Genomic DNA, 57,751 nt, shown 5'->3' on the forward strand with positions numbered 1-57,751 from the left:
CTATTTTATTGGCTTCCCTTCTGTGTTCATCAGACCTCAGCAGTATCTCTTCACCTTTACTGATGTCCATAGCTTTTCCCTCCTATCTCTTCGTATATTGTCCATGTTGAGAGTGGCTCCTGCTTCTGTTTCATATCCTATTTGCCACGTTTTCAGAAAAATCCGTTCCCATTAAATATCTTTCAGCCCCATTCATTGTTCTTCTTCAGATTCCTCTTCGCAGTGCTCCTTGGCCCCAATGCCTAGAAAATACTTGGCAACACACACTGTCTTGCTGACTCATGCAGTTGCATCGTTTCCTCACTCTCCATGCAGGTCTGTTGTCTTCTGTCTTAGATTTAGATTTTAAAGCTATTTTCCCATGTGTATGCAGTGCTGAGCCAAAATTCTCCTGAGCCACCACAGTATGATGAGTAAATAATAACAATCAAATAAACAAATTTTGAAATATCTGGGGTAAATAACTTTTCACAAAAGCTTTCCAACGCGGAGATTTCCGCTGTCCTCTTTCATAAACACTAGCACTGCACTTCCTTTGTTATAAATTCTTCGTTCTTCTGGTTTTGACTCTTTCATGCTTCTAGTCGAAAAACGTCAGCTAGATTCTGAAGCTAACGCATTGCTGCAAGCACGCGCTTTTGTGGTAAAATTCTTTTATTTTGTTTGTGTGTGTAAATTATCACATTTTAGGATAAAGGGTCGCCACCTTTTCTGCCCAAGGGAGGCAGAAAACTTCCAGACTGTAGCAGGTTTCTGCCACCTGTTGCACAGACAGTGAGGGTTACACTTCAAGTGAGCATTGGTAAGACAAGTTTTATTAGCAGTATTTTGTTAAACCAGCTGCTATAGCTTGAAAAATCAGAAAATTTTCCAAAATACAAGCTCTTCACGTGTCCCATATATGTCCAAAACATAAGGTATATAAAATGGTCTAACATATCTCACACCAAAGAAACAAGAAAGATGTCAGACACACCAGGAAAGGTGTAATTCAGAGCCAAGTCCTGGGATACCACTACGATTGATCTAGAAAGAACACGATGAATGATGCATTAATAATTTAAGGATTATTTTTAATGAAGGATGTTATTCTACTTAAGCAGATGGAAGTTTTAAAATAGGTATTTAAATGCCTCATAAGGAGTTACTTCAGAACAGAAAGCAAGCCTCCACCAATTTCATGGAGGGGCTCACAAGTGCCATCCCAGCCTGGAATACACAGAGCAGTTACAGTTGTGATTACAGTCTTATGAGATAAATACCTTGCTTTAAACAAGTCCTTCTGGATCTCCTAACCCACCCTCAAATGACCATCATGTTTGAAACTAGGGCATCATTTACAGAAATTCAGTTTCTTCATGTCTTTTGTTTTGTGTGGTGTCTCATTTCTGTTTTATTTCCAGTGTGATCTAGGTGAGGAGATAATAAGCGGAAGAATTAAACTACTACATGGCAGTAATTGATCATGCAAATATCTTTGAGAGGTGAGAGCTATGTATTTACTGAACTTGTTTTTCCCAAATGTGTGAAAACCGAGCACTGTCAGGAGGCAAAAACAATTGATCAGAGAGCTGGCTCAGGTGTCTGTCACCATTAAACACCTATGTATGCATGCCCTAGGGTTAAAGCATCTGTAAATGCAGACTGTGTCTGAACCGAGCTGCTCAGAAATGGATATATATGGTTACAGAGGTTTCATCAGGAAGAGAAATCCATAAAGCTCTGTCTCAGAGAAATCAGTCAGTGAAATGAAATAGATCATTGTTCCTCTGAACTCCACTAAACCTTTTGCAGGCACCTCAACAGTTCTGCCTTGTCTTGCGCACCCTGTTCCTCTGGATTTCTGTTTCTGCTCTCCACTAAACATGCCGTTATGTGTTGGGAAACAGTGTACATATGGCATGATGCCCAAAAGCTTTTGCAGATGAGCAGGAATGTTTTATTCTGATAAAGAAAGGGCTCCAGATACAAGAATGTAAATTCTCAAGAAAAAAGGAGGACAATACCAGGTGGAATGGAAACAGCCCTCCTGTTCTCAAGGACAAGAGGCATGCTTAATTGTTTTTCTAACTATCTTTTGTGGTTGGCAGCAGCAACTTGTGCTCAACTCATTATTTTGTCTGTGGTGGAGGATCTAATCTTCAGCTCAGTGCTTTATCGTGCACACAAGTAATGTTTAGGAGAGAAGCGAACTTGCCTAATGTTAGTCCTTTGATTGCAATGATTGCTGCTGTTGCAAATCTGTTGTTCTCGATATTCTGGTAACATCTGCACTCAAATTTCTTTATTACATTTTCCTTCTCTTCACCAACATCTTGATCTGATGCAATGTCTGTGCAGCACTGTGAAATTAGTCACCTTTGTGTGACACAACACTGTCCCAAAAAGCAAATCTTTTTCAATTTATACTTGAAAATTTCAGATCGTATTTAATAGGATCCACTCCCCGGGGCCTATTCACATTAGGTATGAATGCAATCTGAGAGGAACTAAAGACTGTAATAGTAAGCCCTGAGTTAACCTATTCTTTTTTTCTTTTTCAGTTGTAAGATTAATAATCTTGGATTGTATTGCATCCCTTTAGTACTCATAGCAAGACACACAGGATAGAAATCTTCCTATCCTAAAGTAAATATCTAAACCAGAGTAGATGAATGGTGCTGCCTCCTCCACTGACTGCACATGGACCCTGAGGTGATCAGCTGAGACATGCAGCTCTGCTGTGGACACAGGGCACTGAGGGTAATGAATCCCATCTGAATTGCCTGAAAATACATGAAAATCCTTGAGTAACTGCGTTCCAGCATGGAGCATATATGCCGACACTTACCATGGGGCAATTACCCAATTACCTCCTTGTACTGCCAGGGAATATAGTTTCTCCCTTCAGCTCAAGCAACCTGAGCAGTCAACAGATAGGTCAAGATTCACCATATGCAGTATTTGTTTCTTTCAACATCCCTAAAAACCTAAGGAATAAGGGTACTAGTTGTTCTACTAGAGCATAAATGTTAGCTTTACGTCTTTCTTTACATATTCACATGTTATTTTGTCTCACAGAAAAGGGTACAGAATGATTTCACAGAAGGAAGGAATTAGGACAACTTTCCATCTGGCATCTGCTTAGCTTTCCAACCTATATGCACAATGTTTTGCATAGGATATATAGGAAATGTAATGGTAAATTGCCTGTGAATCTTGTTCCTGGTGAAGTCAGGAATTGAGGGGAATGGCGAAGGATGAGGAGATATTACAGAGAAATTAAGTTATTTCTTAGCATGAGTTTTCTTCACAAAGCAAGCTGGGAAATGGCAGAATATTGGAGAAAAAAACATGAGGTTATTAACAAAGACTCAGGAAGGAAGTTACTGGAGTGTAGAATTAAATGGTCGCATGACTCAAAAATTGTGGATATTCATCATAGAGCTTTGAAAGAGTTTAAGATTCAATGAGATGCCAAGAAAACTATGCAGCATGCTTGTGAATGCTCATCCAATGATTTAGTGCCGAGAGGATAGGACAATTCAGGCATATTTTGTGCCTGGAAACTCCAGTACTGGTCTCTGAAAAGGAGCATCAGCAATACATTCTTTATTTAACCTTTCATTGCTTTCTCAGGTGTAAAACTGAGGCAGTCAGCCACATGGTTGCTCCTCTAGGATGCCCTGGCTGGACTTACGTCAAGCTCATCTAGCTCACAGTCTCCTCCTGAATGTTTGTCTCTGTCATGCAGACACAGTGCATCCTCTAGTAAGTGGTGACTCATAGTAGAGAGGTTCCTGATCTTATCCACTGTCTTGTTTCTGGAGAAGGTGCCCTGCAGAAAGCAGAAGTAGTAAAATGCATCCCATATGAAAGTCATAATGGTAGACCAGGTTTAAATCTGAAGGGTGAAGTTCTACATCCTTTCCAAAAACCTATTTTGGCCTTGCCAATGTTAAGTCTGGATCACCTTGGAATGCATATATGTGTCTAATTTTTCGTGGAATCTTCTTTACATACTGGCCAAAGTGAGATGTTGTGGCTCTGTGTTCTGCCTAGCAACGTGCAAAGGTAGAAAACACTTATTTTGCTGAGTCATGAATGTTCCCCAGGGCAACATCCTCCCAGCTGAGAACTGAGAGTCCCTGTGATCAGTAAGGTAATAAGGTCAGTGTCCATTGTAGATCATTCCTGCATGAGAAGGAAAGGAAGAGCTTTCCAAAGGGCTAAAAGTCTCTAAAACTTTTGTCTGAAATTTCTGAAAATTTTCTCAAAAAAAACCCCCAAAATTTGATTTATTACAGAGCCCTCCAAGCGCTGACCACATCCAATTGCCTCCTTCACTTAGCAGCTAACTTTTATTTATATGTTCCAGAAGTATCTGGCAGGCACATATGGACCACTGCCCTTGGGCCCTCTAAGTCTACTTTTCACTATCCACCCTGGGTTGCCTGGGATTTCTTCTCTCAGTCCCAGCCATGTACCTCATTGGTTTAGGCTCCACAGGGCAGCAGCCCATCTGTCAGACTGAGTCTGTAGACAAATGTTCTCTTCCGCAGCCAGCTGGTGGTGGAAGAAGTGGCCCCAAAAACTGCTATTCTTTCCACCCTTTTCAAATAACCACTCCATAGGTCTCTTCTGATGAAGCGGTAGGAATGCTTCTAAGCCATTTGAGTGAAAACCAGCCAACTTAGAGAGTTTAAATAATTCATTTTCAAAATCTAAATCACTTTTCGCCAGAGATGGGTTAGAAGTGTTTACACGAACAACTCAGCTGACAGACATAAGGGGTGAGGAATCCATGGAAGAGAGGCAGTGAAGAACATTTGGGAGTGATAACTTCCTCCAGTGCAACAGCTGAATCTAGAGGAAGGTATCGGGTCATGGACTAAAACCGCCTACTCCTCAGAAAGAACGTGGGCAGCTAATGTACACAGCTACTAGCAAAGCCATGCTCTGCTGCCTGGGATACCAGTTCACCTACAATCCAAAGGGGAATGATAAACTAAAAAAATGATGAAAATATGACAGATCCTCACATATCTTCTAAAAAGGAACCTTCTGCCTCACCCTTACATTATAGTACTCTGAATCCATCAATAAAATAGGAGGAGAAGAATCAGACAACAGAGAGTTGGACTCGAATGAGTCTTTGAAAAAGTTCTTTACAGGGTATAACTAAGCTGTCCAAGAGAAGAGAAATACCATCACAGGTCAAGAGACAGCATTAAAAAGTACTTACTCCACCCTTGTTCGTCACAGCCAAGAGTTAACACTGAGTAGCCAAAAGTTTGGAGTAAAAGCTGCAGTAATCAGCACAGATTTGCCAAGCTGCCGAATGGCAGGAGACATCCTGGTCCTCACATCCTGGTGTCTTGCTGCAATACTGGCACTTTTGCTGCAATATCATGTTATGCAGGCCTGGGAGCGATGGTGTTGACAGCGTCACCTGCTCTGTCAGAAATGCCAGAGGCAATGCTGTCCCAAGAGCTGTTCTGGTGAGGACTAAATGGGAGAAGAAATGCTCTTTCTACTTGCCACGACTCCTCCATAGGAAAAACATCATAAAACAGACATCAACAAAGCATTTTCTACCCAAACTAAACTCTCGCTTACGTAATAAGAAGAACAACTTGTTTTATTATCTGTAAAATTGATACCTGGGGGCTACTCGCATTATGTTCCTTGTTTGGAGTGGTGTCCATGGATTTATTTTTGACTGTTCATTACTGAGCTGGAAAAGAAGTGAGAAGTAGGGAGAAAAAACTGCGGACTAGTCAGTTTTATTTAAGGAAGGAGAGACTTGGAGACAGTGCAAAGAGTTTCTGAAGGAATATTCTGGAATAATGTGCTCAGCTTGGCCGCTGTGTCTAATAAAGAACATAGCTGAAAGAAAAATGTTGAGAGATGGTCAGTGAAAATCACGTAAGAATGGAAAACCATGGATATTAAAGGAAAAATGCTGAAACAGTTTTAGAAATGGGACAACGACAGAGGACTATGATGAAGTGCATGAAATGAACACTTAAAAAGGGGCACCCTGGGATACTTCCATTCATGTGCTTTTCACAAGAAACCATTCACTGAAATAGAACAGTGTGAAAGGGAAGGAGGGAAGTAGGACTTCAAAGTCTATGCAACCTCCCTTGACTTATGAGGTGTGAGGGTTAGAGAACAGCCAGGCTGAATAAAGTATTTTCTGAATTTTTCATGAGTATTTTCACAAAAAATGCAAACATCCTCACTCAAAGCAACATAGATCAAACTGTGGTATGGAAGAGATATAAACCTTAAAATTCCTCAGCATGAATGTAGAATCACAGAATGGTTTGGGTTGGAAGGAACCCTAAAGATCATCCAGTTCCAACACCCTGCCATGGGCAGGGACACTTCCCACCAGACCAGGCTGCTCCCATCCACCCTGGCCTTGAACCACTCTCATTGTGAAGAATTTCTTCCTAAGGTCTAATCTAAACCTTCCCCCTTCCAATTTAAAGCCATTCCCCCTTATCCTATCCCTGCACTCCCTGATCAAGAGCCCTTCCTCAGCTTTCCTGTAGCCCCCTTTAGGTACCAGAAGGCTGCTATAAGGTCTCCTGGCTGAACAACCCCAACTCTCTCAGCCTGCCTTCATAGCAGAGGTGCTTCATTCCTCTGATCATCTTCGTGGCCCCCTCTGGATCCCTTCCAACAGTTTCATATCCTTCCAGGTCCTTCTCCACGCGGCTGCTTTCAATCACATCTTCCCCCATCCTATACTGAAGCCATGGATTGCCCTTACCCAGGTGTAGGGCACTTGGCAATGTAGCTGAACTGTAAGTGATACTGTCAGGGATAAACCACTAACCACAATTATCCAAACACCTGGTTTTATGGGATCTGGCCATTACCAACACAGGATACTTAACAACATAGATCACAATGCAGATCCAACATAATTCCCATGCAAGCACCAGCACTTTGGTGGGCATCCTGACTAAAGATGATCCATCGCTGCCATAAAATTTAGACCTCTACATTGAATCGCCTTGTTTGACTTCAGTGCCAACAGCCTGAGACAGTGGGGTCTTCTTAATCTTGATAGAGTTTATTATTTTTTTTGGTAAAATGTCTTCAGATCCTCCCTCTCACCATCAACTCATTGATCAACTCTTTGATCAACTTCTTGCTGATCTTCAACTCTTTGATAGAACTTCAGCATGCAACTACAGTTGAGAAGATGTGGAAATGCTCTGTGTATAACTGTGTGCATATAGGCATATCTTTAATTGCTGTGAAATTGTAAAGCCAAGTACAATCCATTTTTAGTACTGGACACACTTCCTCAACCTAGAAACAAGGTAGATAACTCTGTTTTGATTGTTTGAGGCAGCCAGCTATATTCCAACATCTATTTAAAAAATAAAGCATGCCAATACGAGCCACAATAATTCCTGGTCTTAGAAAACAGAGATATGTGAACTATTTTCTTTCTTGAAAATCTTTTAAGACTTCTCCTTCTGAAGGATGTGTCACCAGCTTTAGTAAGGAATTCATTACTTTACAAATTGCTGTGACTCAGAACTATAGTGCATAGGAAGTGAACATGTACAAGGGGAAGACAGACAATCGTGACTAGCAGCCTGACGGCCAGGGCTTGTTTAGCTGCTGTGGGAATCTGTGTAGGAGAGGGAGTAGCAGAAAGATATCACACCTTCTTTAACCCTGGAGTGCCATTCCCTGCATAAAACAAATAAAGGCTAGATTAGGTGATCAGCATTGTTTAAACCAAAACAAGGCAGTCTGTTTCTTTTCCAGTATTCAAACATCTCATTGCTGAGCCAAGACTAAAGCAAGCCTGTACATGATCCTGGTGTGCAGCAGTTGAATATTTAGTCAAAGTGGCTCACTGGGACCTTCTCCCTAAACCTCTGGCCTCCAGTTCAGGTCTTTAATGAACTGGCCGCACCCAGTGGGCATCTTCAGGGATCTTGCAAATATGTTGATTTCAAGTTTTCCTTGTGGTCTGTAGTCCAAGAAGTAGGCAGCGCTCCTCCAGCAGCAACTTGTAAATACCGGCCTAATATTACCACTTCTACACCTCTGGATTGTATTGAAACTTGACTTTATCAATAAAATGGCTTGCTTTGAGGTGGTTTTAGCTTGACGGATGAGTTGTGAGAATGGCATTGAACTGTGGCATTTCACTGTAAGATCAGAGAAACGTAGGGCTGTTACTCGTGGTCACAGGCAGATTAAAAATGGCCTATGATATGAACACAGATTTCAGTGCCCTCCACTGCACTGACACTGGAACTTGTCCAGTCCCTTGATGAGCTGGTTCTGGGCACCAGAGTGGCAAGAAAGTAATAGAGGGGGGAGGGAGTGAAAGCTTTTTGCTGATTTATTGCCTTGGAATGGGTCATCAAGGGTCATATGAGCATGAAAACTGGCACTAGGAACAGGGTGTGATCACACAGCCACTGTTGAGACGCATGGCAATTAGACTGGCTTACATTGTCACACAACTGTGCCCAGAGCTAGACTACTGCTGTGGGTCAGAGCCCCACAGCTGCTGATGGAGATCCCTTCCTGTGCTCAGCTGTGCTAGCTTCTGGCCCTCAGCCTCCTCCACCCACCAAACAGCGCTGCTGCCTGAGATCTGCCAGTAAAACTGCCCTGTCCAGTCACAGTGAGCCAAGATGCCGTTAAAGGAATTAAAGAAACCGAACTATCCATAACTGAAGCAGTCTGGGAGACAGGTCTGCCAGCAGACAGGAGACAGTAACCTCCAGAGGAGGGATATGGCAAGAGGTTTGAGGGGCTGGGAACACAGGGTACTCACGGCAGGCGCTCCTGTGGGCATAGCTGTTTACAATGTGCTTGCTGGTTTCTACTCTTAAAGAGCTTGAATGTTTTACCTTTGAGAAATAAAAAAAACAGAGACAGACAACAAGATTTATTCTTACAGGGAAGGTACCAGGTCTCTATTTTAGCAGAGAGAGACAGAGCCGGAAGAGATGGTAAGAACTGGAGCCAGGCAAATTTCACATGAGGAATAAGGTACAATTGTTCAGCTGTGAGATGATTAACCAGTGGAACAGACTACCATGGGAAGCAGTAGATTTTCCATTTCTTCAAGTCTTCATCTCAGGACTGGATGCCTTTGTGGAAAATACTTTTAATAAACACCAGATTTTGAGCTCAACACTAACTAACTCAGAAAAATTCTGTGGTGCTTATTAAACAGGAGGTCAAGCTGTATGATATAGAACCCCTTCTACTCTTAAAAATCCACGAAGTGCGAAAGAAACAGCTATTGATCTTCACTGTGGAACCAGTTAGGGTCTACATTCACACACTTTCCTTGTCAGTGGCAATGCTTGGGCTAGAATATTGTAGTTCCTGATGACCTGGTGTCCAGGACAGCATCCTTCTCTGAGGTCAGTCTGTCTTTCTGAAGCCCCTTAGCTATGATTACCTCCTATTCAACACACTCTTTGTGTCTAATTCAGGTTGTGTTATATAAAAGCAAAACTACAAGTGATGCGGAAAAGAAGCACGTTTTAATAACAAGCAAAAGGCGAGCAGAGAAGCGAATTTAAGTAGATACAACAGTGGCTACATGTGGATGAGGAACAATCTTTACATGCAGTCTTAAATCTGCAGTTTTCTCAGCAAGTCATCTCAAAATAGTCCTTAAAAATCTCGGGGGGGTGTCCTGAAAATAATAAAGCAACTCTTAAAAGGGCACTTTCCCTCAATAAGGTCCAAAGTCCATTAGTGAGGAAATCAGCATTATTATTCGCTTTGGTTTTATACATGGAAGTTAAAAAAATGAGTTGTTAGTAGCTAGTCAGAAAGTAGTGAGCATGATTCTGCTGTCTGTATCTCCGATAAGTATCTGACAAGACCACAAGTATACAAATAGCCTTATTTTATTACAGAAAACCAGATTTATTTTCTTAAAAGGGTTTTCTCTGGATGCCTTTTGATAATAATACTGAAGGAAGCTGGCTAAGGGATTCTCTTGCTTATAGTCAGATCTGGCCCTGATGATTTCCCCCGAAATACAGCTGAAAAACAGACAGTATAGAGTTAAGAGCTGCAAACATTTCTGGTACCCTGTGGAGTGTCATTCACATCCACTTAACGTCTTTTTTAGATGTAGTTAAGATGTTAAGAGTTGATCCATAGCTAGCAGCATGGGTACTGTGCAGCCCAATGACAAAGGAAGGATACCAAGAGGGAGAAGAGTGAATGCAAAGTGCTGGATGCTCAGCCTGACCTTCCGCATGCAGCAGTGCAGCTGCTTTGTGTGCTCAAAGCCAGGTTCTTGCCTGCCACCGGAGTATTTCCATGAAGCTGTGATTAGGACGGTCAGCACGTTTGCACTCAAACTGTCTGTGCACTTGGCCACAAAATTTAAAAGCAGTCCTTCATTTCAGGCTGACCTAACAAAATAAGAAGGCTGTTTCTATCATTGCTCTATAATATTACAACAGTTTTCATCCACAAAGGAGCCACAGCAAACAGCCAAGCATAAGCCCTGGGACATGGAAAGGATCGGAAGGCTCCACAGTTTTAGCAGTCAATTTTTTTCCACGAGCCAACTTTATAAAGCACTTCCCAGCAACAAGCAAGCACGCTCGCTGTGGAAACATTGACTCTAAAGTTTCTCGAGGATTATCAGAAATATGTGACTACCCTGAGCTCAAATCTTACCTTGGCAGCAAGGGTAAAGGAAAGAAGCCACTGAGACTTTCTCTTCTGCTCTCTAATCTGTTAGACTACTGTATTCTCTACTGTCTCCTCTGCACCTGGAACGTGCCTATATAGAAGGGGACTCAAGAGGCCTTTGGCCTCATTGGCCTTATATAGGATCAGTTATGCCTAAAAAATTCCTGCCTGACATTTCTTTAACCATAAAGTCTGCATATACCATCCTCCACAGTAATCTATTCCTATTCATTATCTATTCCTATATTTTCCCTATACATACACTAAATCTTCTTTACTGTAATTAAAACCCATTATTTCTTGTCCAGTAGAAAAGAAATTATTTCTTCTTTTCAATGACATTTAATTTCCTTCATGTCTATTATCATCTCAGTTTTCTGTTGTTTAGGCTAAGAAGTTCCATTTGTTCCATTTTTCCATTGCTGGTCATGGCTTCAACCCTCTCATCATTCCTGCTGGTTCATCTCCGGACACTCTCCAGCTAAGTCATATTTTTCTTGAAGTGTAGTGCCTGGAACTGGATAAACAGATGAGACCTTAGCTGCAGTAGCTGACATTATTCAATTTCTATCTGTTATAGACCTCCTAGACTTCTTCTTGAAACCTGGTCCTTACTTGTGTGTTCTCTGTCCCATGCTTGTGCAGTTGAACATTCCCTCTAAGTGTAGAATCTTGAATTTATCCCCATTAAAAAGCTATTTTCAGGCCCTTTTAGAAATATTTGGAGAACTTTTGGAATTCTAATCCTATACTCCAGTATATTTTCAGTCCCCTCTCACCTCTTTGTCATTTCCACATGGAATGTGCCCATTTTCCATTCCATCACCTAAATTATTATTGAATAGATTGAAAAAGAATTAATGAAGCAGAGTCCCAATTGGTAACGCGGCCATACTAATAGAGGATGGCAGCAAGGAACATCAGAATGCAACTGCAACAGCACTGTGCTAGTCTGGTTGTACCCAAACCAGAGACAGAATGAGTTTGTCATCTCCAAAACTTTTAGGGTCTTAAAAAGGAAAAGTGGTGCAAAGCAATATATGGCCATGGTTTAACCTGTCATTTTTCCAGCATAGGAAGGACATGGGTCTGTTGGAGTGAGTCCAGAGAAGGGTCATGAAGAAGGTCAGAGGGCTGGAGCACCTCTGCTATGAGGACAAGATGAGAGCTGGGGTTATTCAGCCTGAAGAAGAAAAGGCTGTGGGGAGACCTTATAACAGCCTTCCAGTACTACAAAGGGGGCTACAGGGAAGCTGGGGAGGGGCTCTTTATCACGGACTCCAGTGATAGGATGAAGAGTAACATTTTTAAGGTGAAAGATGGCAGATTTAAATTAGATATTAGGAAGAATTTTTTTACTGTGAGGATGGTAAGGCGCTGGAACAGGTTGCCCAGAGAAGTCATGGATGCCCCATCCCTGGAGGTGTTCAAGACCAGGTTGGATGAGGCTTTGAGCAACCTGACCCAGTGGAAGGAGTCTGTGCCCATGGCAGGGCGGTTGGAACTGGACAGTCTTTAAGGTCCTTTCCAACCCAAACCATTCGATAATTCCATTTTTAAAAGCAGCATCAGATTACGTGTTCTGTTCCCCATGTCCCTTTGGCACTTGCTCATACCCTTGCACAGCCTCTTCTGTCAGGCCAACATAACTATCTATGTAGCCAAGAGGTAAACCAGGTTGAAGGGAAACTAAAACAGCACAAAAAGAAGCACAGTTCAGAGCTGGATGCATGCTCTGAACTAGTTCACCATGGATCTTTTGCCTGCACAACGAAGAAGACAGGAAATTGTGTCTGGAAGTGTGTGTCTTATACCTCACAAGAGGTTTAAGAAAAACTAGGCCCCTGCTGCTGCTCAAACGAATGGCACCATGCACCTCTATGCTCTTCTCTTTTTTTCTAATGCTGGGAGTAATCCTTAAAATTACTATTGGTTTTGTGTTGGTTAATTTTGAATCTGATCGGATTTCTTATCAGCTGACCACATATCTAAATGTCGGATCAAAACAGATGCTGGACATAGGACAGGTTTCCCTAAAAAACTAGTTCCATTGAGAGGCTTTCATCTGTCTAACAAGCTGGTTCAGCCCGATAGTCTGGCTTTTCACCACCTCAGTGTGTGGCTGTGTGACTGATAAAAAGGACACAAGAAGTACCATCAGTGTGTTCTGGGGCTGTTGTGCCTGTGCCTTCAGTGCCTTCTCCTTCTGTATTGCAAACAACCCTCCATCTGCAACTCCTACCTGCTTTCCACCCCCAGCTCTGTGTCCCCACACCCCAGATCCTTTGGCAGTGCTTCCCAGCTCCTCTGGAGCAGTATCTTTCCCTGTTTTTTTTCTCATGCTGTTGTTCCCATGCTGTTATTCTCATGACCTTGCACCTGCAAATCCCCGATAGTGTTCTCGGCAGGTTCTAAAGGGAAGCAATTGCCACCAGCATGAGAATCATCCCTTCTTCCCCCTTTTCCCCACCTTTGTTCGTTGATTTCGGTTTACAATTCAGAGGGCACAAAGCTTAAGGACATCTAGTGTGCAGAACCTGCAAGATAAGCAGTTACAATCGATAGCATTTGAGTGGGTCCTAATAAATATTACGACCTTACTGTGGGAAAAGCACTGCAGGGGAGGAGGGGGAAGGCCTGCAGAGGAGTCCAGAAGAGAATGCCTTCTGGGGACACTTCTCTCACTTTTTTTCTCAGCTGTTCACTTAGAAGAGTTCTCCCTTTCCCTACTCTTTCTCAATCTTTCTCTTTTTAGTTTGTTTTCACTACTGGATTCAAAGTATGCCCTCAGTTATGAACTCCACTAATAAATCATGGAATCACAGAACTGTTTAGGTTGGAGAGCTTCAAGATCATTGAGTCCAACCACTAAACCATGTCTCTGAGCACCACATCACCATGTCTTTTAAATCCCTCCAGGGATGGTGACTCAACCACTTCCCTGGGCAGCCTGTTAAATCTTTGTTCATGTGAGCTTGTACTTGCACCCTGTATGTGACAGCGGGAAAGCATTGAAGGTGGGAATCCCCCTGACAGCCCCTTTGCTTCAGCACCAGCGCAGTCTCAGGCTAGCTTTGCAGCATCTTACAGCTCAGAGTGCAGTTCCATGCAGTTTAAATTAATCTAAATTGTGTTTGCCATCATGTGTAATGAAAGGGAGGGAACAGACGGCTGAGGCAGGAGGGGAACATGCTTTTTGGTGGCAGCCTGCAGCTGCACTGGGTTGAAATAGGAGCGAAATCATACCCTAAGTAGGGAGAAAAGCCATTAATACCCAAGACTTGCCTCTCTGTAGCAAGTTAACGTGTTTACATGAAGTGGTGTGACCAGAGGAATGGATCAGAAACAGAAAGCTGCCGGTCACCATAGAGACAGGTAGATCAGGAAGCAGGCTTCTCAGAAGAAGGTAGAGCAATAGCAAAGCCACGAGGTGATAGGACACAGGACCAGCTCCAGCAGCTGTGGACTGTTACCCCCTGAGCACTGCTGGCAAAACTGTGCCTACACCCCATTGCAAGGTTTCACAATTACCCTGGAGTTTTCTCAGTGCACCTACTGAAAAATTAAACTGAAATTTGAGCTGAGAGAATAACCCATTTATTTAAATATAGATTAACCTTAGGTGTCAGACCATTTTTCCCAGCAAACAATTCCCACACCATGTAACTAGAAAAAGCCTGAATTAGAAAGAATAAGTATGTCTCTAAGGTGTTTCTAAATCATCAGACATTGTTGCAGCTAATCACTGCACTGATATTTTAGCACTGTGAGTAGATTCTGGAGATGATGCCAACATAGTCATCATGGCTGTGTGTGTTTCCGTGGGAAATATTTTGGGCTAAGCATTCTGCATGGCTATTTCAATAGAAAAATAATTAAGGCAAAGTGTATTGTGATGGTAAATTATGTAGAAAAACTAGGGTGGGGCATGGGGAGAAAAGGTAAAAGTTATGTACAAATAGGAAAAGGCAAAAGCCACATTTTGCAAAATTGTACTCATTTATCCATACATTTTTTTTGCATTAGCTGCTCCTTTGGTGACAGATCATAAAATCATAAAATGGTTTGAATTGGAAGGGACCTTAAAGATCATCCAGTTCTAACCCCCTCTGCTACGGGCAGGGACACCTTCCATCAGACCAGGCTGCCTAAGGCCCCATCCAACCTGGCCTTGAACACCTCCAGGGGTGGGGCATCCACAACTTCCCTGGGCAATCTGTGCCAGTGTCTCACCAGCCTCATCATGAAGAATTTCCTCCTTATGTCTAGTCCAAATTTTCCTCTCTCCAATTTATAGCAATTATATGATGCTTACACAAAACAGGACTGAGTCTGTACTAACTTCCCTTCAGACTGGCTGTGTAACAGGGATGTTTAGCTAGAAGGATTCCCTGCTATTAAGGAGAGAGACAGGCCAAGAGCAGCTTGCCCAAGAGGCACCAAGAGGTAATGGAAGCATGGGGCTTCCCTGCATGGTCCTGATCTGCTGCCTCTTTCCGAAGCGGAATGGAAATCTTGACAGGGATCATCCTTGTAGTGTTTTTTTGGAGGATGTGGAGAAAATTCTAGGGAGGGGGCTGCACCTACTTCTGTTCATTATACAGGCAGGGCAAGTGAATTAGAGTTTATCTGAACATTAGTTTCTTATTCTGGCCTTTCAGATTCTTTGGTGCCATGGTGACAGATTTAGTACTTTCATATTCACACTTCCAGGAATGAGTTCTGAGATGGCCAATAGGATGGACATCGGCCCTTAGCATTAACGACATTTTTAATTGCTGCTGATACAGGCATATCACACCAAACTAGCAGCTGAATTCCTGTTGATGGAGGTTGCACTGCTATTGGACTTTGTCACAGAGCCAGAGTGAGGCTTCAGATCCCCCACATTTCTTCCATCAACTGGGGTCTAAAGTCTCTCTGTAAACATGCTTCCTACACTGGAAATATGCCTTCCTGATTCAGTGTGAGCTCCTTCTCACACAGAACAAGCTGTTCTGGAAGAAAGGTCACTTTAAACTAGACTAAAGGCTCTGTTCACATGTGGGTCCATGAAGATTTCTTTGGTGACGATACTGGCTTAAGTAATTCTGGCTTTTCCCCTCCCACCTCCCTGTCTTCCCACCGATTGTTCATGCGCCACTCCCTGCTCTGCGCTAGCAGAACTGCTTGTGTAGCTACATCATGAACAGGCAAGGGAACTGGTCTAATACAATGAGGCAAAATGGAGAAAAGTTGTTTGTTTTCTTCTGCTAGATAACTTGACTTGTGTGATTCATTACACAGCTAAATAAATCATTCCCTGGCACGGAACAGGAGGGCTGGTGGAAGCAGAAGAAATTAGGTGGATGGGGAAGGATGAGACTGCCTGAGCTGCGCTATAGCTGCCCATGAAACCATAGGCTGAGTTTAGGCTTCACTGACACCAACTGCATGTTGTTGCCCCTCTGCTGTCATCACAGCAGAGTTGTTGGAGTTGCACAGACACTACTATCCCTCAAGTCAAGTTCTTTCACCCTTGAAGACAAACCACTCACTAAAGTAGCACACAGGGAGATGTCATGAGAATACTGAGCTGTAGCTCACCACTATCATCAGGGTGCGATCTCGTTTCTCAGCCATCTTTCACTTCTGGTTACAGTTAACAGCATTCCCATGCAGCACTTTCATCCGGTCATCAGAGAGTGTGCAGAAGTCCGGTCCTGTTCATTAGCTAAAGATCAATTTATTTTGTGCTTGATCACTTTTCTTCTGGGTTAGTGAGCCGAACCAAATCATTGGTGGCCTTTTGAGAAGCAGAACCTATAGAAGAGAAGAGGTGCAAAACCAGAACTAGGAATATGGAGAAGGTTTGGAAAGGGGGTGGGTGAGATATCCTTCCTTCAGTAGTGTTGAGCTGTTAGACAACTCAGCTGTCTCATCTTCTGATTCAGATACACCTTCCATTTTTATGCAGGTTGTTAGCTCAAGCAGATGGATAAAATAGATGACTTTCATCCATATCATCCCGAACTTCTGCAGCAAGATTTCAATGTGTGAGCTGTTCCTTGCTTTCAGAGCATGAGTCAGCTGAAGGTTTGACCCATTCATCCTTTAAAACTGAGAAGGCATAAAAGACTAAAAGACTGCAGCTTTTTTGGTTGTTGCACTTCCATTATGCAGAAAGTATGCTATGGGTTTCAGCTTTAACACTTTTTTGTTGCTTTCTAAATTTGCTGTTTCCATAAGGCAAAAACTACAACGTTAGCTGTCAGACTTAGAAACTCAACTATTGTTCTGAAAATCTAGCTGTTTCAGATTCTTAAGAAAAACACCAGTAAAACAGACTCTGTAACAGGAGATTAACTGACAGGACTCTTGACAGGAGTCAAGTGGAGCAGAAGAGAATCCACCTCAGTTGCCATGGCTATGTTTTCCCATCAAGCTAACAGAATTAAAAAAAAATTAATTTTTCAGGTTAATTCAGCAATTCCAACCTATGCACCCATAGAAAACATTTAATATTGATAAGAAGGAACACTTTTCATACAGCAGATGCCAGTGTCAGGTTATTCAGGTGCAGGGCTACCTCTGTACATAGGTCAAATAACTGTTACCTAAAACAGCACAATATCAGGGGCAGCACAAAGCCCAGAGCCCCACTGTAAACGCCAGAGCTGTAAAAAGTCAGGCTGACAGCTGCTTCACAGAGTAACAGGAGAGGTTTGAGGGCAACAGGAACCACTTAGGGGGAATACCTCCCCACCATTTTCCATGCTCCCTGTGGCAGTGGGAACAAGAAGCTTAGCTTTCCAGGGCTCTGCTCCTTGATCTGCCTGCCCACTGGCTCTATATTTCAAGTATTGTCTCTTCAAGTATCTTCCCTTCCCAGCACAGCACAGCCCCTTCATCTTTACAATGGAAAAATTCAGTGTTACCTGTACAGCTAAGAAACCCTGAGCTTACTCGTAGTCTCTTTAGACCATCACTATTTCTTACATTCTTTCTTAAATATCCTTTACTGCCTACTCTTGCAGAAAAAAGTATGGGGCTACCTGGACCAGCTGATGGCCAAAATCACCACCAGAAAAATGCAGGAGGGTGGAGGTCCTTCTGTTTTACATAGACTACCTGAAGCACAGCAAGGAAGAAGGATGCCAGGGAAGATGTCTTGCTGGACCTGTTGCAAACAACAAAGAACTGGCTAAAGTTGTGAAGGTACAGTCTTGGCTGCAGCAAACGCAAGACTGTAGTTGAAAATCTTCAGAGAAATGAGCAAGGCAAGTAGTAAAGTCACAGCCCTGGGCTTCCGGATAGCAGATTTTGGGTTACTCTGGAATCTTCTTGCAGGATCCAGTGGGAGACTGCTCTAGAGTGCATGGGACCTAGGGCAGCTCGTTGATATTCAAGGAGGATCTCCTGTGAATGAAAGAGCAGTCCATTCCAATGTGTGGACAATCAAGCAAGTGTAGCAGGAGGCCAGTAGGGAGGTACAAAGGACTCCCAGCTGAGCTTCAAGACAGAAAGTAAGTGTACAGAAAGTAGAAGCACAGAAGCGCTGCCCGGGAGGAATACAGAGACATTGCTTGAGCGTGTGGGGCTGGTATTAGGAAAGCCAAACCTCAGCTGGAGTTGAAACCAGACAGGAAGGTGAAGGTTAACAGGAAAGGCTCTCTAGGTACACTGGCAGCAAAACGAAGAATGAGAAAAGTACAGATGCACTGCTGCATGGAGCACGGGACACATTGACAAGGAACATGGAAAAGGTTGAGGTCTTAATGCCTTTTTCCTCCCTGATTTTTTACTGATAAGGTCTGCCCTAAGGCTGCTCACTTCCCGAAGCCTAGCAGTGGTCTGTGGGAGTGAGGCAGGGTACCACAGTGACTGCAAAATCTCTTGTGCTGAAGGTATTCAAAACTGGACTCAACGAGGCCTTGACATACAGACTTTAGCTGGTCCTGCGTTGAGTGAGATGATGAGCTTTGGAGGTCCCTTCCAATCTACACAATCCCACGATTCTGTTAAGAAGCATGCCTTAAAGAGACTGAATGGAAAGAGTGAGACCAATTTACTTTCAACTCACATATAAACAAAGTATTTAAATGAGCCTGAATGATCCAGAAATATTCTGGTATGTAAAAAAAAAAACCAAAAAAACCAAAACCAGTTCATCTGTTAAGGCCTTGTGTCTTCAAGGCATTCCAGAATTGTTGGGGTTTTTTTACATTTACTATTGCAATCTTAAGAGAACTCACATTTGGCAAAATCCTCCCATATACATCAAATCCAGCCTTCTCAAATCCCCACTGTGTGCTCTTAAAATATCACTAAATCATCATTACTTGAAACGGACTGCAGACTTTTAAAAAATATTTTATTGCTCTCCCATTTTCCTCTATACACTATTTCAACGTCGCTATTATTTCTTAGTTAACCTATGTGTAGTATTTATATACCAGTATCATACTAATTAAACAAACCATAACCTATAACATATAGTTTTTCATAATGCCCCCCTAGGACGCAAGAAATGCTTCTCCCATAGTACAGCCGAGAAAGTGAGGTACAGAAAAGCACAGAGGCTTTTCAAAGAGAATCTTGGCAGAGCACAAACTGAAGCAAGTTCTCTGAACTTTCAACCCTGTGTTTAACCACACAACTAATTCTTTAAATAGAAGCTTGATGAAGTTGTGTTTTGACTTTGTCTTGTGAGAAAGCAAAAAAAAGGCAAGTGGTTTAGACTACAGACTGTCCGGAAAGGCCAGCAGGATCATCACCGGGTGGAGAAAGTCCTCTAGCATCCAAAAGACAGCAGAAGGCATAGACTAGTCTGGGCCCAGCAAGTTGTTGATGGAGGCTGAACTGGTTGTGGGTGGGGAAACTTCCTGCCTGGAGACCAAGAAGCACAGGTTAAGCTGAGGGTTTCACTTTCCCTATGTTTCAGATGAGCCAGCAAAACGTGGTGGAGTTGAAAGTGTAGCTGGCCATCTGGAGGACATCAGTTGACAGCTGCAAAACGAAGAGTAGCTGTCTTCTCTTCAGCAGCTCAAAGGCACACAAGAGGAGAAGTTAACAACCCTCACTGCTGAAAACTTGATGCCTGTTCTTCCTTCAACAGATCTGCAGCAGGGTCAGGATTTAGACTTAATTAAGATGCCAGCCTAAAAAACTCCTGCCGTGTTTTAAAAACAAACCTGTTCTTTCTTTGTATATTTTCCCACAAACACTTTTATCTCAATGTTGATCTTACAGCACAGACCCGAGCAGAGCTTTTATTAGTTGTAAGCTACAACCTTGTGCTATATATTATGCAATGCTTTATGGGAGCCTACAGTTCTTCAATGAAAACAGAGACTGTTTATTGCTAGAAACAGTATAGTACATGCACATTTTTAAGCATATCTCTTCCTCTTTATCTCCAAAGGTTATGCGAGTATAAATTCTACATACAGGGCACAGCTCACCTCTGTCACTGTCCTCCAAACAATCACTTTTGGAGAGTGGAATGCCTCCCTCAGGGAGGAAATCCTTGTTTCTGCCCCTACAACAAAATCAGATAAGACACTGTGCTTGTGGGCGGATTACGTTCCCCCTTTGGTAGAGGGTTTTTTTGCTGTTCTTAATGGTTATGACCTGTGGTTAATGAAATAAATAAAAATCTGGCAACTGCAGTTATTTTATTATATTTCATTCCCTGTAGCAGGAACTTGCCATGGAGGACAGGAGCAGGCAGTGGAACAGAGTCCATCTTCCTCCTCTGGCAACATCATTTTCAGATTAAAGGACTTTTTTAGAGCAAGAAGTGAACAAAAAAAAGCTTTTTAGGCACAAGAAATGGCACTCGAGAACTGCACAGAGATGGACAGAGGCACCCTGAACATCCATGGTGACAGGAACGGCTCTCTTCTAGCTCCCATGTATCCTCGGCTGGTCCTGCCTGATAGGGCCACACTACACTCAGCGATACACAAGCAGCAGGTTGGAAGAGGTGATCCTACCCCTCTACTCAGCTCTCCTGAGACCTTATCTGGAGTCTTTTGTTTGGTTCTACTGTCCTCAGCACAGGAAGGATAGGAATCTGTTTGAGCGAGCCCAGAGGAGGCCACAAAGATGATCAGAGGAATGGAGCACCTCCCATGTAAGGACAGGCTGAGAGAGTTGGGGTTGTTCAGCCTGGAGAAGAGAAGGCTGGAGGGAGACCTTATAGTAGCCTTCCAGTACTTAAAGGGGCTACAGAAAAGATGGGGAGGGGCTCTTTACCAGGGAGTGCAGTGACAGGAGGAGGGGTAATGGTTTTAAACTGAAAGAGGGGAGATTTAGGTTAGCTATAAGGAGATATTTTTTTTCCTGTGAGGGCGGTGAGGCACTGGAACCAGTTGCCCCGGGAAGTCATGGAAGCCCCTTCCCTGGAGCTGTTCGAGGTGAAGTTGGATGGGGCTTTGAGCAGCCCAATCTGGTGAGAGGTGTCCATGCCCATGGCAGGGGGTTGGAACTGGATGAGGGCAGGTGGTGATAAGACAAGAAGGAATGGGTTTAAATTGGAAGGAGGCAGATTTGGATGAGACATTAGGAAGAAATTCTTCACGATGAGAGTGGTGAGGCACTGGCACGGGTTACCCAGGGAAGCTGTGGGTGCTCCATTCCTGGAGGTGTTCAAGGCCAGGCTGGATGGGGCTTTTGATACTGGAAGGTTGAGAAGGGACTTTTTCCAAGGGCACGAAGTGGTAGGATGAGGGGTAATGGCTTTAAATGGGAATGGAGAAGATTTAGGTCAGACATTAGAAATTCCTTACGATGAGGGTGGTGAGGCACTGGCACGGGTTACCCAGGGAAGTTGTGGATGCCCCATCCCTGGAGGTGTTCAAGGCCAAGTTGGATGGGAGCAGCCCGGTGTGGTGGGGGGTTAGAACTGGATGATCTTTAAGGTCCCTTCCAACCCACACCATTCTATGAGCCTACAGCTCTACGATTCTATGCCATGCATTGCCACCGCGCTTCCGTGCCGGCACAGGAGGGGTCAATTTATCGCCCAGCCCAGCCGTGCCCCCCCACCCCCCTCGCCGGGGTGCCACGCGCAGACCCGCGCGCCGCCGGGCGGTTTTTCAGCAGTGTGGCAGCTCGAGCCGGGCAGCATTGGGGAGCGCGGGGTTGCTTTACGGCAGGCGTTTCGACGTCCCCGTCCGCGCTTTGCGGCTGCGTGGCGGGGGAGTGGGGAGGGGGAGGGGGGGGCGGGGAAGATGTCCGAGCGGGGTGACGCTCCGGCGGCAGCGGTTGGGGCTGAGATGCCGGCCAAGAAGCAGAAGCTGAGCAGCGACGAGAACAGCAACCCCGGCGACTTGTCCGGGGATGAGAACGTGAGGGATGCGCGGGGGGAAGAGAGGGGGAAGGGAGGGGACGGCGGGAGCGCGCGGTGCCGGGGCCTCGCGCCGGGCGGGAGTTCGGTCATGGAGCCGTGGGATGGGTGGGTTGGAAGAGACCGTTAAAGATCGTCCAGCTCCATGGGCAGGGACACCTCCCACTGGATCAAGATGCCCAAGGCTCCATCCAGCCTGGCCTGGGATGTCTCCAGGGATAGGGCATCCACAGCTTCCCTGGGGAACCTGTGCCCATGCCACAACAACCTCCTCATTGTGAAGAATTTCCTCCTAATGTTTCACCGAAATCCTCTCCTTCCCAATTTAAAGCCATTCTCTCTCATCACTACACGTCCTCATCTAGTTCCACCGCCCCTGTCATGGCCGGGGACACTTCACACTAGACCAGGCTGCTCAGGGCCCCATCCAGCCTGCCCTCGAATGCCTTCAGAGATGGGGCATCCGCAGCTTCTCTAGGCAGCCTGTTGCCAGTGTCTCGTCACTTTCCTTGCAAAGAATTTCTTCCTAATGTCTGATCTCAATCTCCCCACTTCCAATTAAAAGTAATTCCCCCTGATCCTATCACTACACACCCTCATCCACTTCCAACCCCCCTGCCGTGGACAGGTACACCTCCCACTGGATCGCCTGCCCAAAGCCCCATCCTTGAACATCTCCAGTGATGGGGAGCACGATCGCTGGAGCGAGCATGACAGCCGCCACCACCGGCCCTGCTCCAGTGCAGATGAGTTCCCGTTTCCCGCTCCACTTTGAGGGCAGCCCCCAGCCCCGCATTGGTGTGAGGGGGAAGCTCTCCGTCCCGCTCATCCTTGAAGGGAGCTCAAGAACTCCGCTCGGCTGTGAGGGGAGCTCCGGCCTCCGTTTGGCTGTGACTGGGGAGTCTCTGGCTCCCACTCTGCTTTTAGGGCAGCCCCCCGGGTCCCATTCATCCATGAAAGGAGTCCCCAGCACCATCTCTGTGAGGGGCGAGCCTCTGGCTCCCACTGCACCTTTAGGGCGGCTCCTGACCCCGCTCCATTTCAAGGTGAGCTCCCTGCCCCTATCATCCTTGAAGGGAGCTCTTGGCCCCCACTTGTCTGTGAGGGGAGTTCCTGGGCCCCACTCCTATGAGGGGGGAGCCCCTGGCCCCCCTCGGGTGTCCTAAAAATCCATCAGACCCTGCCGTCCTGGGTGGCAGAGGCAGTGGGAGCGAGGGAAATGTCAGCCAACCCACCTAGGCCTGCTGGATGTCCCTCAGAGCAGGGAGGTCTTGCTGGGAGAGAGTGGTGTGTGCTGGGGAGAGACATCCCCTTTTCCTCCAAGGAGGTGAGGGAGAATTTGAGACCTAAAGCTTGCTTTTTTCACTTCCCTGCAAAGCAGCAAAATTTTCCACCTTTCTGGCAGTCATGTGTCTTCACCATCATATTGAAGAGTAACAGGCAGTGTGAATTTGTGTATGCAGCCCTTTGGTGAATGAGGAGCAGGGAATAATGCTCCTAAGTTTCTGTCAGCAGAAGGTGTCAAGGGTCGAGGGCTGTAATCTCTAACTCGGGCAAAAATCTAGTGTTCTGAGCAAAGGTAGTATGACTGCATCAGATATGTGACCAGCAGGTCGAGGGGGGTGATTGTACCCTTCTACTCCACTCTCATGAGACCCCCACCTCGAATATTATGGCCAATTTTGGAGTCCTCAGCACTTCCAGTACTTAAAGGGGGCTACAGGAAAGGTGGGGAGGGGCTCTTGATCAGGGAATGAAGGGATCGGATGAAGGGTAGCAGGTTTGAGTTGAAAGAGGGTAGGTTTAGATTAGGCATTAGGATGCAATTCCTCACAGTGAAGGTGGTGAGGCACTGGCACAGGTTGCTCAGAGAAGTCATGGAAGCCCCATCCCTGGAGGTGTTCAAGGCCAGGTTGGATGGGGTTTTGAGCAATCCGATCCAGTGGGAGGTGTCTGTGCCCATGGCAGGGGAGTTGGAAGTGGATAACCTTTAAGGTCCCATCCACCCCAAACCATTCTATGGTTCTCTGACACAGCATAGCTTGACACTTGAAAGGCTAACTTAATCTGAGGTATCTAACAGTCATTTTATGTATCATAGAATCACCAGGTTGGAAAGGACCCACTGAATCATCGAGTCCAACCATTCCTAACACTCCCTAAACCATGCCCCTCAGCACCTCATCCCCTCCCCTTCCCCCCCCCCCCCCCCCTTAAATACCTCCAGGGAAGGTGACTCGACCACCTCCCTGGGCAGCCTGTTCCAGTGCCCAATGACCCTTTCTGTGAAAATTTTTTTCCTGATGTCCAGCCTGAACCTCCCCTGGAGGATCTTGAGGCCATTCCCTCTTGTCCTGTCCCCTGTCACTTGGGAGAAAAGTCACTTGGGAGAGGAGCTCCCTCCTCTCCACAACCTCCTTTCAGGTAGTTGTAGAGAGCAATAAGATCTCCCCTCAGCCTCCTCCAGGCTAAACAACCCCAACTCTCTCAGCCACTTCTCATAAGATTTGTTCTCCAGCCCCCTCACCAGCTTCGTTCCTCTTCTCTGGACAATCTCCAGAGCCTCAACATCCTTCTTGTGGTGAGAGGCCCAGAACTGAACGCAGTACTCAAGGTGCGGTCTCACCAGTGCTGAGTACAGAGGGAGAATCACCTCCCTGGACCTGCTGATCATGCCGTTTCTGATACAAGCCAAGATGCCAAGTTGCCACCTGGGCACACTGCTGGCTCATGTTCAGTCGGCTGTCAACCAACACCCCCAGGATGTAGTTACTGTGTCAGAGGTGTTATTTGAGTGCTAACTTTATGCCGTGTGGATTTTTTCCTGGTAAGAGTGCTTGTCCGGAAAGTGATGGATCTGGACCACATCCCCCATAACCTGTGTAAGTGCTGCTTGTGAGGCAGCAGACAGGGTCAGGGAGCTCCCCACCGCTGCTACTGAATATTTTTTTTACTGCTTAGCAGCATTTGTAAATCCAAGTGTAATTGTGTGGCAAAGGTGCTCAGATTTCCTTTGTGCCTGTTGTAGCTTATCAGTATCCACAGGATGTGGACTGTCTGGTTATCGAAAATATGACCAGTCTCAGCAGAGAAGGTGTTGCCTTTTTGAGAGTTTGTTACTGGACTCCACTACTGAAAAGCTGGGATTCTGCTTAAAAGTTGATATGATAGTATTGGTTTGGAAAAAGGATGCATTTTGTTCCACAAGTGTCCAGGACAAAAGTTTGTCAGTTAAGTTGTAGTTGCATCATATCAGGTACCTGATGTGCTTATAGTGACAATATCTGACTAGTACGGAGAAAACCTCAGACTTGTGAAGTATTGTGACTCTTGCTAGCGAGTGCGCTTGGGAGATGAGAATTTGGCAAGCTCTGACGTTTCTTAAAGTAAAGAAGAAGCTGGAAAAGTTGTTAAACTTGGTTATGCTTATTAGGGGAAGGATGGCCCTTTAAGGGGGGAGGACATGAGGGGAATGACACCAGGTGTGGGGCAGTTCACTTGCTTGCTTGGGTGTTGTCTTTCCTCCTTTCCTTCCTCTTGATGTCCTGATTTTCTAAGTTGTTGGGCAATCAAAAATGGGTACACCTCTACTGGTGTCTGATGATACAGGTATGAAATTGGGACAAAGAATAAATGTTTGATGGATATTGGTGTATTAATGTTTATAGTTGGCCTTATTCCCTATTTCTAGTGGAGTGGCTGATGCAGCTTCATGTTATGTGTATTCTCTTCCAGTGATGGGCTGTTGTCTGCCTCTGTCTCCCTTAGTTCAGCTATAGAAGTCACATGGCCTTGGGATGAGTTGTTCCTCCTGCTCTTTGGATGGAATGTGAACACACTGCCTTGCCAGAAACAAAAAAGGTTGATTTTTTTAGAGGCTAAACTTACTCATAGGGAATCACAGGGTTGCCAGTTACAATACAGGTGAAGTTGCAGCACACCGCGATGGGTGACACAAGTGCAGGAATATCCTTTTGAGTGGTGTCCTGCAGCCAGACTGCATATGAAACTGTCATTTCTGTTACTTGTCCAAAGCTGACCTGAAACTGCTCATCAACTGGATTTTTTCAGTCTTCCCCATCCTTACCTTGGCTCTGGCTGCTGTTGATTGGAGGGCCAGCTGGATTAGTTAGCTGATCAGACAGCAAGCTAATGTTATATTTGTTTGTTTGCTTGTTTGTTTGTTTTTACTTAGGTTTTAGTTGAAGCAAGTATCTGTAGGAAAGAGCAGGGGTGAGGCGAGGTGGGTCTTCCTCTTCTAGTGGCAGCGCTGGCTTGTTGCAGACCTGTGCCATGCGTGATGCTGCCGAGGGCATCCAGAAATCTCTCAAAACCGTTAGATTCTCCGTGTGGCTATGCATAATGTTTTTACACAAACAACCTCTTCCTTCAGTACTCCAGAAGTACTCACTTCATCTGCATCAAAGATGTTTTCTAGGTAATGAAACCACTTAAGCAGCCACAGTATTCTTAAGAAACTTCACTAGATCACGGCTCATGTCTGTCCCTCTGGGACTAGTCCTCATGTGACTCATGTTCCATTTCTAGGGAGGAATGTTAGTAATGGATTTAAATACTGGAATCTAAATAACACCAAGTCCTAAGAGATTATCTGTTCTTATGGAGGAGGAGAACAAAAAGTGAAAAGGCCAAGTGCTGCAAAATTGGTTGGATTTATACGGCAATGAACGATATCTTTATTACATTCTATATAACTTGGATATTTTCAGGATGACGCTGTTAGCATTGAAAGCGGTACTAACACTGAACGCCCTGATACACCAACAAACACTCCTAATGCACCAGGAAGGAAGAGCTGGGGGAAAGGAAAATGGAAATCAAAGAAGTGCAAGTATTCCTTCAAATGTGTAAACAGCCTAAAGGTAGGTATGTGTAAGCTCCACCATGGGAAAGCTGAGTACCATTAACTGGCAGGAACATTCATGCTGACTGAGCCAGTGTCAAGATACATGTTTAAACTTAAATATCTGTATACAATTATGTTCCATACTCATGAAGAGAGTACCTTTCATATTTGGAATAGGTGAAGTTTTGCAGAAAAAGAGTACAAAGAAATAGGAAACAGTAGGTGGTACTGCAATTAACCCACTTTTTGTACCAATCTGTAAAGTTATGTGTAATGCATCATAATTATGTATTTCATCAAAGCTGTAGTTGCTTGAAATAGAGGTAAGAAACTACATAAACAAATTAAAACAAAATCTGTGACAACTTCATGCAAAGCACAGAACATGGACAGATTTTTCTACCAGTTGAAATGTACTAAAAAAAAAGACCCAAACAAACAACATCCCAATTTTCCTCACGCTTATCAGATCAGATATTTTCTGTCCTTTGGCAGTTGTCATGAATACTGTGTAGTACAATTTGGTTAATTTGTTGTGAGTGTTGTGATGATGTGTTCACACTTGATCTAGGTCATGTTTATCTTCCCACGTAATGCCTGATGGCGTTAGGGAATATGGAATCATGGTCCTTACTCCCTTTTCTTGTATTTTAGGGTATTATTGCGCCATGGTGAAGTGAATGAGTTTTCTCTTTGATTCTTTTATGTTGTCAGGGTGTTGTTCATTCATTCCCGAGCTTTGTGTGGGGTTTTTATTATGTGGCAAAAGCCGTAAATGTGACCTCTGATTCAAATTTTTATAACATCGCTAAATAATGGAAAAATTGAATCTGAAGCAAGATGGGAGTTTTGTTAAACTACATATTTAGCTAGCACGAGGATGTGTGCAGCTATGTAGTGGATGTTTTCTGCAGAATTTCTTTAGGAGGTTTTGTTGTGGGGTAGCTGAGCGGGAGGGGATGAGAGGTTTAGAGCATGGAAACCTGAAAGAGCTTTGCCACTGGGGAAAGTTACATTAATATGAAATTACACTGACAAAATTGTATCTGGGAAACAAGTTGATCTTAATATGTTTTTTTTAAGAATAAAAATCTCTAGTCCTTTCATGGTGTAGGAGGAAGGAAGTTCGTTTCATTTTCACTTAGGTAGGCAGTTGTTCCTGTGATTCACATGAATCGCCTCTGCAGACAGTGCTTTTTGTAGATTCAAATCATACTTCAAACACAGGCACAGGCCTTTCGGCACCCAAACATTTATCGAGTTCTGAGTTGTGCTAAGCATATTTGTTTTCTGTCCACAGACCAAATATTCCAAAAGGGTTAGTACTTTTCAGGTGTCTTCTGGGAAAACATCATTCCTTCACCCCAGCTTCAACTTAGGCCCCACTATAGGGTGATCCAAAAGACCACTCTATGAGGTTAAGCAATCCCTGACTTCTGTGGGTTTGGATCACGATCTGGGAATAGCTTCCTATGCAAGGGGAATCAGACTGTGAGGGAGTACATGTAGCATTTCAGCTAAGTGGGGTGCTTTTATTATGTTTGTGGTTTTTTCCCATTTCTCTTTGAGTTGCAATTAATGGTGATAATGACAAGCGTGCATGTTAATACAAAGACCTCATGGAAGCCAAATTTGGTAACCTCTTTTTACTTCATGTTTGAGGAAGCCTTTCTTCTTTTCTTTTTCCTGTTCTTCCATGCTAGTTTTGCACATGCTGTGGAGATAAACTTTTAACTGCCAAGTGTTGTATATGGGTTCAGAAAGACACTTGTAACTCTTCAGATATCACAACATATATCCCATAGTTTATAGGTCTTTGAACTAGACTGTGTGGTGCATGTATTGAAATTCACGAAGAGTCAATGTGATTTAAAGACATGGAAATTAATTTTTATATTCTTTAGGGATATATAGTTATGTGTTTTTCCACTTCCCTAGTCTTGTTTTTCCCTCTGTTTTGCTTTTTACTTTTTTTTTCCTTGGAGAAGCAAAGAAATATGTCCATTATCATCTGCTTTGAATGTTAAATGGTCATGATTCAGCCTGAAAAACTCAGTGCTTGCTAAATAGGCTTTTTAAATGCTACTGTGGAGTTTATTTTGAGTGAAATTTAAGCATCAGGAAAACAAAAATATAATTTGGAAAATGACAGGAAATGAAAAACTGCCTTTTTCTGGCTTTTTGCGCTACCAAATTACTGTGAGATGTACTGAAAAATCTTTGCTTTCTCTGGGCTGAATGGGAATACAATTTATAAATGAGTATACGCAGCTAAGGGATGCACATCCTCACATAACATCCATAGTGTTTTGCTTACAGATCTTCTAGTGTATTCTGCTTTGATGTGCTTCCTTTAAAGCAATGCTGCTATTTGCCCTGCATTTTGATCTTGCTTAGGATGTGAGTTTGTGGCTCTTCAGCAGTGTTGTCTCTTAGCTTCTGCTCGCTGTCCCCTGGGCTGGGAATCAGTAAGTAATCAGCCACATGCAGGATTCTAGTTCGTTGGTGTAGGAAGGGTAACTAAAACCACTGCCAATAATGGCTTGCTTCCACTGCTGGGAACTGGCACATGTGGGGTCAGTGGGTTCCTCACTGGCGGTGTGGGTGGCACCGTGTTAAAATATGTTCATGTAGTTGCAGGTGATTACATTTTGCGTTGGTATAGTATTCACATCACGGCCTTCAGTCTAAAAACAGGTCAAGTCTTATTCCCTGACTGAATTTGAGTTGGCGTTGAGCAAGTAAAGGCAGAACTAACCATTGACTATTTATTTGCTTTTGTAATGATTGTTGGTCTATTTTCTCCTCTGCCTTCTTTCTCTGGTGCATGAAGAACCGGATGACTTTGGGGTTTGTGCCCTTTATTCATACCAGGGTCGAGGTGGCATTTCACAGTTCTACTTTTGGACCAGCATCTGGGTCCCTCTGCTGTCTGTACAAACCACTGGTCAGAGTTGCACGACATACTTGGCATCTCAGGATAACCATGATGTGCAGCATCTAAAAGTGTAGTGCTTTTAAAACCTGCTTTTTAATTGTTTAGCACTTGTGACAAAAATCAGAGCAGGCAGGTATTATCAGAATAGCTATGTGCTGTCTCCAGCCGGTGAGGATGATGGTAGTTTAAAATGAGGTGAGCATAACTGCTTCAGATATCCTAACGACTTCCTGCAAGAGCCTCTGCCTCACTCCCTCATCCTTTAAACACCATAAAAACTGTGATACATACGGTCAGGCTCTGGGAGATTGTAGCACTCTGTGAGAAATGTAGTGCGGATGAGGTAAGTAGTCTAAAGACATTTGTCTTGCAGAGTAATTTTTCCAGGGAAATAGGTTGTCTTTGAACAAGCTTACTGAATACTTCAGGCATCTACACAAATATAGAAATACAGAAGCAGAATAGCCCTCTGTTCTATCTCTTACTTATTGTGAATCACCCTAGTCTGAGTCCCACACCAACTTGACACAGTTCATGCTGGAAAAATATGCTACCCTGAGGAGGGGAAAACTTCTTCTTCACTTTTTCCATTTCACTATATTTATCAGAAGCAGTGCATGTGACAAAGAAAAAGGTTATTCCAGAAAAGCAAGCGCAAAACCTGCCAATATGTCTCTGTAATAAAGCAATAAGAATCCCTGTGTTTTACCTGTGTTTTAACTATGTTATCTTCAAACAGTATTTCAGAAGCCCTCAGTATTTACCTTCACGAACCCTTTCACACAGACATTCAAACCCATGTAATTATTAGTGGAAGAAGGTTATTTTACATATTCTGCATTTGACCTATCCTTCTCTTCAAGATATAAATGGACTTAAAAAATAAACTTAGAAAGTACAATTCCTAACTTTATTGGACACTAAAAATCATGACCTTGTGCATGCAATTTTATGGCATACAGTGTTCCTCATTCTGCATCTCTAATTAAACTATAATGTGTTACAGATGCTGAATACCTGTCGCTTCCATCTGTCATGGGGTCACTAATAACCAAGCTACTTTCCCTGTTGCTAATATCCCATATCCTTTGTCACATAAAGCCATTTGTCTGTTCTTTCACGTTGTGATGGGTCGTACTTCGAGTTAAACTTTGAACAATTCTTTTAAACCTGGATTCAGCTTTAAAAGTTGTAACCTCCCTTCAAGGAGTGCGGAAGGGCCTTCATCTCTGAAAGCTTTTCTCCCTTCTCTTTTCTAGCTTTGCTGGCTGTTTCTGTTAATAACAGATATTCCCTTTCTCAGCAAATAATGCAATTTTAAATTTGTCCAGACTTCCTTACTTTTCTTTTTCTGAGTAGTGGTTGGACTCCCCACTCACACCCACACCCAATCCTCAAATTTATTCTTTGGTTCTTCGATAGGCTGGGGCTGCCAGGGCTAATATTTCTTGTGTTGCCTCTGAAGCGCTGCCATTTGAAGGCTGCTTAGCAGCCATCATGAGACACTTCCTTCCTGCCTGTGCTGTCCCAGACAGTCCCCTGTGGGGAGGTACTTTAATGAACAGTATTCTTACTGAAAACATCCTGTTGGGACAGGCCAAAATACTGTTATCAATTATTAACAAGCACCACCATATTCTTCACAATTCATAAACATTTCGGCTGTTTTTCTCTATTAAACTGATGTAAGCTGTATAAAAATAATACTTGGCATTTCTCTGGTAACTGTTTATGAAGGCAATCTGACGACTCTTTGTAGACTCAAACTTTGCAGCAACATTGTGACGTGCTTGAGAGAGCTCCTCCTGCCTGTGATGGAGTTGCAAGACCTAACTGTGCTGCAGTAGTTAAATGTGGCCCTTCTCCATCTCTACACTGGTACAATTCGTCTGTGTCCTAATAATTCTCCTCTGTGAAGTTGTAAATCCTTGTGTGGAAGCAATTATAACAATATAAAATATGTATAGATGTACCAGATGCAGAAGCTGCCTTGTTGAGAGCTGCAAAACAGTAGGGCTGCAAATATAACTCAGGACTTCTGCTGGCTTCTGGCCATAACTGTGTGACAACAGTTACTTCTCTTCATTTTTTAAATGCTTGCGGGCGAGGGACTGAGAGAATGGGAGAGAGGGTGGAATATTCCTTTAACCTCCCTTAAGACGGACAAGTTAAAATGTGACGTTACAAACCTGTTCTTCTATTTGAAATTATACTGGATGTGAACCCAGTAGTTTGAGGAGGAAAACGTATCAATTAAACTGTTTACCACCACAGCTGACTTTCACAGAAATAGTATGCCTGTGGGCTTTAATTTTTCTTGTCTCTAATCCTATTTTACATCTACAGGAGGACCATGGTCAGCCTTTATTTGGAGTCCAGTTTAACTGGCACAGTAAAGAAGGTGATCCTCTGGTTTTTGCCACCGTAGGCAGCAACAGGGTGAGTAATCTGTTTTTAACCATAAGCCCTTCTGTGTGGTTCTGCTTGCGTTTTTATTTTTGGCCAATCCTTTTACCTATGTTTAGTACGGACACAAGATATTTCGTACAGAAAGCTTTACTTCTGAGGTGTGTAGTGTCTGTTATCTGGAAAAGCTGCATCCTCTGAATTGTTTTATGAAGTCATATGTTAGCCATTCGGGAATTAGCCTATATAGGCAAGAAAGTAAATCTTTCGGTAATATAAACATGGGATAAGGAAGTGAGGTGCATAAATGCATCATCGCACTAAAATTAAATTTGTAGATGTTATTGTTTCCAAAAGGTCATATGCTCTAAAATGGGTTGAAAAGTGTGTGCAATGATGCCAGGCAGCTCAGGAGCTAAATGAATGGCCTGTCTGGAGAGGATTTATAGGCTTTTTTTCTGAACAAGGATCTATGTCGTTTCAGTCTTGAAAATAACTCCTGAAGTGCCTTCTGTGCAAGTGTTGTGAATAAACAAGAAGCCTTTCATTTCCAGGTTTGTTCCACCTGGCAGTTACCGAAAGTGCTAAACTAAGATTAAACAAGGTATCAATGGCTCCTTAAAAGACCAAGTCATTTTGGCGAGGGCTGCGGTAACTAATGCCAAATAGAGTTTAATCTTCCTGAAACAATTCCAATAATAAATGTCAGTATCGGGGAGGGGCTGGTGACAAGTCCTGGAGTGGTGCTTTACTAAGATTGCTGTGAGCATTCTTCTATCAAAGTATTTCCACCTATTGGAAATGAGCAGATGATGGATGAGATCTCAGCCATAAAGGCACACTACCTCTCCCCATTAGGCAGTCAGCACATAGATGCATGTGATTTCTGTTTGAAATATCAGAAGTAAGCAGCAATATCTCCCACTTGTGGTTTCTTTTTCTCTAGGTTACTTTATATGAATGTCATTCCCAAGGAGAAATCCGTCTGTTGCAGTCGTACGTGGATGCTGATGTATCCTTTCAAGTTGAAAGGCCAGTTCTTTGCTTCCTCTTTTATCAAAAAAAGAAGCAGCTTTGTAGGAAAAAAGCCTACAAAGGTTTTGTCTGTAATTTCATCATTGCTGATGTGGCACATTCCTTATGTTAGGTCCAAGTCTTGCATCTTTCCCACATTCTAGAGTCCGTCCTATTGAAAAAATATTGAAAATGCAGACCTATGGAACACGCTGTTCTAAAATATTTGAAAATTGTTTCTTCATCAGTTTAATCTTCCCAATGCTAATATTTGTGTAGTGTTTCACATTTGCTGTTTTACAGCAGTCTTGGCTTCCCTATTAATTGAAACTGAGTTTAAAGCCTAAGAATTATGTTTTGTGCTCCAAAGTGGTAATAACCTGCGTTGATCCTTTGTGGTACACAAGCCAATGACTTGTGAACTCAGTCTTGATTCACCCTCATTTTATTCCCAGTCCTTGGGTGCTTTGGGGAAAGAGGTTGAAAAGTGATGCCAAGAGGGAGAAGGTGTTCCTTGTATGTTACAGAACAGAAGCGAGGAAAATGACATCTATAGAAAAGGTGATGTTCCTTGTATTTGCAGATGTATAATCAAATCATAGAATGGTTTGGGCTGGAAAGGACCTCAAAGATCATCCAGTTCCAATGCCCCTGCCATGGGCAGGGACACCTCCCACCAGACCAGTCTGCTCAAGGCCCCATCGAACCTGGCCTTGAACACCTCCAGGGATGGGGCATCCACAGCTTCCTTGGGCAGCCTGTGCCAGTGTCTCACCACCTTCATCATGAGGAATTCCTTCCTAATATCTGATGTAAATCTTCCCCCCCTCTTCCAATTTAAAGCCATTCCCCCTTGTTCTATCACTACATGCCCTTGGAAAAAGTCCTTCCCCAGCTTTCTTGTAGGCACCTATGTGGGTCCAGCAGTTTCCTTATTGTGTCCAGCAGAGTCTCTGGGGTACTTGCATAAAATAGGAACAAGTTTACTTAAAAAAAAGAAATCTCATGTTTCAGCTCCTCACTTCCTGTTTCTTCCTTAACCTAAGATGTTATAGGCAGATGAAAATTTCTATACCTGTGCATGGACGTATGATAGCAATACAAGCCATCCTCTTCTGGCTGTGGCTGGGTCCAGAGGTATTATTAGGATAATTAATCCTATTACAATGCAATGCATAAAGGTGAGTACTCAGGACTTCGAGATGCAGCTTAAGTTTCAGTAAGGCATGAAACTTTTGTCTTCTAAATATGTGGGGAAATGATAACTTGGTCTCTGAATTCTATCCCAGCACTACGTGGGCCATGGTAATGCAATCAACGAACTGAAATTCCATCCAAGAGATCCAAATCTCCTTTTATCTGTAAGCAAAGGTGAGGAAAAAAAAAAACTCTTGTTTTTGTATAGATCTGGATACTTTGGATCAGATTTTGGTCTTGAAAATGGCCAAAAACTCTTTGATGTTTTTTTTATGAGTGGCACTGAGTATGTCTAGAGCAAATCTTGCTCTTTTATGGTTATATATCTTGTGCGTATTAAATCCATGTCCTACAATAAACATTAACTCCACCCGTGGTGCATAGGGATTGATTGTGAACAGCACTGCTTTTAGGAAAGAAGGAACATTTGAGTGTTGTGGTTGCTCTTTCCTTTAGTCCAGTTAAATTCTTTCCAGTCCTTGAGTCGTGTTGCCATCTAGTGGCTCTGTCTCAATGTCGCACGCTGCCTTCACCACCGTGTTCACGGGGGAGACTCTGTCACTCCGGAGCAGCTCTGACTTTTATTGCACTTTGTGTAGAAAAAACCCCAACATATTAGTGAAGGGAGAAGTGAGGTTTTTGGTATGGTGTCTTATGGGCTTGCCCAGAACGTCTAAACAGTGACTTAACTGTTCTGTTAAGTATGGAAATGCTGGATCTGCCGTAAGAGCAAGCCCTCAGGAATGCTTGAGGTGGGAGTGTTCACAAAGGGGAACTTTGACCTTACTGTGTTTGGTTTTACTGGTGAAGCTCCATAAGAATAGGAATTGGGAACCTCTGATTCCTGCAGCTGTCAAGTTTGTGCTGTGGGTCTGTGATGATGTATTTCTTGAGTTCCGTCTGGTTTTGGGGTATTTATTTAATAACATTTTTACTTCAGCCATGGTACTACAAATTTTAATGTGCAATCTCTGGACCAGGTGCTGTCTCCAAGAGGGCATGAGGCAGGACAATATTGGAATCTTAGAACTGCTTGGCTGAGAGATGAGTAGAAAAAGAGGAAACTATTTGAGACTGCGTAGCCTTCCCATTGGTGTTCCTGTAATTTAGTGCAGTATTCCTGTGGAATACAAAAGGCAAATACACTAGAGGTTCCGATTTCCACAGGGGAAATACCATAGAGGTTCTTCATTAGAAATTGTTAAAACTTTCTTTAAACAACTGCGTTAGTCTGGTTGACTTTGGAGTACATATTGTTTATAGAAATAGTTTCTCCCATCACTACAGTCTGTGGTTCATAAAGAATAATATTTTAAAGATTAAAAACATGGAAAAACAAAACTTCTCTGAATACTATTCTTACATTCTCTGTAAGAATGGCTGAAAGGAATTCCATCATCTTTTGATATACACTATTGTTTTTGAGATAAGATTACATAAAAGTTTACTTGTCCAGGACCAGACTTTTCTTTGCTTTTCAGATAATCTAAAGATCTGAGTATATTTTTGTTAGAAGTTGTCCCTAGGGAAGGGAGGTGAGCACGCAATCTCAATTACAGAATTAACAGTTTAGATGTAGTGGCAATTTCAGTTGATGCAGTTCTGTTGTTACTTACAAGTGAAGAATAAAGTGCCTTTTTGATGTTTACATGAACACCTGTTATTGAAAGTAGTTAAGCTGAACTATATTATTCATATGTACTTATAAAAAGCAGCATGTAATTTTATTTGTTCTTTATAGATCATGCATTGAGACTGTGGAACATCCAGACAGACACGCTGGTTGCAATATTTGGAGGAGTAGAAGGGCACAGGGATGAGGTGTTAAGTGCAGTAAGTGGAAGACTGGGGCAGTGATTTAGATTTACAAAGGGTAGTAAGCCTACAACATGCAACTTTTTATCCTCTTGTGCACTGTTTTGATATTATACCTACTTCAAAATAAACCCAACCCTGAAGTGCATAAATACTGTTTTAAGGGAAAAGAAAAGTTTAAATCTAAGATGGTTTGATTGCTCTGGCCACCTCTCAAGATACAGGACAGATGTTCGCTTTCTGTGTCTTTCAGTATCTGGTTTTCTCACAGTGCAGCCTAGAAGTAAACAAAATAGAGCTCAGTGGGTCTGGAAAGAGTAAAAAGTTTTCATGATGGTCCCACTTTTGAAGTTCTTCAGGTCTTAACAAGCCAAGGCAGCGCGACTGTCCCTTGAGGGACACAGCAGTGAAGGAAAGAAGTTACTTCATGGGAGTAACGCTGCTTTTCAGTGTCTGTGAACAGATGCTGGTACCCAGCAAATATCAACTGGAATAGTTGCCTTTTAATACGCTGCTCTTCAGAACTGTTTCCACTCCATTTGTGTCACCTGGAAGGTAAAGGGTGCAGCTCTAGAAAACCCAACACCCTGTTATTCTCTTGTGGTTGTAAATAATCATCACCCATGTCATAGCCCTGGAATTCTGCCAAAGTTGCTCCATAAAATGAAACCTGAGGCATTTAATGAGAGGAGAGCACTAGCAGTAGATTCATTATCTGTCAGTGCTGTTGAATATGATTCTCTTTCTTGAGCGAGAGTAAATGTAATTCTTAAGATACTGTGCTTCTTTGCAGTGAGCAGGATGAAGTTGTTAGTATTTTTCTGTTTGAAATACGCAGTTTTACTGCATCCTCTATGCATAAAATGCTGTTTTAATGGAAATGATGGAATAAAATCTAAGTTGCTATAATGCAGCTTAGGCTGGGTGTGCTCAAAAATATTTCTTGTACATAGGATTATGATCTTCTTGGTGAAAAAATCATGTCCTGTGGGATGGATCACTCTCTGAAACTCTGGAGAATTAATTCCAAGAGAATGATAAATGCCATCAAAGAGTCTTACGAGTACAACCCAAATAAAACCAACAGGTACGTAGTCTTCATCTTCTTGACTGTCTTTGCAAAGTGTGAAAATACTCATCAGTGGCCCAGGTTAATTCCTATCCCAGTTGGAGTTCTTTGGGATAGTGAGTGACCTGCGGATTGTGCTGGATAGTGAATCTCTCTGGAACATGTGTCTTGCTGATGTTTGCTTCTGTAGAACTTTATTGAATCTGGATTTAAAGTTCTGACACTTATTTTTAAATATCTTAATTATTTCTTATCTACTTGGCTAGAAAGTGTCTGGAATGATTATCTCTATCATTCTTAATTAAAGCCTGTATTTCACTGTGTCTGAAGATATCAATGGCTTTTCTCTCACCCAAAAATTTCTAGGAAGGAATCAAATCCATGTAATCAAATATAGTAAACTGTTTTATATCGGGTAGTTACTGCTAATTATTGTATCTGCTTTCTGACTTTGGGGCAGGGACAAAACTACTCTTGTAGTAATAACCTTACTTGTCACCATTTTCTGATCCAACTTCCTCGGGTAGGAGTAAATTGTCAGTAAACAGCAATTGGATACATAATAGATGTATCCCCCTTTATGAAGTTCATCAACTTCTAAATCTTAACTTCCAGTTAAACTATTGAGAGAATTGAAGAGTCTAAAACGCGCTGAGCGTGTTCAACAATCATAGAAAGGTTTGGGTTGGAAGGGACCTTAAAAATCATCCAGTTCCAACCCCCCTGCCATGGGCACGCACACCTCCCACTAGACGAGGCTGCCCAAGGCTCCATCCAAGCTGTCCTTGAACACCCTCAAAGAGGGGACATCCACAGCTTCCCTGAGCAGCTTGTGCCAGTGCCTCACCACCCTCATCATGAGGAATTTCTTCCTAATGTCTAGTCTAAATCTTCTCCTTTCCAATTTAAAGCCATTCCCCCTCGTCCTATCACTCCATGCCCTTGGAAAAAGTCCAGTACCCCTTCAGGTACTGGAAGGCTGCTATAAGGTCTCCTCAGAGCCTGCTCTTCTCCAGGCTGAACAACCCGAACTCTCTCTGCCTCTCCTCATAGCGGAAGTGCACCAGCACGCTGATCATCTTCGTGGCCCTCCTCTGGACCCGTTCCAACAGGTCCTTCTTACGTTGATTATGGAACTGCTGGAACAGGTCCAAAAGAGGGCCACAAAGATGAGATGATGAAAGTAGCTGTGGAGATACTCATGCTTCTTTTTGGTAATATTATGAAATATTAAATTATGCTTTTTAGCTTGTTTGGGGTTTTTTAATGACTATTTTTTATAGAGTGCATTTCTATTTAACAATTTAGATGTTGTAGAAGTAGCATCAGGAAAACCGAGCTTTAATTAATTCTTGAAGTATTTGGCAATGGAAGCTGTGTTCAGCATCTGAGGGAGGGTTTGTTTAGCACTGTGTCTGCACAGTCTTGTACAGTCGGAAATGTTATTTCATTAGGAATGAGGATGAAAACAGGGACTGTTTCTATTATTAAAAAAAAAAAAAACAAACGCAAGCAACAGAACAACATACAAAATCTACTTTGTTATAAAACTGTTAAACCAGCAAAAAAGATAGGCTTGTCCTTTTAACATTGAGAAAGCTTAAAAGTGGCCTTTAAAAATTAGACTTGTGTTTCTGTTTCTCTGAACCTCATTTGGCAATTTTCTCCATAGGCCTTTTGTTTCCCAGAAAATTCACTTTCCTGACTTTTCTACAAGAGACATACATAGAAATTATGTTGACTGTGTACGGTGGTTGGGAGACTTGATCCTTTCCAAGGTAAAGCAGCAGCTTGTTTAGCTGTATAACTCATAATTGCTTGCTTTGAGGATCTAAAACTGTAGAAGTTTTACTAGAAGGTGGGTTGTAGGTTAACCTAACACGCTACATCAAAGGATTTTATGCAGTGTATTGTGAATTTTGTCAGCTGTCAGGATGTGTCAATAAGCAGCTTGTACTTAAAAAGTAAAATGATGACTAAAGCCGTACCTCTGCTAAAAGTCCAGCGATACCAACTAACCAGATCAGTAGAGAACATAGGAGAATATATAGATACTCCTGAGGGCTCTTGCTGCTCAAAATGAGAAATGAAGGTTGCCATAATGGACTGCCTTTGCTTTGTGTATGTGATGTCCACCAGTAACGTGTTCTTGCAGATATTAACCTGGGTGGTCTTGCTGCCTCTGCTGGAAGCCATCACGTGTACAGCCCGGTTGGGTGAAGGGTCTGGGCAAATAGCCTAGATTAATTCAAACTTGGGCATATCTGGTTGAATTCCTCTGGAGTGGGTGAGGGGAGGTCTTCTGCCAGCCTGTTAACTGGCTAAGCCGTGAGGTCATCAGGCTCCTGGTGACGGGTAGAGCGTGGCTGTCATCTAAGGGCAGAGGTGAGATCTTTCAAGTTTAGCATTATTTTTTAATGTAGTTGGGGAAGCTGCGAGATGAAATGTTTGGTTACAATTGCAGTTAGACTGAATGTGCAGTATAAATTGTAAATATGGGTGATTTTTTTTTCACTATTTCTTTCCAGTCCTGCGAAAATGCTATTGTGTGCTGGAAACCTGGCAAAATGGAAGATGATATAGATAAAATCAAGCCCAGCGAGTCAAATGTGACCATACTTGGGAGGTTTGATTACAGCCAGTGTGATATATGGTACATGAGGTTTTCCATGGATTTCTGGCAAAAGGTATGTGTGAGCTTTGCCTTTGCTGGATTTGAAGGCGCGGAGTTTTTTATTGATTCCATACTTATGGACGTGGGAAGTCTTGGTTCATGGAATGTGGTATTTGAGAAGCAGAATGGTTTACTGCAAGAGGCTTTAAGTGAAACTAGAGGAGCTCCAGATTTTTTGTTCTGGGTTTTGCCTAAAGGAAAAAGTTCCACCAAAGATTTATTTATTTTCCAGTAAAGATCTGTTTATTGGTGTCTTCCCCATCTGCAGAGGTGGTTAATAAAGTTGGAGAAAGGAGGCAAATTTTATATTATTTCTGGCCCCTCCAACAAACTCATTAAGTCATTCGTGTTCAAAGTTTACCAGCTATGGAGCCTTTATAAAATTCTAACATCCTTTCTTCGAGGTAGCACTGTAAAACTTCTCTATCCTCTGCTTTCCTTTAAAGATGCTTGCTCTGGGCAATCAGGTTGGCAAACTTTATGTTTGGGATTTAGAAATAGAGGATCCTCATAAAGCCAAGTGAGTACATATTTAATTTTATTTTTGTTAAGACATGGAGTTGGGGTACTTTCCTTTTTCCTTTACTGATTACTACAGAAATTCTTTAACAGTAGTAGTCACTTTCCATTTTAACTACAAGGTAAATAAACTTTCTGAGCCCCTGAAGGTTAACATTTATTACTTTTACTGACGTATTATTTATATTACAGAAGTGTCAAGAGGCCCCCATCAGATTATGCCATACGTAGATACTGTAAAAGATAATTTATTCCTGAAAAGAGCTTACTAACTAATTAGGTGGAAAATCTACAAAGCAATTAAAAGAAGATGTGCTACGTGGGTGTAGCACATGACAAAGGAGAAATGTAGGAGACTGTAAAGGTTAGATGTGAGCATAATGTGGAGAGAACAGTATGGCTTTGTAATTCTCACCTGTGTGGCCAGGAAATTTACCAGAGTGTCATGTGTACATATATATACACTCACACACATATAAAAACAGATAAAAATCAGTGTGTGTGTGTGCGTATATATATATATATATATAAAAATAATATATACATTATGTTTATAAAATGTATGTAACTATGTATAGAAAGAATATATGCATTATATTTGGATATACACTAAACAATAAATTATATGTACTTACATATAGATTTTATATATGAAATAGATTCTATATAAATATGTGTGTGTGTGTGTGTGCATACACATAAATGTACAAAGTTCCCGAAAATGCTGCAGTCTTTAATCACCCAATTACGATATTTTATTCCTAACCACTGGGAAAAACCATCAATTGCCAAGTTCTAAATAAATGTGATTCCATAAGCATTCAGTCAGTGCTTCAGTGAAAAGTGAGTGGATGAGAAATGCAGTGGGTGAACAGGAAATGAGTGTATTCCCAATTCCACACTTGGAATACAAAATACACCACGGAGGGCATCATCCTGTTGCCCTCCTGTTCCTCATAGGTCATATCAGTAAGAAGTTCATGAAACAGCGCTCCGTGATGGAGTAGCAAGTGCAGATTTAACATTGCAGCTGAATCATTTTCTTTTATTTATAGGTGTACGACTCTTACTCATCCTAAATGTGTTGCTGCCATCCGACAAACCAGTTTTAGCAGGGACAGTAGTATCCTTATAGCTGTGTGTGACGATGCCAGTATCTGGCGCTGGGACAGACTGCGATAAATTACTTTTTCTTAATTCAAAGTAGAAAATATATTTTCAAGTTATAACATAGTCTCTTAACTTGCTAGTATGGTAGATGCATTTAATGTAGACATTCTCTAAGGTTCGGCGGGCTGGAGCTGAACTCAGTGATGTTTACATTCTGGGTATTGTTCTGCTTGAAATTGCTGCTTTTAATAAAAAGAAGTATTTTTGTAAAGTTTTCTGAATTGTCCATTTTAATTATTTCCCACGATGGGTTTTCACTTTTGGCCTATGAAACTGCTTTGCTACAGCTATCACAGAAACACAAGGAAGCTCGCTAGGAATTTGGTTATGTGCCTGCTTGCAGCTGTATTTGTGCCTTTTTGACTGTAAATCTGCTGAAGCTACTGAATATTATCCAGGGACCGCACAAAGGAAACACTGCACTTAGGAATATACTATAAATAAATATTAAATCGCTGATGAAGATATTTTGAATTCATTCCTTAAGTTCACTGCACATTGGAAATGATTATGTTTTAATACTCTCCAATTGGGATGTGCTTTTCATCATTTCTGTCCCTGATTAGGGGCGAAAAAACTTCACTGGCAGGGGTTTTTTTTGTGGATCACATTGCTCTACTGTTTGGATTCGGGCTGTGTAGTTACAGCAATTATCTTAAATCAGAGGGAATTATTGGAAATATATTTTAATCGCCTCTCTTGTTAGCTATATCCTCACAGCCCAAACACGCTCATAAAAGTTTGACTTGCTCTAGGAATAATGAATTCTAAAATCAGTGCTATTTCCTATAGGTTTAAAATATGTCCAGTTAATAAAAATGGAAGGGGAAAATGGATCAGGTGGAGACACCATTAACAGGGACAACCTGTGTTCCAAACACTTGTGTATATCCTCCCAGCGTAGAGCTGAAACCTGGTTGTGTTCTCCATGTGGTTCAGGGCATTGTGCAAGAGCTGTGTGTACCTGAAGGAGGAGGGAGGTCAATAACAATTACAAAAGCTGAACCATTTACTTACTCTTTTTCCCTCCTGTGCTCTTCTTACCCTCCACCATCACACCTTACTTGAAAAGAAGGTATTAGGATGTTCTGCAAATACAAGTGGAGTGTCTTGGCAACGGAGTAGTCCTTTCTTAATCACTATAAACTAAGTTAAGTCATGCTGTCTGCTACTGACTTCTTAAGAGCCTATCTGACTTTTCTCTTTCAGGATATTGCTTTTTCCCATTTGTTACAGTTTGGGAAGCTTGTAGATGTTCTGTTCAGTTTGAAGTAACAGGACCAAGCCAGTTTTGGTTTGCATCCTTGAGAGCCTGCAAAAAAATGAGATCCCGAGCTGGAAGGTAGTTTAAACTAAGTCTTACTCTATAACATACGACTTTCTTTTCTCCTTTTTCTTTTAAATCTTGTCCGTACTGCTGGGAAGGTGTGGTAGTACCTTTGTCACACAAGTCTGTCCAAATCTTGTGGTCAGTTGAGCTGGATTTCAGTTGACCTCATCTTTCTTGCACATGCTGGTTCTTGGGAGGGGTGCCTTTGGCTTGCTCTTCATGGGGACGTGGTTGGGAAGACACCTGTTAAACCACAGAGCCAGGTACAAGCCTGAGTGCTGGAAGGAGGAGACGAACACATATAAAGGTGAACACAAATTAGCTGGAGAAGACAACAGGCAGGACTGGAGCTTGCAGGGCGTTTTTAACCTCTCGTTCTGCTGGATCTGCAGAACTGCTGGCACAGGATGAACCAGAGTTTATGCAACAGCGATGGCCCATATATCTCAGAACTTCATTCTGTGGAAAGTATGTGGGGTTTGCAGAGTCTGAAAAATTGTAGGGTTAAGGATGTGGTTAGGAAAGCATCCCTAAAAGGCAGTGGTAGTGCTCAGGGGTCCCACAGCCTTCAAGGAAACTGCTTTGATCAGATGAGCTGAACTATGGTTGGAGGCTGGTTCCGTTTAGCATTTGCAAACACTTTATGGTAGCGTGCTGTCAGAATAGCACTTCTGTATTTTCTCATGTCCAGGGCTGAGAGGAAAACAGGATGCAAAAGCAGTAGGAATTTTTCGGCTGTGGCTGGGTAGGAAGATGTACCTTCCTACAAATGAGCCACTCTGTTTCCAAGAGGAAGGAAAGGAAAAGTACTGTTTGACTAGAGAGAGGCCTGATGCAATTAGGGTCAGCTTTTGCTTTTGCAGTAACTTATGAGCACACTGAAGCCTGGTCTCTTAAAACACAGATAAATGTTTCAGCAGGATTGCCTTGAGCAACCTGCATGGAGCCAAAATCGCATTCCAGGTATTAATGAAGAGGAGAACTAGAAAACATGAACTTGCAAAAGTAGAGCCAGGAGCAAGCCATGGACAAGAAGAAATTCTCTGTGCAACCAGCCCCATCTGCTGGAGCTGCAGACAGAGGTGATTACAGAATATTTTTGATTTAAGCTGAAGTAAAGTTTCATCTAAGTAATTGTTCAGGTGGTTTTTTTTGAAGTTAGACAGAATGTCGCTCTGAGAGTGTGTTTTCTTTCAAGCTGTGATGTCCCAGACACCATTCATTCTTTGGAGATGATAACATCATGTGTGCAGTGTGATCTTGGCGAAATGGCCATCTCAAATGCAAGGTCAGGCAGAGCTGGAGCCAAAGCTCCAAATTAGCAAGAGATTTGACTGTTGTGAAGTTCATAATAACATTAAAATTAGTTCTTGGAAAGTAACAGAATGTGCATAAGATTTCTGGGAGAATTTATCCATCTGTGTGTAAGTGGGAAATATATTGTGTGCCCAGCTCTTATCTTGTTGTACATGATTGATGGAGATCGCTCCCTCGTGTTGCCCAGGCCTGATAAAGGATGCTTGCTTTCTAAAACTCCAAAACAGGTCTTAGAGTGTTTATTTGCCAGCATCTTTGGTATCAGCTCTGCCAGTGGCTCCCGCTTGGAGCAGCAGGGCCTAAGCTGCTGCCAGGGCACACGGCGTCACCTCCATCTGCCCCAGGGCCACACTGGGTGCCCGTGCTCCCATGGCGATGCGGATGCGGGATGAGAGAGCTGGGGTTGTTCAGAAGAAAAGGTGCCAGGAAGAATTTATGTCAGCCTTCCAGGACTGGAAGGAGGCCCACAGGAAAGATGGGGAGGAACTTTTACCACGGGCACGGGGTGGTAGAACAGGAGGGAACAGCTTTAAATTGGAAGGGAGAAGTTTTAGATTAGACATTAGGAAGAAATTCTTCATGATGGGGGTGGTGAGACACTGGCATATGTTGCCCAGGGAATTGCCCTGGAAGTGTTCAAGGCCAGGCTGGATGGGGCCTCGAGCAGTCAGGTCTGATGGACAGTGTCCCTCCCCATGGCAGGGGATTGGAACTGGGTGATCTTTAAGGTCCCTTCCAAAACCTTTCTATGATTCTACCTCACAAACCAGGGCAACTCCGAAACTGCACCCAGGCAGAGGAATTGCAAGGAGGAGCACAGACACTGTGGTGCTTGGCCCTTGCTAGGATATGTGAGTCCCAAACCTGCTTTCACAGAATCATGGAATGGTTTGGGTTGAAGGGACCTCAGGGACCACCCAGTTCCAAGCCCCCTGCTGTGGGCAGGGATGCGTCCCACCAGACCAGGCTGCTCAAAGTCACATCCAGCCTGGCCTTGAACACCTCCAGGGATGGGGCATCCATGACTTCTCTGGGCAACCTGTGCCAGTGCCTCATCACCCTCACAGCAAAAAAATTCTTTGCCAGGTCTAGGCGAGGGATCAAAACTGCTACAGCAAGGAAACGAAGGGTAGGGAACTGCAGAGGTGGCTAACCAAATAAATAAAGATTGAGATTTTGCAGAATTCTGGTTCGTGTTCTACTAGAAGAAAAATGCTGCCCATTTGGGATAACTTACATAGGCTGAGCAGACTAATAGTGCTCTCGCCACAAGCTCACTGAGTGACTTCCACTTCTGCTCCACTTTGGAGGTGACAGCTGGAATAAGAATCTCTGCAGGGACATCGTACTGAATCAAATAGGTCACAGAAATCCCGAAGGAGTACAAGTGGAAAATGTGTGGTGTCCTTCATTTTGTTTTCCAGTGGGAGTACCACAGCGATTCCACTAAAAGCAAATGTTGTAGTCTCAAAAACCACTGAGTATTTCTTCCAGCCAACCGCAGCAGGCAGGTTTTGAGGATCTAATATTTCTCTAACAATGTGCTGGTGAATGATCCCCAGGCTGACAGCCATGGACAGAAATGAAAGCAATGAAAGGCAGAGTAGTTTTCCACTGTATTTTGATCTTTCTTAGAGCAGGGCAGATGTTTCAAGCATGTTTTCTGGGGTAGCCTCAAATTGAGCACAGGCCTATCTTAGCCAAAGACAAAGGTTCTACTTGTCAAGCACACAAGACTAGGCAAGGAGAAAAGTAAAAAGAGTCGGTTAGAACTTAATTTGGCTATGGCTGTAAAAGCCAATAAGAAATGTTTCCTTAAATACACTAACAACAACAAAAGGAGAGCCATGGCTCAGATCCTTGAGCAGAAACAATCCCACCAATAGGTTTGGCCTTTCCTGACGAAGGAATAACCCAGCCTATTTTTCCCAGCCAGTTCCTTAGAAGTGCCACAGGGACCTTATCTCCTTCCACAGTGCACAGGGGTTTGAATTGGGCAGGGCCAGGTCAACTGGTAGATCCTCTAGTGTTAACGAGCCAAGTGGCTTCTGCTAAATATGTACCCCAAGGCTGGAATATCCCAGCACCCACAGAATCATTTAGATTGGAAAAGACCTTCAATATCATCAAACCATAAACTTAACACTGCCAAGTGCATCACTAAGCCATGTCCCTAAGCTCCACATCCCATCCTTTAAATCCCTTAATGGATGGTGACTCAACCAATTCCTTGGGCAGCCCATTCAAATTCTTGACAAAAACCCATAGCTGATTGCAAACAAACTTGCTTTTCAAGGTCCAAGGCATTGTTCTGGGCAGTGGCAAGGCTCACAAGGTACGTTTCCAACCATCCAGTACTTGCTTCCATCACTGGCCGTAGTGGGCTATTAACACAAACATATTCCATTGGTTTAAATTTTGTTTACCAATGAAACATACGCACTCCAGTCACAAAAATATAGACCATTAGGAGTAACTGGTTTTACCTGGATACCTAAAACTAGATCTCTACATCAAATGGTCATTAGTTGGTGCCTTCAGTTATCAGTTGCTGAGACTGTTTTGTGTCCCATCAGGCCAAGCCTGTAGCTATCAGAGCAATATTCAGTAAGAGACTGTGGCTCGTAATTCTAGGTTTGCTCTCTTCCTAAACCAAGACTATGTCCATTAAAGAGCCAAAATTATGAGCTTCCAAGTTGTTTTCCTTTAGAATTTAGAGCCAAAAATTCAGGGAGGGGGAGTGTATGTGTGAGTTTTCCCTAACAAGGGAGATCTGATCCAGGGCAAATATTGTCTTTTTATACAATTACAAGTGGGGTTATAAAAGAAAGTGACCCCGCTACATGTACATTATGTACATTACATAGCACATATGTGAAGTGACCTTATGCAAAGCATGTTCCAACAGCCCCATGGCAGGGGGTTGGAACTGGATGATCTTTAAGGTCCTTTCCAACCCAAACCATTCTAAGATTCTATGATTAATCAAACCTTATGCAATCTGAGCCATGGAAGGAGTAACAGAGAGCAGCAGCACGGCAAAACTCGTTGTAATTCATACTGATCAAAAGAAACTGTTCTGTGTCTGTTCAGCCAAATCATAAGTGCCAGTTTCTGAAGGCAAAATGAAATAATGATACTGTAACGAACATATTTAATTTGTTTTTCATTTCTCCTATACTCTGGGATCTTTCAAAGGCCTTGTTCAATCCCCCAAAGCTACACATATAACACATTTTTGATAGTTGAGGTTACTGGCTCATTCACACATCTGAGCCAACGTTCCAGAAATGCCTCTATTAATTTTTGTGGCAGCAGTCCTCTGCAGTCTTTCTTGCTCTGCTGAACACTCCTAATTTTGATTCATTCGGTTGGCTTTTTAAGCTAAAGCCATTACAAAAGAAAACGGTTGTTGTAAAGTCTTCATTAGCTCGTTGGGACTGTGCCATTCTGGCCAAACGTTTAGGAGCGACTTTCTTCTTTGTTGTTATTCATATTCCTTCATAATTCCACCCCTCAGCTCAGATGTCAAATAAAGAGGATAATAAAGCCAAAACCTTCCATATATTTGTCAGTCTAAAAGGCATTGGAAACGGGAAGATGGCAATCATGTTCTGTAAGTTTGAATGCACTTCACAGGTGGCAATTGTTGTGTTAGGGATGCTGAATATGGTCCTGGAGCAGATTACTTGGTCAAGATTACCTCTCCCTCAGCTACAAAAACAATTGGTGTCCAGAAAGCTGCTGTGTTTGCAAGGGTTGAAGAACAGGAACATGCGAAACAAATGGATAAGATGAAGACACTATCTTTAACAGGCCTCAAATGAGGTTAAGAAAGTGTCAAACAGCATTAGACCCATAGCTCTCATCCTTGTAAGCAAAGAAATATTTCTACCACAAGCTGGCCCCCACTGAGATATTCTCCGCTCGATACCAGTAGCCAGTTTGGAGACAGAGGGCAGGTAAAAGAAACCACTTCCACAGGGAAGGATCACCAGTGGCAGACCCTGTGGCTCCCATCATGTGGCACCTTCATGTCACAAGGCACAGAAGGCAACAAAAACCAGCCTTGAGTTGTTTCCACCCTGCAGTTTTTCTCCTTACCCCACCTCCCCAAAAATGTGACACTATGTTGTCCATGTTTCGCTGGTCAAACACACTTCTCCACCGAACTATTTTAGGAGCATATTCTGGAAAACCCCAAGCATTTCTTCCATACTACCTCAGCTTTCCAAGGAATGAAGAACAGATTTTTTTCCTGGCTCACTTAATTACATTTGGACTCTTCCTAGAAAGTGTAAAAAGAAGCATCTGTGTCCCAAGCCAACCTCACAGGACCACCTGGTCAGCGCAACTGTTCAGTGGATAAGATCGCCTGCGTGGTTCTGCTGAGCTCCTGTTACCACCAGCCCCTACAAAACAACCAGCTGGCAAACCTGTGCAAGAGTCCAGAGAAAGTTCTAAGTTCGGAGTCAGGTTTTGACTATGTTCTTACAGAGTGTTACCTTGTGGGTTGCTTTCTTCCCCCTCTGTGGCAGTGGTGCCATATTTTGAGGCTCTGTTTTGTGTGCCAGGGTCAGGCATTAGTGTTTCTATTTCATGTGCCACTGGCCAAATGTTCAAGCCAACATGCTTGTGGTGGCACACTCACGCCTTTTTTCCAGGCTCTTACATGTCAAGAGGCATGAAGCACTGAGCAACCGTGACCAGCTGCCCTCTCATCCTACTCACCAACACAAAAAATGCAGGACCTGAAACTTAGCAAATGTATGTATTCCATGGATTTGGATGAAGAAACTGAATCCTTCTTCACTCTATGAGATACTCATACAAAATTTTCCGTAGGAAGGTTTTGCTGCATAGTTGAGTGAAATGAAGTTTGAGGAAAGTTAATCTCAAACTTGAAATATTTTTTCAAATCTGTCCAATTTTTCTAATTATACACACATTTTATAATAATTGACTATTTTTTTAACTCTGGTTGATGATAGTACACGAGAAACTTTTCCAAGTACTGGTTGCTCGAACAATTCAGATTTAACCTCCTTCTATCTTGGCATTCTTAGCCTTTGCTGCCTTTCTCTTGCAGGTTTTGATACAATATAGAACAGCTGCTACAGCCCTGTGATTTTTTCAAGTTTCTTTTACTGCTAGATGTGTGGAAGTTCAGGCAGTAAATTATTTGCCTGAGTTTCTTTCTCCCTTTCTTTACCAATTTGCTACAAAAAGGACACAAAACTAGTCAGGATTTATCCTCATGAAAGCTGATAATTAGCTTTTAAATCGCAAGGATCTCAGTGTTTTGTCATTCTCAATGTGTTTGCTAATTAGTATTCATTGTAATGAGACCAAGATCACTGGCTGCTATTTCATTGAAATTTCTTTAGCATGGGTTCAGCATTAGCAATATTTCTGTTATTCAGGATAATAATAAAAAAATAAAATATCTATAACTTAACTGGTATTCCTAGAGCTGGAATTAGAGTCAGGGTTAGGGTTTCACCTCAGCATGGCATAATAAATGGGAGATGGTCACTTGTAGGTATTTATTAACAAGTCAGCTGTTCCATTCTTTAACCCTCCTGGAGAAGAGCCATCCTGTCCTGATGGCCACTGTAAATGTCTGTCGTATGAAGTCCTTCTATCACTTCATCAAATGCCTTCATAGTTGTGTTCTACTTCTGTCACCTGTGAAGAGGGATGTCCAAGCCCAGTGAACACTGAATTATCACCACCAATCTGTGGGAGCCTCACAGTCATCCACAGCAGTTGGAGCTAGTATCCTATGTTCTCTTCAAGTACAATGGAAGGAAACAGAGAACTTGTCTCTTTTTGTTGCCTAACTTTTCACATGCATTCATTTTAGAATGACAGACACCATCTTTGATGGCACATTCCCCTGGATGTTGATTATAAAAGGAGCCTGCGGTGACAATCTGAGGCTAAATACTTCACTTTCAGACACCTAAATTAAAGCAAATGACTTCTACTCTTACCTTCATAGGGAATGCACCCACCAAGAGGCTTTGGACATGTACAAGCAAATACACTCTAGCCTGGCATAAGCTAAGCTCTGTTTCTGACCTGACAATAGCACTACAGTCACCAAAATATTTTATCTAGTGCATCCACACACCCCAAGAAGAGTATCTGCGCAATCAAGCACGTACTTTAAGTGTTCCAGTTCCGAGTTTATTGTCACTAAAAAGTGTATGAAGTCAGTTTGCTACCCTGACCTATGAGCTATTTCGTCCAAGGCAGGTGACTCAGAAACCTAAAAAGACCAACAGTACTTGGCATAATTCATAAATTCTACTTGGAAAAAAAGAGTAAGAGGTGATCAAGTGAACATAGTTCAGCAAGGGGTAAAACTGCAGAATCCCAACAAAGAAAAGCAGAAATATACCTTGTAGAAATCTTTAAAATCCTAAATAATTTCTCTTTTTTCTTAAAAAGCAGCAAATCTTCTCATATCTTGTCAAAGTGGGCAAAAAGTATTGTTTCTATAGCAATAGTACCTACTGGTTTTGGGCAAGATCCAACACCCTTGATGTGCCAGACACTGGATAGCGCCTAGTATGGATCCCAGTAAGCTCCCCTCACCCTCACTGCAGGGAGCCAACTTCAGTCCAGAATGTGTGTAGATGCATTCATGAAACACTATCTGTAGCTAAGCAGTATGACTGATGAATTAAAGTGATGTGCCAGCAAACATGGTTACTGGAATTTTGGATGAGGGCACGCCAGTGATGACATCCATATCCAGCTGCCCAAGAAGGCATGCTCCTGTCCCTGGAGAACTTACATTCTCAGCCTTGGGGCTGCAAATTCTTAGCCTTGTGCTTAACTTTAAGCATGTCAACACCTTCCCACCCCACTATGGAAATCAGTTTGCACACTAGAGGTTAGACATGACTAGAGGCTAGACATGCGTATGTCTGTGCAGGTGAAATGGAAAGAGGCAATGAAATGCATCCCCTCTTACTTTTGTACTGATGGTAAATAAAGTTACCATCTCCCCATTTGTCCCTTTACAATAAAGAATGTTTTTAGTGATCTCTATGAGCACATTCCCACCAGCAGGGAATGCCATGCCTGTGTTGTGTGTTGGAAGGAAAGCGTTTCACAGAATTAGTAAGCAATCACCTGAACACGTACATATTCAGAATTTGGTGAAAGGTCCCAGCAGCACAGGAAGCATTCTCAGTGTGGGTTACAGCCCTGGAAAGGCTTTCTCCTCACTGGATGCTCACCCAGCTACAATTAGGGACCCAGAGCACTTTACATTTCTTTGAGTGGATTTGAATGCTGCTGTTTTCATTCGTCTTTCAGGCACACTTACTAGTCACAAGCTTCACCTGTTTCCTCTTCAAAGAAGCAAGACCTCATAGTTCAGCTGCTGCAGAACCAGAGAGTCTTCACTCTGATGCAGATCCTCCAGTAGCCCCTTGCCCATAACTCCAAGCTTGTGAGCGTTTGCGCATTTCATTTTCTCGTTTCTGTCACCTGTGGCAAAGGAGACAGTCACACAGACTTGTAGGTACTTCAAAGATAATTCCTTTTTTGTTTTAACAAAAGGAAATACTGGAAGAACTCTGTAAAAGCTACAAACCAACTGTTGTTCCTCCAATTCAATATTTTATTTTCAGATGGTGTGGCACACATTCAAGAAGACGGATAAAGAAGGAATAAGGAGATGCTCTATGGTGAATAAAGGCACCAAATCAGTTCTCAAACAAAAACTTGACTATTTTCAATAAAGTCAGGTGCAGGGTGAGTGGAAGCTGCTCCAAGTCTCATGCTTATACAGCAGCCAGCAGATGTTGTACATACATGTCTAAGCAACCAGCTGTCTTCTCATCAGCATTAAGTGTTCAGCTGAAATTAAAGGAAGAGACAGAATTAAAACTGAGAGCACAGAAAACTGAGCAGTTTTTTTGAAGTTTGCTGTCTATGAATTGTTGCACATGCTTCTTTTTTCCTCAAACAAAAGCACTAATGAACATTCTAAAAATAAAAAGAATCATGAGAAGAGAAGCTAGGGATACAAACAGCTTAGTAATAACATATATGTAATGTCAAGAAATTCTTGTGGAAAACATATGTGAACAATATCGTAAGATTACAAGAGATTAGTATAAAGAAATACAGGGGAGAGGTACAAGTGGCTGCCAAAGGCCTTTGAATACAGTCTGTTAACCTCTTCACCTTGCTGGGTTCTATGACCTGGTTTGTGAAGTAGGCACAAATTTGCATATCATGTCTGATAGCTCAAAAAATCACACCACTCTTCCATAACAAATATAAAGAGAGATTAGTTGGTATAAAATGTCATATATAAAAGAGCATCAAGGTCCAGATACACAATCTGACTCCACTCTGACTACACACTAGGGGGAACGCCAGGTGTTTGTGCTCCTTTTCCATCTGTGAGGCTCTTTTCCAAGAGGATGACCTAGATACATGAGAAAGGCAATGATGTACTCCAACAGGTCCCCCAGTGTGGGCAGTCAGTGACTATTAATACAGGATTTACCTTCCAGTGCCTCTGAACCACTGTTTTAATATCAAGGTCAGGAAAAAAAATCAAAGCCTTACCTTAAAGCACTTACAATATCTTTGCAAGTATAAGTCAAGCATTGGAAGAGGCTGCCCAGGGACGTGGTTGAGTCACCATCCCTGGAGGAATTTACAAGTACAACATTAAAACAATGTTGTATTTGTGGACATGGTCCAGTGGCGGACTTAGCAGGGCTGGATTGATGGTTGGACTTGATAATCTTAAAAGTCTTTTCCACCATAAACCATTCCATGATACATACTTCTTTTTAAGGAATGAAACGAACCACTCTCGATTTATTCAGTCAGATCTGAATCAGCAGATTGACGTTTAGATTAACAGGTTAACTTCTAAATGACAAGAGCTAGGTGAAAAGCATTTCACTGTAAGTGATGTTTCGTTCAAAACTTCTTTTATTTCATATAAAGGAGCAAGGGGAAAAGGCTGAGATGTTCCAGGGAAAACAGGTTGTAGCTCAAATGATCGTTGAAGGGAAAACTCAACAAGTGGAAGAGACACACTTGTATCCTGCAAATAATCTGATGTGGGCTGTGCATGAATTAGATTTATTTGTATACTGGTTTCTTATGATGTCATAGTTTCTCTCTGTATGTCCTTCATTCTTCCATCTGTCCTGGTGACAAAACTGTGGCAACTGAACTTATGCTCTACTTTGGTCCTTCAGTGTATTTAAGGAAAATAATGTAGGGTCCATTACTTTTCAGTGCAGAGCTTCTGAAACTTTTGTCAGTACAAATGCCTAATCCTACTTGCAAGATTTTTCCTTTGTATTTACCTTATCTTGCACTCCTTGAAATTGCCCATGGAGTCCCAGAGACGCTCAGAGCATAAAAACCATAGAAATTTAAAGGGTTTCTCTCTTTCTTCGTATAGTCAGCAGCTTAAGTACTCACTGAGTTAAAAGTTGCACCCTTACCACCATATGCAACATCTTCTGCCCTCCATTAGTTTTTCTATTTCCTGTACAGTAATTTGTCTCTAAACTCCACGTTTATTCTCTGCTCTGTTTTTAACTCTCATCAAATATATCCCTGTCTTCATTTTCAAGGACCTTCCTAGCATGTTTGCACCTTTATTCTCTATAAGATGCTGATTCCAGCCACCAACTGGCCATCTCTTGCATTTCTTGAGGTATCCCTTCGGTGCTTCTTACTATGCAGCCATGACATACAGGAGAAGAATGCCACAAATGTCCATGCAATGAATGTGGCTTTTCAAAACTTTCCAGCAAAGAGCTTAAAACCCTTATGCTGCAGGCATGCCAGACATACTGCCATTCCCATGCCAACCAATAATGACTTCTTGATTCTCTGCATTTTCCTGTCTGCTTGTTTGTATCCACCTGAGTGTTGTTTCATGTCACTTCGGGACATGGGTTAGTAGGCATGGTGGTGCTGACCTGGTGGTTGGACTGGATGATCTTAGAGGTCTTTTCCGACCTTAATGATTCTACGATTCTGTATACTTGGATTGTAAAGTTTTCTGAGACGCTGTCCTTCTCACAAGCTTTACACCTTTTCTAGTGCAAGGAGGTCTTCATCAGTGAGTAGCACTGCTAACTGTGACAAAAATTATAGAAAAGGATTCTGACCAAAAGTAGTAATTCTCACCCTTCTGATATTGCTGTTTCTGTATTTGACAAGGTTTTTCATGTGTGAATAGACAGGAAGGATCACTTCTTCAAAACGGTAGGCAAAAATCACCTGCAAGATTTAAGCATAGTTTGGATGCAAGGAACTCAAAGACAAGTTTCAATCTGAAAGTGATGCCTGGGTGGTAAATCTGATTGACAGTCAGAAGAATTGTGCTGTCAATAATGACTACAAAGGGTGCAGGAGAGAGGAAACCTTTGTTGGGTAGACAGCAGAGCACAGTGATATAGATGTGTTACGAGAGAGGAATCATTTCTCTTTCAAGCTCTCTTGCTTAGAAGTGAGAAAAGGGAGAAGATTCATAGCACTGCAACTTGCCACACTGCCCTGTGTTTGCATGAGCAGTGGGCTGTACATCAGTTACTTTGCCCATCTAGGGAATGTAAAAGGCTCAGAGGTACAAACCCAGAAAATTCATCTCCTAGAGGGGCCTAATAATAACAACAACTAATTTAAAGGTGCACTGCCATGTACTGAAAGCAATCCTGCCACCCCTAAAATTCAGCATTGACAGCTACTGTTTTTGTGGAGAGGCACTTCTGTGGCACACTACCAAAAGACAGTGAGAATCTTTTGGAGGCAGATTTTTTGTCCACAGCAGATGGAAGTAATAGCCTTTAGTTGCAAACAGAAGCCTAACAACAGCAAGAAAGGACATGACTGTGCAGGAACAGTGGCACAGGCAAAGCTGATGATGCTTTTAAAGCAGACGTGTACCAGGAATAACTTGAGAAGGGAATGTGCAATGAGCAGTGAGGGACCAAGAACTTTCTCATGAAGTGCAAGTCAATTATCTATGCATATATCCTCCTACATTAGCCAATGGTATGTCTTCTTAATATCCACTGTTAAGTATTCATGTGTTCACATAACTTAGGTTGAACTGCATAAATATACAGTATTTCCAGAAATGCTCTGTACTCATCTGATGTTCTACTGTGAAAATCCATTAGTAGTTAAACTCTTGTCATCCTTGTGCAATATACCAAGAAGATGTGTAACCTTGTTAGTGAACTCTGTAAAGAAAAAGATAAAACCAAGCTCTGATAATGTATTTCTGGGTCTGTTAGAGCTTGGGGTTTTGGTTTTTTTTACATTTTAGATTGAGTAGAGGGTAAGATAAAAGAGACATACACAAGGAAAGTGCCCTTTCTCTTGTAAATAAAATGAGCTATACGTGTTAGTGCTGGAGCTACAAAATTTGTTTTTAGCATTCCCTATCTGTTCCAGACATGCCCCATATGTATAAACTGCCAGGGCTGCCACACCTCATCAACTAATAGTGTTTACTGCAGACATATCTATCCACTCTTATCAAAGAGCCCTGAGTCCTATAGCTCCTCTCCACAGCTCCACAGTCAAGCCCATGCCCATGTTAGTGAGCCTGGAAGAGAGACTGAACAGGTGAAGCTTTTGGGCTTTCTAGGAGCAGCTGATGCCACGCTTATGTCCTTCATGCGCCTACAATACAAAACAAGCATGTGAGCAGCTTTTGGGACATTCAAGGAGGCTTGCACTGAAGGATGCATTACACTCAGCTGTCCGAGCCATCTGGCGTGGTTTCGTGGGGGCATACAGGTACATAGTTCCGCCTTGCTAACACAGTTACCAGATGGATCTATGCAAGTCCTCTGGCTTCAGGGAACTCAGCACATGCACAGGCACCCTGAGCATCTGGGTATATGCCAAAAAGACTTGCAAAAGTTTAAGTAGTACCTTAGCAGCAGCATGTCTTTGACTGACTGGCCTGGTAGGTGTCTAATTTAAGATGAGCTTGGTAGCTCTCCAGGCCCCAGTAACTCTAAGGACTTGATCTCCATTGCTTGAAATGGAAGCTTAGCTATGTGGCTCACAGGCAGTTACCTACATTTTATAGCTAAATTTAGATGTCTACAATCTGGAACTGAATTACACTCCGTATTTCCAGTTACAGCTCATGACCTGGCAAAACTACTCAGTCAGAAGCATCTTCTGAAACTCTTTGACCTCCTTTATTTCTACTACTCTGAAACACACCTTGACAATTAGGTCATCTTTGTCCTTTGTCACTTTGACCTCCAATTTTGAGTCTTTTGATTCATGTTGAATAACCTAAGTGCCTTTTTGTTACAAACATGAGACTTTGGAAGCCCAGAGAAAGAAAGCGAAAATGGTTGCACCTCCAGGCTCTGTACACAGTAGTCATTCATGGGTTAATGTATCAATGTGCATCCTTTGCATCTTTGAGATCCTAAAATCACTGGAGAGTAGTTAAGACAAGTCTTAACGGCTGGTGAAGAAGTCTAAGTCTAAGAAGCTTTGTGCTTCTGAAAAAATCACTACAGTAGTGGATTCTGGCTTAACAGGACAAACACCAGGGAGGGAGAAGGGCACAGACACAGGGCACCTCTGAACAGCATCAAGGGAATGCATGCAGAAACACACACTTGACAGAAGAATTGATAACCTCAAATATCTCTTAAACATGATAAACAGTACTTGTTCTATCAAATACTTACTGTTGTGATATTACTCAGTAACAGTTTTGTCTCAAAATAATGCAATACTTTTGAAAGGTGACTAAGACACTTGTGTAGTTACAATCATAGAATCATAGAATGGCTTGGGTTGGAAGGGACCTTAAAAATCACCCAGTTCCAACACCCTGCACTGGGCAAGGACACTTCCCACTGGATCAGGTTACTCAAAACCTCATCCAGCCTGGCCTTGAACAGCTCCACTGATGGGGCTTCCACAGCTTCTCTGGGCAACCTGCTCCAGTTCCTCCCCACCCTCACAGGAAAAAATTACTTCCTAATATCTAATCTAAATCTCCCCTCTTTCAGCTTAAAACCATCACCCCTCCTCCTGCAACAGCTGCAACAGCTCTGCAGCTTTAATAAACTCAGCCTAAGAGGGAGGGAAGTAGTTTCCTCCTCTGAGAACAGGAAGACCTTTCAGATTTCAGCCTTGACCCATGGATGTAGGAATGATAGTTGAGCCCAAACCTGTGGCACTTCTTTCTCCTCAATGAGTTGGATAATATTGCTTTTGAACCTGATAAACACAGGGTGGATTACAACTTGTGTGCACACCTACAAATAAAAGGCATCACATTTTATCTCAAAAGAACAGCATTCGGTTTGACTACTTTTCTGACCAGCAAACTCCTGTCTGCTCTGAAACATTA

The 57,751-nt window shown here is 42.7% G+C and overlaps 1 protein-coding gene across 1 annotated transcript; it reads left to right on the top strand.

Annotated features, from left to right (window-relative positions):
* The first annotated feature begins 21,911 nt into the window (after positions 1-21,911).
* EED (embryonic ectoderm development) lies at positions 21,912-41,917 on the top strand. The gene is made up of 12 exons (XM_054061094.1): positions 21,912-22,034; positions 26,764-26,916; positions 32,185-32,277; positions 33,191-33,256; positions 34,314-34,439; positions 34,548-34,629; positions 36,197-36,288; positions 37,224-37,357; positions 39,012-39,117; positions 39,868-40,026; positions 40,460-40,533; positions 41,588-41,917. The coding sequence occupies exons 1-12, from the start codon at positions 21,918-21,920 to the stop codon at positions 41,712-41,714; spliced, it is 1,329 nt and encodes a 442-aa protein (XP_053917069.1). The 5' UTR covers positions 21,912-21,917; the 3' UTR covers positions 41,715-41,917.
* Positions 41,918-57,751: the final 15,834 nt, after the last annotated feature.

The sequence above is a fragment of the Cuculus canorus genome, chromosome 1 (genome assembly GCF_017976375.1).
Source record: "Cuculus canorus isolate bCucCan1 chromosome 1, bCucCan1.pri, whole genome shotgun sequence".
NCBI lineage: Eukaryota > Metazoa > Chordata > Aves > Cuculiformes > Cuculidae > Cuculus > Cuculus canorus.

What these genes read in the sequence shown, in the direction of transcription:
- EED (XM_054061094.1), top strand. Translation starts at nt 21,918, where the DNA reads ATGTCCGAGCGGGGTGACGCTCCGGCGGCAGCGGTTGGGGCTGAGATG. An exon ending in AATGTGTAAACAGCCTAAAG is followed by an intron (nt 26,917 to 32,184) that starts GTAGGTATGTGT and finishes TTACATCTACAG; the next exon opens with GAGGACCATGGTCAGCCTTT. An exon ending in CCTTTTATCTGTAAGCAAAG is followed by an intron (nt 34,630 to 36,196) that starts GTGAGGAAAAAA and finishes TGTTCTTTATAG; the next exon opens with ATCATGCATTGAGACTGTGG.